The 67,898-nt window shown below is 32.4% G+C and overlaps 3 protein-coding genes across 3 annotated transcripts; all 3 read right to left on the bottom strand.

Moving 5' to 3' along the window:
• Positions 1–2,207: 2,207 nt before the first annotated feature.
• On the bottom strand, positions 2,208–4,164 carry LOC108916052 (peptidyl-prolyl cis-trans isomerase B). Its single transcript, XM_018722243.1, has 3 exons — positions 3,869–4,164; positions 3,607–3,814; positions 2,208–2,613 (listed from the first exon to the last, which is right to left on the bottom strand). The coding sequence occupies exons 1-3, from the start codon at positions 3,962–3,964 to the stop codon at positions 2,294–2,296; spliced, it is 624 nt and encodes a 207-aa protein (XP_018577759.1). The 5' UTR covers positions 3,965–4,164; the 3' UTR covers positions 2,208–2,293.
• Positions 4,165–8,849: 4,685 nt separating this feature from the next.
• On the bottom strand, positions 8,850–12,518 carry LOC108916051 (ornithine carbamoyltransferase, mitochondrial-like). Its single transcript, XM_018722242.2, has 3 exons — positions 12,063–12,518; positions 9,609–9,886; positions 8,850–9,115 (listed from the first exon to the last, which is right to left on the bottom strand). The coding sequence occupies exons 1-3, from the start codon at positions 12,482–12,484 to the stop codon at positions 8,850–8,852; spliced, it is 966 nt and encodes a 321-aa protein (XP_018577758.1). The 5' UTR covers positions 12,485–12,518.
• A 5,440-nt stretch (positions 12,519–17,958) lies between these two features.
• On the bottom strand, positions 17,959–67,675 carry LOC108916050 (transcriptional regulator ATRX). The gene is made up of 27 exons (XM_018722241.1): positions 66,628–67,675; positions 65,849–65,968; positions 65,623–65,655; positions 63,732–63,776; positions 60,973–61,029; positions 58,839–60,830; positions 57,921–58,049; positions 54,319–54,420; positions 51,474–51,554; positions 51,253–51,381; positions 50,899–51,199; positions 50,607–50,819; positions 50,166–50,529; positions 47,477–47,613; positions 43,178–43,351; positions 42,666–43,107; positions 39,707–39,864; positions 39,451–39,623; positions 39,258–39,395; positions 39,026–39,201; positions 33,158–33,561; positions 32,897–33,082; positions 32,668–32,839; positions 31,931–32,255; positions 31,673–31,859; positions 23,805–24,496; positions 17,959–18,047 (listed from the first exon to the last, which is right to left on the bottom strand). Exons 1-27 carry the CDS (start codon positions 67,307–67,309, stop codon positions 18,025–18,027), a joined length of 7,635 nt encoding a protein of 2,544 aa, XP_018577757.1. The 5' UTR covers positions 67,310–67,675; the 3' UTR covers positions 17,959–18,024.
• Between the last annotated feature and the right edge of the window lie 223 nt (positions 67,676–67,898).

Raw genomic sequence — 67,898 nt, 5'->3', positions numbered from 1 at the left:
AAAAAAAACATACCGCAAAATTAAAAAAACATAAAACTAAAACTGAAACATTAAAAAAATACTGATAGCTATGGTTTCGTAAATAAAACAAAATAATCAAAAATAAATTACAAAAATTGGACTAATTAAAATTATATTGTGAACTTGTAAAGGAACCGGCGTGTCATAACGAGATTGAACGCGGCGCAGACACGCAGACAGTGCCACACATCTGCATCTATCCGATCCAGTTTACTGTATCATGACACAATTGTGCTGACACGTTGTGTTGATACAGCAAGCCGTGTCGGTATTGTTGTGTCAATACACGAAAATTTACAGTGTTACCCATGCCTACACGAGCAAGGGCATCTCCGCTAGTTTCTCTTGCGTAGCTCGGCTTAGGTCGGCACCATTTCCGGCCACTTCTTGGCTCTGCTGTTGACCATTTCCGAACCTCTGGAACATGCCATCTTCTTGGATTGGCCTCTATGTGTTTGTCGTTATTATGTTTCCACTATATTTAATGGAAATTCGAACCTGGAATGGCTTCTTCGCCAATATTTGGCGTTGTTGTAATGTTGGTTACTGTATCGGAGTATTTTTTAGCTGTTTGGAGTGGTTATTGGGCGCGACGATGGAAGCTTTGGAAAGTGAGATGAAAATGTTCCTATTTCAAGCATTTCAAAGCGCGTCGTCCTCAATTCTATGGACATCGACTGCCATGCATAGAGTGGTTAGGGCACAGCAAATAAAACAATTTTGCTGTGGTTAGGGGTTGCTTGGAGCAGCCGGCGGCATTTTCGAAAGTGAAGTGAAAATTTCCATTTTCGCGCCACGTTCCTACATCGTCGCGCTGGGTCTCTGGGATCTCCAGGACAATGTCTTCGGCTCCTGTTGTGATGGAATTTATGTGAAGCGACTTTTGAAGGCTTCGTGTGATCCCGATTTGAAAGATAGATGAATTTTACAGAGTAGGAGAAATAATCATCTGTTTTATAAAAAATATTTATAATTTCTAATAATTTTCAATTACAAGTTTCTGAACTGAGAATTAATTTTTTTATTTTCTAATACAAATTTATATTGTTAATTAAATTAGATTTGTTGAAGAAGTAAAAAAAAAACTTGCAAAAGTGCTATCTTTATAATTGCTGTTTCTAGAGCAATCCAAAACAATTTTCAACAAAATTCATTTTTTCAAATCAAATGCGATTGCGTCCGACTGTTTCTAATGCACTAGGAGTAAAGCTAATAAAATATGAACTGAAGTTGTAAGGTCACTAAAGATGAAGCATATTATTTGTTTATGGCCGGTTTTTTAAAAATAATTTAAATAGTATTTTTATATATTTGTATATAACTCAGTTAAATTCATATAGATTTATGTATCTTTACTGTATAAATGATTTTTTTTTATTCCTAAAATGTTAACTCCAAGTAAAATAAATATACCTATTTCAAGATGGGTCTATTTTTTTTCCTCCAAATATTGTCTTCAAAAGAAAACCCTATATTTTTAGCTAAAAATATTAAGAATTAAAAAATTACACGATTTTGAAAAAGCCATTTTTTTCTTTTTGTACTTTTTTTAATTTCAAATATTTTAGCTCCTCATAATAAAATTGTTTGTCATAAATGGATTATACCGCCTTTTTAAAACATTAAAATGTGCCCTCCAATGTTGGCATAAGAAATAATGTATAAGTACTTTAGTAGTTATTTAAAAATTACATTGGGTCAATAAAACCCACCTGAGGCACAGAGATTGAAATTGGAACCCGGGGCTTCAAGAGTTAACTGGGAGATAAATTTAATAGGAGTAAAAACCATCAGCCTTTAAGAATGGGTAACTCAATGCCTACCAGCTCAAAACATTGCTTTGTGTGTAGTACTGGCAGAGAAAGACCTACTAATCTGTAGGTATTATGAAAGTATGACCTATTGTTTGTGGAAGTAACTACTCTGTGGGTTCCATATCTAGTAAACAGAGTAACCACACATAAACCAGTTTTGAACTTATTAATTCTCGTCAGTATGCTATAGACGAAACAACTGATTTATCATTAGTTAAAAACTTTACTTCATCTAATGTTGCGCTAACCATGCTTTCATAGTATTTGGATTATATCTCACCATCACTTAATTTAAATACTCTATATATTAAACAAACAATTTTCAGTAAAAATATTGTTATAAAAGCAGAGGGATGGGATAAAGATAATATACTTAAAAACATTCTTTATTAACACATTGTAAAAAAGAAATTATATTTAAAATCACGACTGAATTAATTTTATTGTAATTATTACATTTAATCAGTGGCATCTGTCTTTGATACTGAAAATGGTTCAGCCACTTCCTCAGCACCACTGTCAGCAATAGTGACATCTTTTGATGGCTTATCTCGACCGTCAGTTTTAGAGCTTTCTATTTTTCGCACAACATCCATGCCTGATAATATCTTACCAAAAACTACATGACGTCCATCTAACCATGAGGTTTGTTTAGTTGTAATAAAGAATTGAGATCCATTGGTGTCTTTACCAGCATTTGCCATTGAGAGCCAACCTGCTCCATAATGTTTAAGTTTGAAATTTTCATCTTCAAAACGTTCACCATAAATGCTGCGACCTATGAATATCGATATGTCAATTGTACAGGGTCATTATACAAAAATAGATTTGACTAACTTAAACAAAATTAAAGTAGAATATTCTCAAAAACAAGTTTCTTTAATATGTAAACATCTATGTCATTATTAGAGCTGGTACAATATGTCCGCTGGCCATTGGCACTGACCATCAGTAATGCGAGCTACCTAGCTATCGGTTCAATTGTCGAGTTGTAATCAAACGTTTATTCATATCTTTTATGATTTCATGTTTCACAATGGCATAAATCTTATTGCCACTATTCAATTTATTTTATGTTACGTAGGTACATATGCTAATGCACATGTTTTTGCTGTTTAGACAATTGTCCCAGCTCTAGTCATTATACATTATGTACCTTTTTTGCATGAAATGATTAATAATAAATTAAAAAATAGCAAAATACATGTTAAATATTTTAATAAAATCATTTGAAACAAAAAATTTAAATAATGGGAAATAACCCTATTAACCAGATATGAGATTTGATAGGTCTATCTGTAATGTTAAAGGATACATGCAATCGAAACAGAATGCTATCTTTGGAATGTAAGGTCCAATAATTGTCTATTTGATAAAATAAATTAATTCCTAATGAGCCTGTAGTTGTAAGATAAACAAGTACACATATTTAAATAAAAAATACCAAACTCATAATTTTATCTTAATATAATTTACCTATATGAAATGTAAGTGTTTAAGATCTCATGGAAGATATGACCAACATACTTTGACAAGCACAAAGATAAATTGACAAGTATTCTGAAATTATTTACGTGTTAAAATATTAAGTAATAACTCTCATAAAGAACATTAAGATACTCGAAAATTAAGAATATGTTAAAATTTGGCTTTATGTTTAGAATTTAGACGACTGATATATCAACAATGGTCACAACAGTTGTCAAAAACAGAAACAAAAAAAGCATTAACAATTTTATTCAAATTTAAATAATTCTTAATGTTCACTTACCGCCTGTACCATCACCCTTTGTGAAATCGCCTCCTTGAATCATGAAGTCTTTAATAACTCGATGGAACTTGCTACCTTTATAACCTTCGCCTGCAGGTTTTTGGGCCAATTCCTTGAAGTTTCTCACAGTTTTAGGAACGGTTTTTCCAAACAAACCAATAACAATTCTACCTACTGCTTCATCTCCGATTTTGATATCAAACCAAACCTAAAATATTTTCAAATAAAAATTGTATACCTATAAAATTTTTTTATTATTCACCTTGTCAGTTACTTTTGGCCCCTTTTTCTCAGCATCATCGCAGTTAACAAAGGCTAAAATAGCCACAAATGCAAAACATAACACAAAATGCTTCATTCTTTGTCCTTTATTTTTATAACAAAATAAAATTAATAACCCACGCTAATTAGACAAACCAGAGTATAAAATGAAAAACAAAACTTGAGCTTACACCACACCACAAATCATATACCTACAAAGATTTAATATTTAATGCCACACCGTAGGCCGTAGACGTCTACACGTAACGTCGCGTTACCGTCGGCGCAAACAATGACAATGGAAGATGGAAGACAAAGAAAAATCATAGAGGTGGGAAGAAAGAGATGTAAGATGTATATACCAATTAAATTGGTCCACGGTATCAAAAAGATGGAATACTAATGAAATCTTTTTAAGTTTTTTAAATACAAGTTATTAACCTTTGTGCTATTCCGTCCTGTGAAAGGTGTGAAATAACGGTTTTATATAACGGTACAATATTTATATTCGTTTCTATTAGATCTTAGAAAATATATCCAATTTCTATTAATATTGTTTGCCGTTTAACGATTATAATTGTTCAAATGTTCATCGAGTTCATAAAACAGAAAGTGTATTATATGTTTTGTGACAGAAAGTGTACGCAAACACACAAGCATACATGCTTTAAAGTTGTGAATGAATCTATTTTCAAAATTATTGATTTGAATGATTTACATCATATTTAAATTTATATATAATTATATGTATACACTCGATAGAACATTATTTTGGATGTAGACGTCGTAAAGTGTCATTATTGATTTTATTTGATTCGTTATCCTGTATATAGGTATTCAATTTAATGTAAAATTTAAAATTTAATTGACCGTTGATGCTGATTTCATATTATATCATTAAAGGATCACACATACATGTGAACGAAATTTGTCTGCCGCAATTTAGTACTTACTTCACAAATCCCGAAATATTTACACAAAATCCGAAATAGATACTATACAAACTCAGAGGCGGCCTTAGGGGATGGCGAGCAGGCCAACCGCCCGGGGCCTCGCACAACCCGACTAAAAAAAAGTTTGTATTTAACTTTTTATCCTTAGCTATTATAGTCCATTGAAATGTTACATTTTTTTGGGCTTAGCGTGCAAAAGTCAGAGCACGCAATTTTATTTTTTAGATGTCAAGAGGGGGTTAGTGTCAAGTTAAATCCATGTTTGTGGGGTTGCAACCCTTGTGCATCGGCCGCCATCTTGTAAAAAGGGCTGCGAATGGTTTTTATACTACTACTTACTATATCGGGCAAACTATTCGTCGCACAAAAAATTTGTAAATACATTTTTTGTTGCAAATTAAATTCTCTCTAAATTTGGTTCTCTAACTTTTAGTCGTAGAACCAAAAATAACAAAGTTATTAACGAAAATAGATAAAAATTTGGGAACAAATTTTCTTTTGGTCGTTATAACTTTTTTTCTGGTCATTTTACAAAAAAATTACATCAGAGCATTTTGATATAGGGGTGTTCAAGGAATAATTTCCATTACAAACTTTTTCAAATTTTATTTATTTATTAGGGTTTTACAGCGATGCGAAACTTACACTATTCTCCAGTACCAGTAAGTATACATTAATATGAATGATTAGGCATAGTTTTATCTCATCTTTCCATTATTTTTATAAGAAACATTTTAATGATTGACATTGCAATGTTGTTAATTAGTTATTGACTCTTTTCCCCACCCCCCTACGAGGTAGAGTCTGGTTACGTCGTATCCCTAGTAGGCAGAATCCACGGACATTTTCTAGCTGACATAATAATTAGTGTAATTAAAAATATCGAAATATATTTCCCAATCTACTGAATCCTCAGTTTCTTTGATGGGCCAGGCTGCGACTCAGGATTTGGTTGAGCTTCCGATATTGAATTGTTGAGGAAGGATGGAAAATGAAGTGGCGTAATTGTTGGTAGTTCATCTTCAAAATCATTCTCCTCGATCAATTTTGATATCTCCATGTTGCTGCATGTCTCCCCAGAACAATTCAGGCACACTGCAGAACATTTGGGCCTGCGTTCCGACATCCACATATTGCTCCACAGTTTCCTTTGCATCGGCAGAATATCAACTTTAGAAGCTCAGGGGGTGCTGGAGGTTTTGAACTTTGAACAGGCACCAATATTTGTCCATACTTTTTCCAGACCCAGTCTTGAGGGTCGTTGTAATTCCCGAGCCACAACTGGACCTGATGATAGACTCGGAGGCTGTGCAAGCGGGTTGTGTCTTGTGTTGGAGGAAGTGAAGACAAATTAAATGTATTCTTTGTCACTGACTTGGCGAATCGTTTATATCTAAGACTGTCAAGAGAATCATCATCTTTATTGCCACCATATAGAGATGAAAAAACGTTGGCCAACGGCAGTGAGCAAAGTAGGGTCGACTCTCTCATTGAGGAATAACGCTGTTCCACTAGCTAACTCAGGACGTGTCTCCAGGGTTGTGAGAAATTTCATTTTACCGATGTTGTAAGCTGCTGAAGTCGTGTCACATCCTGAGAAGGCATGGAGAAACAACAGATTATCCACAATGACGTCTCCGTACATAAAACTTGACGGACAATATAATTGTTCGGCTGTACGTCCTTTTGATGGTTTAAAAAAATACATTTGAATGTGTTCTTCCAAATGCCGTGAGCAAGACAAGAATGTCGATATCTTCGGCGACAATAGTGACTGAGTCGAACGATTGGGATGCAGCAAGAGCGGAGCGAACGATGAGGGTATCTGCATCTGATTCTGCTTGGTCGACACTGAAACCCACCTCTTGTCCACAAAATTCAAAATAGTGTCCACAAAACTCAAAATACTTTTCACAATTAAATACGTCACGCACGCACGTGGTAGCACAACTGGAAGAAAACTTTGAAGGACACCTCCTATGCCTAATCATTCATATTAATGTATACTTACTAGTACTGGAGAATAGTGTAAGTTTCGCATCGCTGTAAAACCCTAATAAATAAATAAAATTTGAAAAAAGTTTGTAATGGAAATTATTCCTTGAAAACCCCTCTATCAAAATGCTCTGATGTAATTTTTTTGTAAAATGACCAGAAAAAAGTTATAACGACCAAAAGAAAATTCGTTCCCAAATTTTTTATCTATTATCGTTAATAACTTTGTTATTTTTTATTCTACGACTAAAAGTTACAGAACCAAATTTTTAGAGAACTTAATTTGCAACAAAAAATGTATTTACAAATTTTCTGTGCGACGAATAGTTTGCCCGATATAGTAAGTAGTAGTATAAAAACCATTGGCAGCCCTTTTTACAAGATGGCGGCCGATGCACAAGGGTTGCGACCCCACAAACATGGATTTAACTTTACACGAACCCCTTCTTGACATCCAAAAAATAAAATTGCGTGCTCTAACTTTTGCAACCCCAAATGTAACTTTTCAATGGACTATTAGTTATGGAGGTATGTATATGACAAGAAAATAAAGTTGGTTAATTCATATACAGGCTGTTACAAATTCGCTTCACACTACAGGGATCTCGAAAACGGTAAGAGATACAAACTAGCTCAAATGCGTAATCAGGGGACCTCTAAAAAATCAAGGCTAACATGATTAGTTTTCGAAATATTTGAAAAAAAAAACGAAATTTTGGAAATCCTTATTTGTTTCATTTCAGCCTTGTTTGAGGTGATATTGAAAAAAGAACACTTTCTCACAGCCACTTTTTGCCCTCTATCAAATGAGAATCAGTTTTTATGTTTCGTCTCCAGGATCATCAACTTAATTTTTTTAAATATGACCCTTGAAATTTTATTTATTTTGCAAGCCTTCATTACCCTCAATACTGTACTGTCTCGGCCCGAACCAGATTCAGAAGTTTTGTCTCGAAAAATTCATCTTCAATGTATTCGTTTCAAATTTTCCAAATTTTTTATTTAGATTTCTTTGTTTATTGAATTATTGTGTCGTTAGACCTTGTGAAATCCATCTAGCTATTTAAACACCACACATTAAAATACAACATTATTAGAGTTTTATTCCCGTGTCCATAGTTATTTATATTTATTTAACAGGTAATTCGGATGTTAATGCACAAAAATTTGGCATAGATTGTTAAGACAAATTTAGGGATCCATATTTTTTCTTTTTGCCAAGTAGCCCCTCTTTCGGTGTTACAGCCCCCTGAAATCTGCCCCTAAGAATAGTCTTTTTTATATCTCAGAACCCTGTTGTATGAGAATCACAAAATTTGGTACACAGGGGTTTTATGATGTGGAATCTGATAGTGCGGCGGGAATCCCCCTTAAGAGACTTTTTTGTGCCCCCCTTGTCTTTGGAACCAAAAAAATTTGGTCGCAAATTTGAATTTTTTAAAAATTATTAGTTGGCTAGAAAGCCATTGAATTTAGAAAACGCGATGTTTTTGAGGAAAATGGCAAATCACGATATGCATTTAATCACATTTTGACATTCTCGAAAACATTACGTTTTACGAAAAAAGTATCAAGAGACAAAAAAGTTTCTATATTTAATGGCTTTTTAGCGGACTAATAATTTTTAAGATATTTAAACATGCGATTACATTTTTTTGGCTCCAAAGACAAGCGTAGCACAACCAGATTTCACATGTCTCAAAACCCCTGTGTACCAAATTGAATGATTCTTGTACAACAGGGTTCTGATATAAAAAAAAGATTATTCTTAGGGGCGGATTTCAGGGGGGCTGTAACTGAAAGAGGGGGCCAATTGGCAAAAATAAAAACATAAGGGACCAAATTTTGTTGCATTTTGGGACACCCTGTACCTATACACATTTTATATAATGTATATTTTTATTAAGTATTATTTATTTCTTTTGAAGAAAATAAATTGACATAGGTATCAGTTAAATGTAGGTACACTTGTTGACTGTAAAATTAAAATTTCATAGCTACATTTTCTATTTCAAAAAAAAACAGTGCCTTCTATTATCCACCACAGCTATTCAAATTTACATTACTTTCTTCACAATCTAAGAATCTTGAAATAATTGCGGCACATATCCATTTATTATTCATATTTGACACCCAAAGTAAATTTCTATCACTATTAAATACTTCATCTTCAACTTCATGAAATGTTCTAGGAAGAGTGTGAAAAAACACCCAGTCTTTGTGTGCATACTTTGTCAAATCTGCTAATGTCAGTTTTAAGTTAGTTTCCGAATGATCTGTAGTCGCAATAACATGAGCACCTAGAATTGTAGCTATTTTATTGATTTTTTCTTAAAAAAGGATATTATTTACATTTTATTTGATTGGGTACCTAATTCTAATTCTAAAAATTTTTATTAGTTAAATTTGAAAACAAAAGTTTCGATAATGAAAACAGAGTATGTAACCAGTATAATGTGTTATAGTGATTATTGTGTCATGAATAATTACTTTCTTGGTGTGACATATTGCTGGTTAGACAAAACTAAATTTATAAAATCAACCCTTGGACTGGTTCTTTTGGCACATTTATTAAAACTTTTTTCTTTTCAGTATGGTAGGAATACCCAATTAAATAAAAAAGAACACAAATAAATAATACAGACAATATTATTTATTTATTATTTAAAATTTACTTATGCTGTAATCATATTTCAACTTTGTATTTTTCCAATTGCTTGACAATAAAAAATATTTCAGATTTTATGAACTACTTCCCCTGTCTCATCGTTACATAGTAGTTATTGAACTTACCTTCAATAGCTTCTTTTATATTATTACATTCTTTAACTTTTTGGGTGAATTCGTCTCCTTTAGATAGAACATAGTTCAAATCAGATGGAGAAACAGGTCCTCCACATCGGCAGAGAAATCTTATTTGCATGTTCAATGTAGGAACAATTGTTAGGTAAGTGTTCAACAGAGGACATGGATGGCCTATCCATGCTATAATTAAACCTTCTAAATTGCCAAAATGCTGCTGAAGGGTTAACAAATTGGACAAATGATGAAGCAACACAAACCGACATGAACTACAAAATATATGCCATTGAAATATTACAAAAAATACTCGTATCCTACAATACAGTATGTATTTTAGTTTGTTCTTATAGTAACACAAATTGAAATCAGGTATTTATTTTTTTGCAAAATGCACAATTTTTATTTTTAATCATCTATTTTATTTATGACTGTACACAGTATTTTAGAAAACAAAGGTCATACTTATGCAATAACCACAAATTCATGAGAAAAGAACAGTTGAATTTAAGTCAACTTAGTCAGTATTATACTTGCAGTCGACACCCGAGGTAGAGTGCATATTGTTCTTTGTTTATTCCTTTTTTTTGTACCAGCATGCCTTTTATTGGAATTCTAACAACAAATATTGTACAGACTGTCTCTTAACTTAAGAAATTGATGGTATACCTATCTGAGAAATGAGATATTTTAGAAGCCGTTTGAACTTATTTAATAAAAACTATAATATATTTGTAGAAGTTATATGAATTCATTCAGAAACAGAATCTGGGAGGATCTCAAGAGATAATATTTATATAATCTTTTTAAATCCATAATTCTTAAAATATTTCGTTTTCCAAATAATATTGTCATCTTTAGCACCTAGTTTTATATTCTCATTTTACTTGAAACTCAATTTTAAGAAAAATTAATGTGACATTTTTCGAGTAAAATCAACATATATAATTAAGAAATTAAGATACATAGGTGCGAAAAAGTTTTCAAAAAGAATTGGCTACACCAGCCCTATAAAGTCACTGATTCAGGGACGATATTTTTGATATACAGGGTGTCCCGAAATTAATGCAACAAAAAGTCATTTAAGACAAATTTAGGGGACCCGTATTTTTACTTTTTGCCAAGTGGCCCCCTCTTTCAGAGTTACAGCCTCCTGAAATCCGCCCTAGGATTAGTCTTTTTTATGTCTCGGAAACCTGTTGTATGAGAATCACTAAATTTGGTACACGGGGGTTTTATGACATGTGGAATCTGATAGTGTTACGCTTTTTGGGAACACTTTTTCATGGGCCCCCTTGTCTTTGGAACCAAAAAAAATTTTGTCACAAATTTGAATTTCTTAAAAATTATTGGCTAGAAAGCCATTAAATTTAGAAACTTTTAGAAACCAAGGACAAGGGGGGACCACGAAAAATTGTCTTAAGGGGGTTCCCCACCAAAAAGCGTAGCACCATCAGATTCCACATGTCATAAAACCCCTGTGTACCAAATTTAGTGATTCTCGTAAAATAGGGTTCCGAGATATAAAAAAAAGATTATTCTTAGGGGCGGATTTCAGGGGGCTGTAACTCTGAAAGAGGGGACCACTTGGCAAAAAGAAAAAATATGGATCCCTTATTTTAAGAATTTGACCAAATTTTGTTGCATTAATTTCGGGACACCCTGTATTGATGAGAATCTGTTTCTAAAGTATAACTTTAACTTTTAAACGAGTAATTTTGGACTAAGATAAGGTGAACTCGGCTATTCTTACATCAGGAATCTGTGTTGGAACATCCCGTATATACAGAGTGGCATATGTTGGAGCTGTCATAGATATTTTTTTTTTAATAAAAAGTGGTACTTAGTTTTTGTACATTTTTAAAAGGCTCCATTAAATAAATTTCCAACAATACATTTACAACTACTGTTCAGAAATAATAGAATACTGTTATTTGAACTAGAAATATTATTTTATTAAGAAACTTCACAACTAAGACAGTTTTGTTAGTTTTGAATATGAGTAGATAAAATTTCTAGAGAAAATGTTATATTTGTTGAAAAAAATAAAAATAAATAAACAAAAATCAATGAGTCCAAATATTTAAAAAAGTTACCTGATCGTTTATTGAAATTATGCATTACTTTACCAACACACGGTATAAATATAATTCTAAAATAAATACCATTGAAAGAATTACATTATACTGAAAATAAAAGCACCATATAAAAATATGTAAAAATTATATTTGAAATTTAAACTTCGCATTTTTTCAGAAGATAAATTATTGATGTTTAATATGTAATGAAGTGCAATTTTTTATTTCATAATCCACAACTTCAAAATAAAAAAATACATACTAAAATAAAATCATTAGAATGATTAAATTGTTGGAAGATACCAAAAATAAAAAGCAATTCTTAGATGTTTGTTAAATACAAGTGAAATTTCTTTTGGATAATACTTACGAAACATTTACGACAGGTACAATCGATCCTTCAGCAAAACTTTCTAGTTTTTTTTGCCTATGGGCCTTGCAAAATATAATATCACTACTATTCGACAGTAACCTTCCGATATCTTGTGGATATAACATAGTTTCCCATTCTGAGGTAATGATAGTATTTAGTGTCATATTAAGTAAATTAGAAGTGCTATAGATGCAAGATTGGAGTCGTAAACAGGGAGAGTCTAGAAGAAAAGTAATACTTTTTCCAGCCAAAGATTTGATGTATAATGGTTTTGTTTCTGAGGTTTTGAGTTCTAGTGCAGTCATAAGCAAATGTTTCATTTCTTCTGCGGATAAATCATTTGGAGTGATATATTTTCTGCCCCTCATAGAAGGCTTCTGATTATTATGAATTTTGCTTAAAATTCTCAGATGCTTCATAATTGCCTCAGGTTTAAATAAAATGTTATTAATTTATGACTGTTACATTTTATACATTCTAAATATTTGACATTTGAAACTTCATTAGCAAGTCAGTTGATAGGTTTTATGTTTCAAATTTGGGTGATGAAGGTATAAGCCAGTTAAGGCGGCTGCAATTACTATTCATCTTGTTTATACTATAGAAAAATGTTTAATAATCGCATACATAATCTAAGTAATAAAAGTCATTGATGTAACATTTCTAAAACATACAACAAAGCAAAATAAATGAGAAGGGTGGTATACACAGTATACAACAGTAGCAGCAGTATTATTTACAGTTACAATACAATTACAATTTTATAAATCTTGTATAAAGTAAATAGGTCAAAATTAACAGTGAATATACTGCCTTTCATAATAAATATTTATATACAGTGTGACCCATTAAGAACCAGGACAGCTATCAAAAATTATTTGGAGACATGATTCAAATGATTCTCATCGTTAATTATATAAGCTATTTTGTAATAATCAGTCTCTTTTACTATTGACTTATAAACATACTTGCAGCCTTTAAAAGGATTTTTTTTTTAATTAAAAATCTGACTATGTAACTATAATTAGCATCACTTAAAACTTCAGTATATCAAATTTCATCAATACACTGAGGGAAATCAACCAATACGAATTTTTTTAAAGATTATTTAAGTTTTATTGATATAGGGACATTGAAGAAGTTCCCGCTGTTTTTCAACAGATGGTGTTACTAAAACTGCAAGCGCGTAGTTTAGCACACCTGTAAAGAAGTACTATAAGCAAGCTTCAAATTTAGTGTATGTTAATTCGCCGAAGTGAAAACTACTACAGTACTACTCCATTTAAAACAAATCTGCAGTTTAAGCACACAGAATTCTTGTCGAGACTTACGGCGACCATGCTCTGTCGTAAACAACATGCAGAGATTGGATTAGACACTTCAAAAATAATTATTTTGATGTTGAAGATAAAGAACGCTCTGGCACACCCAAAAGTTTGAAGATGAAAAATTGGAGGTATTACTTCATGAAGACTCATGTCAGACACTAGCTGAACTTGCAGAATCATTAGGAGTTGAGCACACCATACTTTCAAAACATTTGACAGAAATAAGAATGATTTAAAAGTAAGGACATTACGTATCATACGAGTTGAAGTCGAGAGATGTCGAATTGTGTCTTGGTACATGAAAACAGCTGCTTCAATGCAGAAAAGGAAAGATTTTTTGGCGATGGTGATGAAAAACGGATACCTTACGATAATGCTAAGTATAGAAAATTGTGGGACAATATCCATGATCCCACGCTTCTCTTCTGCATTTGACGGAATCATCGGCTGGGTGGTTTATTATGAGCTGCTCTAACCAATTGAAAGCATCATGAGAGATCGCTGTCGACTCTAGTTGGTGCATTTGAGTTGAGCATTGAAGGAGAAAAAGTCGTTATATGAACAGAGGCTCAACAAAGTAATTTTGAAGCATGATAACGCTCTTCCACATGTTGCAATACTTGGAAACGCTTGAACGCTACCCCACCCGTCATATTCATCAAACATTGATCCTTCCCGATTATCACGTCCAATGGCACATGGTCAGGTTGAGCAGCACTTCTATTCTTATGAAGATGCCAAAAAATGGGTCGACTTTTGGATAGTCTCAAAAGACGTCTCATTTTTCTGACGTGGAATTAAGCTGTTGCCAGAAAGATGGGAAAACGTAGTGGCTAGCTATGGACAATATTTTCAGTGATGATTTTTACTATTTTTTTTTTAAGTAGTTATTTTTCAGGAAAAAAACAGTGAGAACTTATTCAACATCTCATTATATAAATTGGAATAATAAATTAGATATTATAATCGGAACTTTTCTTATTCATTTCTTATTATTCTATTACAATATCATACGAGTATACCAAGCTTAATAAAAATTATTTTCTTATAACAATTTTACCACCTTGTCGGTATTTTACTAAAACAATGAACACCTTCTTCAGGTAAATAGATACATTTTTTTCTAGTATTCATTCTATTAAAGGTAACTAGATAACTTATTACACTGGAGTGACTTTCATTTAATCCCACTCATTAATTGTTAAAAATTTACGTAACTATAAGAATCGAAGTAAAAATTTTATAACAGTAGTTAGAAAAGGAGCCCGCAGCATATGGAAAACCGGTCCCGGTCGAATGGTACGAAACTTTGCCAAATGATAGTCCTCAATGTGTCGATCAAAAAAGTCCATGGGACCTATACTACGTCTGAAAAACTACTGTTCTGAAGCTACAGCCTTTTAAAGTTATCGAATCCACGTGCTCGATGACCATCAAGTAAAATGATTTACGGACGAGTAAAAGCAAATATTTCTTTATAAAGTGACCAAGCTGGCTGTTCCTTGATGTATTTTCGTGTGTTGAATGCGAATCCATGGTCAAAATAGCTGTATCATCCTTCAGTCTTCAGAAAATCGGTGAAGCACCTATTGAAGAACAGCGATAGCGACACATACTGCTTGAGCGACATCTTATGTTTTTACGCATGCTGAACACTTATCCGTCCGTCATCAGCAAATCTGCAGCAATCCTCAGTCTTCAGAAAATAGTTGAAACACCTTCAGAAAACTTGACTGATGGTCATCGAGCATGTGGATTCGATAACTTCAGAAAGCTGTAGCTTCAGAACAGTAGTTTTTCAGACCTAGGTCCCATGGACTTTTTTGATTGACACATTGAGGACTATCATTCGGCAATGTTTCGCACCATTCGACCAGGACCAGTTTTCCATAAGGATAGTTGCAGGTCCCTTTGTTATAATTTTTATTTTATATTCAAAAAGTTAAAAGTAAAAAGCGAGGAATGGGAGATTGTCTAAGTATTGTTTTTTTAAATGTAATGTGAAAGTTTAAAAATAAAGTTGAATAAAGCTAAATACACATAGTTCTGGCAAGATATCACTTGCTAATATCTAAAAAGTCGGTAAAAACAAGATATTTGCTGGTATCATCATAAAACTCATCCTAGGATAAAATCCTAGCAGCTGAAATGAACAATTTTATTATTATGGGTACTAAGCTACTATAAGATGGGATCACAGCAATAAATAAAAAGTTAACAAAAAACTATTTAATCAGCAGGTTCATTTAGGAAATGTGTTTTGTTATGATAGAAGGGTAACCTTTTTGGAGCCTATTTAATGCAGATATTTTGTTAGGATTAGTCAATTTCTACTTACAGCTAAAATATATTTTCCTTACTGTACAATACAGCATATTTTTTATACAGACAAAGTTATAAGTGGATCAAATTTCTGTTTCAGTTTAAAAATATAAGGTGCATTGAAAAAAGTGGATATGTAATATACAGGGTGTTACAAATTAGTAGGTCAAGCAGTTAACCACAAAATATTTGGACTAAAATAATGGGACTTTTCTTATGCCACTTTTCATTTAGGAGTCCCATTTTCAAAACACAGGGTGTCAAATTAAAAATTAAAAAAAATATTTTTATTGATAATTCCGGTAATTGTAGATATTTATTTGAAATTTAGCACATATTTTGATCTTAAGTCGACATACTTTTTGTGTAATTTTGGTTTAAAATATCAAGGAGCGAACGGAGGGGAGGGGGGTTGCAGTCCCCATAAACCCCATATTTTTTTTTTATTGAGTATGCCTATGCTTTCCGAATATTTTTTTAGATAAAGCGGGCGTTTTGTTCTATTTTTTCACTCTTGTAAGATTTGGGGCCTCGTTTATGAGATATTGTAACTTTTTTGTATACGCGACATCAATTTAGTCGACGTTAGACTTTAATTTTTGGGATATTATGAAAAATTTATTTTATATGGTACCAATACTAACTAAACAACAGTTAAAGAAACGAATTGTACGAGGTAAAGAGCACTTTAGGCTGAAAACACATATTTTGATTTGGGGCTTGCTGTACGAGATTTGTAACTTTTTAGATTTAGCTCAAATTATCATGATGATCATTTCCATTTTATACAGTAAATTGAAATAAATAAGACGACTAAAATCTTTCATATAGACCCAAAAATAAAGTCTAAAGTCTATTAAATCGATGTCGTGTATCCAAAAAAGTTACAATATCTCATAAACGAGGCAACAAATAAAAATCTTACAAGAGTGAAGAAAATAGAATGAAACGTCGCGCTATCTAAAAAAAATATTTGGAAAGCATAGGTGTACCCAAAAAAAATTCCATGGGTGCTGCAACCCCCTCCCTTTCATTCACGCTTTGATATTTTAAACCAAAATGACACAAAAAGTGTGCCGACTTATGACCAAAATTGTGTTAAATTTCAAATAAATATTTCTACAATCACCGGACTTACTATTAAAAATCATTTTTTAAATTTTAATTTTGACACCCTGTATTTTGAAAATGGGGCTTTGAAGTGAAAAGAGACTTAAAAAAAGTCCCATTATTTTAGTCCAAAGAATATGCGGTTAACGGGTTGACCTACTAATTTGTAACACCCTGTATATTAAAACAAATTATAGATTACAGATTTTCCCCATTTTTTTTAATTTTTAAAACAGGTTTTTTTAGTTATTATTTTTAAGCTGTTACTCTATTTATAACAAACAAATTAATATACAATTAACTATAGTTACCAATTATAATCAGCACAGACAGTAACTGGCCAATTTTTCTTCATCTTTAGGTATTTCCAACACCACCTACCTTTTAATATAAAACAGATGCTTAATAAATTTAAAATTTAAATCCTGTATAAAAAATTGTTCTGCATTATAAATTGATGAAATTTGAGAAACAGGTGTGATGCTGGTTAGGGCTACATACCCAAATTTTTAATAAAGTTTTCTGATTTCCAAAATTTTTCCAAAATAAATAGGAACAAGCCATGGGATTATGAACCAGATTCGTTCAACAAAGTACAACTTTAGGCTTACTATATACAAAAAAATTCAAATGTTAATAGGCCATACCGTATATTTTTTAACAAATACATTTTCCATTATTTTAACTTTTTGGTTATTGTGGCATTTGTTTTGTAAATGTTAATCACACAAGTAAGGAACTATATTTTACGTTCTTAAAAACTTCACATGCCCGAATAAATAAATCATGATACATAAAAGTATTGCCTAGTAGAACAGAAGTTAATAGTTTTTTAAATTTTATGTTGGAATTCTTTAAAACAAGCGATTCCAAAGAGGACATAAATTAATGTCAAACAAGCTGTTAAAAATTTGGTAACCTTGAATGAATACTTAAACAATGGCGACACAATTTACATTTTCATTTTTGTGTTATAATTCTACTGAAAAAAAAATGTTAAATTATTTTGCATTTGTCTAAAAACTGAAAAACAACCAATTAAATAAAACAATATTATGTTAAGATCAACAAAGGGTAACCTTCTTTTAACCTATAAAATAAAATACAAAAAATATGAATACTTAATAATTAAAATATACATTGGAAATATTCCAAATAAATATTCCATAAATAATCCCTATTTTTTTAATTTCCTTCATTTAATCGAGTGTTATAATGGCACCTGAAAAAAAAAAAACAAATTTATAAACCCAGCATTTATATAGGACGACTCATAATTGTATGTGCAATAAACAAGGCAAATCATAAAAATGTTCTCAATAAAATTTTGATCTGTTAGTCCTAGTTGCAGCATTCAAAAATAAAATTTGTAATTTCTTATTAATTGCGAAATGGTTTCAATTGCATATTAGGGTGGAGTGAAACATTTTAAGATTCCTGTATTATCAACCGATGATACGTAGTATTAGATGTGTTTATGTAAAATTTCAGGTAAATATGTCAATATATTAAGGTGGCGCATTAGGTTTGAATTTTAGAAAAAAGTCAATTTTTGGCTTACAAACAGAACTTTATTTACGGCTATATTGCTATCTTTACTACAATATTGATACTTAAAATTACTAAAGAAATGAATAACTATGAAAAATACGTTGAAAAACAACACAAAAAAAATACGTTTTAATGTCCTAAATCGGAAGTTCCAGCACCACCTTTTTGACGAAAATACCAAGCTTTCGTATCGAAAAGTGGTATGTCTTGCATGGCTTTTATGTTCGTACGAATAAAACCATCTCTTGCTTCTAGTCTCCAAAACTCTGTTACGAGCTTCACACACCTCAAGGACAAGGATACTTTTTGTGTGACAAGGATACTTTTCAATTTCAAGCAAAGTACGTCCTGAGAAAATATTTGAAATTTCTGTGTATTGGAGGTTCCGTTATCTTTTCTTTCTCCCAATCTAATAATAATAATAATATGCTTTATTTCTCCTGAGACATAATACAATGCATGGAAAACGTCAAGTAAATACAATAAAATTCACAATAAGAATTTATACAAATATATAACAAATAAATAACAATGACACAATCATTGACTATAAAGTCAATTTGCTCAATGCAAGATAACAAACAACAATCAAAGAGAACTACACTCAAAAAACTCACGCACCGTGTAGAACGATTTTGTCAAAAGTAACACTCTACACGACTTTTTGAAGGACGGGATGCTCTGAATATTTCTTATATTAACTGGAAGGTGGTTATATATTTTAGGTGCCATAATAAAAGGACCATTAGCTGACTTTGCCAATCTGTGTCTAGGTACCACGACAGCATGCCTATCTCTGAGGTCAAACGCCAAATGTCTATCCGCGAACTGCGTAAATTCAGACCTGTGAACCCTGACATACATCGCGCACTCTAAAATATACATTGAGACTGCGGTCAAGATTCCCAAGTCTTTAAATAATTGGCGACAAGACTGACGCCTTGTTTTAAACAGCATAGTTCGAATGATTCGTTTTTGCGCAATCATTAAATTGTCAATACCCGAACCATTACCCCAACAGAGGATACAATAGCTTAGGATAGGGTAAACCTGTCCGTAGTAATATAACTTCAGTATGTCAAGACTCACAAACTCCCTCTATTAAATCATATTAATTAGGCGCATCAACCTTAAGTTCTGGAAATTGGAATTAGCGTATTTTCTTCCCTTTGCACTGATCTCTTGCCTTTAAAACTCTCTAAACAGCCGGTTCCCTTACGTGTGACTCATCATCTTGTAACATAGCTAGCAACACATTTTCTGGGTGTGCGAAGAAGGTATTTCTTTGAATAGTTTTTAAGACAATGCTTTTCAGGTCATCTCGCACATACAAACACCTTTCAACAATATTAAATACATGTATTGGACCATATTTACAAGACGATTTTGTCTTGATATTAAACCAGGTTGGAGCGTAAACTTTCATGATAAAAGTGGCTAGTTCCAATATCTAAACGAAGAATCCTGTTTGCGAAAGTCAACCATCGAGAACGTGCTACTTTTCCTGGGTCTTTGTTAGTCAAGTTTGATGAGACTGCACCAACAGAAATTGCGGAGCACATCTGATACAGGTATTTTTGATCGTTGCTTAATGAGTCGGTGTTCAGATCCAGCAATTCTATGAGAATGGATTCAAATGCTTATACTTTTAAGTTGAGACACTTGTCAATCCTTTTTCCTATGATGCCAGAAACACTATTAGGGCCTGTTGTAGTGCCGTCGAGACTGGAGAACAAATGACGGAGTGGCAATTCATTTGCGTGTTTGTTACACACACAAACCATTGTAAAGGACGATTCAGGTGTTTTTCTGGTAAAAAAATTACTCCATTTTTCTGTCCTGTGTTTACAGCGGTTCCATCGCAGTCAATTGCCACCAAAGTAGAATGAAATTTGAATCTCATTTCAAGAAAGTTGACAATATTATTCTTAATCGTAATTGCCTTCCCCGAATCAATAGAAGGATGTACTCAGAATCTAGCTCTGATATAATTGAAATATGTTCTTCAGTAATTGTCTTCCGATGTGATGTATTGTCAGTCTTAGTCATGGCTATTGTTATGACTAAAAGTTACAAAATTACTTCATTTTTGCGGGTACAATTTAGAATTGAAAATGTAAGTTTTTTGTAAACTACCCTCACGGTGCGCCACCTGGAAATAAAGTCGTAGTATCTTTAAAACTCTTTCAATTAACAAAAATAAATAAAAAATTAAAATTTAAACACTGTATCTCGGAAGCGAAGCATATTCCAACCTACGTTTATATGAACTTTTTTACACAAAATAACTTTGGCAAACACCTCCTAAAATATTTTGCACTTATTTACAAACACCCTGTATAATATGTAAATAAAAAATATGAAGACATTATTTGTCCATAATTGATTGCTTTATTGAAGAATGATCCCTGTTTTTATTATATCCAAGACCGTACTACTTTTATCCAATTAGTGGTACTGATTACCCGCATCTTCTGTACCAAATTGATTAGTATTAAATACTTCGGAAATTGAAAAATTTAAATATTTTTTTAGAAAGCTAAAATTAGGATGAGTGTTCATATGAACTCTGCATTAAAATAAGATTCTCTATGAGATGCTAAAGCCTTGATTAATAAATTTAGGACACCCTGTATATTATCACAAGTACCTTTATTGCTTATTTGAACAACTTTCTAGTAATTATATCATTTTTCATCTACAAATTTCTTTGTACTTTTGTCGACCTATAAATAAGTGCAGAATGACCAAATACGTCATCACTGCTTCATTTTGTTGCATTTATTTTAGTTTTCAGTTTATCAGTTTACAAGAAGGTTCCTGTGAAGTGCCTTTGTGTAATGAAAATGTATAATGTTATAGATGCTTATTTTGTGACTGTACATTGTATTTTTGTGTTTTTATTTGCAAGGTTCAATGTGATATTGTATGTAAAAGCATGTAGACAAATCAAGAAAAAGTTGATGTAGTTACGTTTCTTGTCAGGAGAAAACAATGCTACAAGATGATAGCAGATATTTCCCGATGAAGTGCCTTTGTGTAATGAAAATGTATAATGTTATTAATGCTTATTTTGTGACAGTACAGTGTAGTTTTGTGTTTTTATTTGCAAGTTTCAGTGTGATATGTAAAGGCATTATAGACAAATCAAGAAAAAGTTGATGTAGTTATGTTTTTTGTCAGGAGAAAACAATGTTACAAGACGATAGTAGATATTTCCCGATGAACAAGTACCCAATAAGAAAAAAAAGATTGGTTCAGTATTGAAGAGATTATGGGAGTTTTGAATGCCAATAAGCTAATGTTGGATGGGAACAAATTCAGAGTGAGAAATTTCGAACCAGAAAGAGTTACCGCAAAAAACCTGTGATTTTCGTCCGTTTTTTCACAACTCGCAGAGAATTTAAAAAAATACATTTGGTTGCAAATTACTTGTCGTAAAAAACTGAAATGAGCGTAGCTTTTAGTATTTTGAAAATTTTAAAAATCACCCTTACTTAGAGGTTGAAAAAATGCCAAAAATGAAGAATTTGAATATTACCAATTGATATAAAAACTATTAGCATGTGAATAATCTTAATAATAATCTTTTTTTGGAATTTTTACAATAATTTCTGATATTCTCTATTTTTGGGGATGATTCCACCCCCTGAGCGCGCTTAAGGGTGGATTTTCTAATTCAACATGCTTATTTCAGTTATGAGAATAAATCTTTCTTTGTATCAAGAATCATTCGTTAGAAAAATTCACATGCTAATAGTTTATATATTTATTGGTAATATTCAATTCTTCATTTTGGGCGTCTTTTCAACCCCTAAATAGGGGTGATTTTTGAAAATTGTCAAAAAACTAAAAGCTATGCTCATCTTAATTTTTTACGATGAGTAATTTGAAACCGAAAACATATTTTTATCTATTTTCTTTAGTTCTCTGCGAATTGTGGAAAAACAGGCGATTTTTGCGGTCACTCATTTAAACGTTGTAGAAGAGGATCCTGGTACCAGTACTCAAAAATTAGCTACAAGATTTTAAGTAAGTATGATTGTATTTCGTATATATCATTATTTATTTATTACTGTTCGAGTTTTCTGTTAAATTATTTATTAAGTACTGTTTCATAGTTTATCTTATTCAAAAGTATTAAGTTTTTAAGATTTGACGTCACACTAGCTTGTCCAGCAGTGGATTTTGTTTTTACATTGGAACTTGAGAAAATAAACTTAGGATGTGTTTCTAAAGGTCGATGGGATGGTAGTCTCCACCATTCAAAGTTAACTAAGTATTATTTTTGTTACAATCAACTTATTCCTAATATTTGATATAAAATTGTGTATTACTATTTCCTGCCTTGTTTGTTCCCAAAGGAATTTTAAATCTCATTTGAATATTTATGACAGTGGCGGCTCGCCAGGTGACGCACCGCTTCACCTAAAATTTCGTTTAGTTGTGCAATTTAAAATTATTTTTAATTTTATATAAATTTTATAATTATTGGAAATGTATTGTGTTTGTTTGTTTTATACGCAGAAATAAGCAGAACAGTTGCTCGGTGAATACCTTCTAAAAAAATATTGCCTTCGTTAAGTGCGAACATCAACCTCCTATCGTACAACGTTTAGTATACGCAAGTGACGCAGATTGAAATCAGTTTGTATCTGCTTTTTTTCGTAGCGTTGTTTATGGCGGTTGTCATGGCAACGAGGCGGCCAACACTGGAGTAAGCTACGGCCTGAGGGAACGAGTGACGCAAAAATTAAAGCAGCATTGTCATCGCCCATCGCTTGGTATACGATACATCGCCCAAAGCACGATTATAATGGTTCTTTACTAATATTTGTTTTGTACCAATAATTTGTAGAAATGTTTCGTATGTATGATCCAGTAGTATGTATTTTATTTGAAATGCCACTTTTCATATGGAAAATTGAGGACAAAAAGTATTTTTTAAATTGCAAGAGACCTGTGCCTTCTTTTAATGTGGAAAAAAGGGGGAAGTCAAAAGACAAAGTGTACGTTCGGAAGTTTTGGAATGAATGGTATTCGGAGTATTAAGTGGTTGTGTTTTGGGAACATCATGCGAGGCTGTCGTAACCACGAAGCTTCTTTGAAACATACATGTACGGTGTGTGTTAATGTTCGCAGGCCGAACTAATATTTCTATTTTTTATAAAATCTAAATGAAAATCCTTCTCGAGAACGTCAGTTTTTCTGTAGTATTGTAAATGCAACTAAAAATTTCTAAATTCATTTAAATCCGTTTAACCTTGAAAATTTGCTTTTTTTTTAGCCAATGAATAATGATGCTTCACCTATTCTCAATGTCACGAGCCGCCACTGATTTATGATGCAATTTGGAAATTTGGGAGCAAATTCTATGGTTTGATGTGCTGCACCCTAAATTCATAATATTATTTAATGTAGGTCTTACCATTGTTCTGATGAACATCTTTTATCACTTTATGAATAGTTATGCCACTACGTCCCAAATTAGATATTAGTTCGTTAGATAATGATCCAGATTCTGAGGAAGTATTAGCTATTTCCGTTACATCATCATCATCATCTACACTGATTGATGTGAAATGACTGATGGGTTTATTAAAACCTTCTCGCATTTTCTTCAAAATGGCTTGTTTACCGTCATCATTATTTCTCTTTCTTTTAGTTCCAGCAATATTGTTAAGTCTAATTCGCGGCCCATAGGCATTTTCTGATAAATTGCTGCTAGTTGCTTTACTTGGCTCATCATCTAAAATGACTACAGCTTCTACTTTTGATGTTTCTACTGATTTTTTGCGATGGCGATTCTCTTTCTGATTACTCCTTTCTGGTGAATCTTCCAAAACTATAGTTGTAGTCAGAGGTAATTTTGAAATTATAGGTTGTTTTTGTTTCAATGCACTTAGCAATTCACCATAAGATTTACGAGTTTTGTTATCTTCTGACAAAGGTATATATAGAGGATCCTCTGTGTCAGTTTTGGCTGTACTGTATACAGGAATCATACCTGAATCTTCTCTACTTTCTAAGGATACTACAGTGTCCGATGGAATTTTTGGATTTTGGATCACATTAGAATGTGAAGTCCGAACTGTTTTCTTCAAATCATCGTTTGTCTCACTGAAATAAAACCAAGATATGGTTGGTTATTGGAGATTGTATTTACTTATTTTTTATTAGTAACAATTTTATAATGATTTTATCACCTGTAACTAACATGTATATTAGGGTGTCCCAAAAAAAACAAATAATTTTTTTTCGTTTCTCTTGTGAAAATATGTTAAGTATTTATTTATTTATTTATTTCAATTCATGTCAATACACACCAGTGTTTAAACACGTCAAAAGAAAAGGAAAAGGACATTACTTTTACTTTACTACTAAACTTAGTACGCTGAGATTACTTACTATATAAAAATATACAAAAATAGGTAAAATCAATATAAAATAGTTACAGACTAACATAATTAAAAATACTACAAACATACAAAACAATACCTGTAGATAGGTACAGATGATAAGAACCAACAAATAGTTAAAACTAACAAATTAAATATTGTGCAAGTCACTTGATAAAAACTGATTAAAATCATAAAAGGCGTTTATCAATAAATAATTCTTAATTCTTTTTTTAAAAGTATTCATATTTAAAATCCTTACATAATCAGGGAGAGCATTAAAGAATTTTAAACCCCAATATCCTGTACCATTTCGTGTTCTAGTTAGTCTTAGATGTTTATTTGAGAGGTAGTTCATATTGCGGGTATTATAAGTATGAATTTCATGATTACAGTTAAATGACTCTATATTGTTTCTAACATACATAATACAGTTGAAAATATAAGTACATGGGAATGTGAGTATATTCAATAAACTGATCTCTGCAGTCATCTCTATAGTTTAAGCCCGATATCACCCTGATAGCCTTTCTCTGTTGTGAAAACACTTGCCGGCTCAAGAGAGCGTGGCCCCAAACAAGAATTGCATAAGACAAAACAGAGTGAATGAGACTATGATATACTGTTATTAAAATATTTCTGGATACTTTATATGAGAGAGTACGGAGCAAATATAGATGCTTTGATATTTTGGAACAAATATAATTGACATGCTGGTGCCATAACAATTTAGAGTCTAAGTATACTCCTAAGAATTTTACAAAATCTGGATTATTTAAATGTTCTCCACTTCGTAGGGTAAAAACCATAGTCACCCTTGCAAACCAATCACTTGCCCTTGACTGAATTTTAGGTGATTCCTCTGTTAATAAAACTAAGTCTTTATTTCTATAGGTTATATTAGTATCGTCAGCAAATAACACACTATTAATATTTCCATCTAAAGAAATTGGACAGTCGTTTATATAAATTAAAAATAGCAGAGGGCCCAATACTGAACCCTGGGGCACACCATGAATAGTATTCTTTAATCCAGACTTAACACCGCTGTATTGAACATATTAGACTCTATCAATTAAATAGGATTCCACTAATTTTGTACTTTCGCCTGAGAAACCATAAAAATATAATTTATTTATAAGGATATTATGCGACACACAGTCAAATGCCTTTGTTAAGTCTAGAAATTGGGAAGCAACAAACTCACCATCCTCAAAACCAACATTTATAATTGATGTTAGTTTATCATGTTTTAAGAGCCCCCTTAAAAAATCAGCTCAAAAAAATTTCTTAAAAAATTTTTCGAGGCAAAATTTAGTACCGCACCGTATCAAATATTTATAATTTTTTAGTTTTTTAAAATTTAAGTGTCGTAATTTATTTCTATCCTTTTGTTCATCAAATTCAATAAAAAAAATTATTAGTTCGTTGATATTTAATTTTAGAGGTCAATCGAAAACATGGGTACACTACTTTGAAAGTTAAAATAATTATGAGTGACCTTTAGAAATTAAAATATCGACTTGAAATTTCAGAATCGAGATTTTTTCAACCTAGAAAATGATTGAATTTTTGACAATTTTGGAAATATTTAAAAATCTTGAGCGACCTCTAAAAAAATTTTTTTGAATTGATTTTTTGAGGGAGCTCTTAAAACATGATAAATTAACATATTTTCACAAGAGCCGCGAAAAAAAAAATTCGTTTTTTTTGGGCCACCCTAATGTATATATGCATAGAAAGTATAATTAGATGACTTTTAAGAAAATGTTTTCATATCTGGAGATTATTCTTTGGGTTAATATCCTTAATAGTGACAGAGACAATAATTTTGATTGCGCTCAATATTTTGAACTGAAATTTAAAAAAATACTGAATATTTTGTATTTTTTTAAAATTTTAAAATCGATCACAGCTAGATATATTTTAAATATTTTCAAAATCATTCTGTTCAAAAAAAATATTCATGGTCAGATACTGTCTCAACATTTTCAAGATAGAGAATAGTTTAAAAAATAAGTGTACCTTTTTATATAAAGTTTTTCCATGGATAATATGAGATATACCGGGTGGGGCATTTAACTTGAGATAAAATAATGTCTCGTAGGACTCGATTCTTTCGAAAAAAGTTTCAGACATAAATTGTAGGGCATTGAAGGGGCCATTGATAGGTCCATGTTACGACTTCCAGTCTAGACTGGAAATGGTGTTTTTGGACCGGAAGTTGATTTTTTTAAATGGAAACACCGATTTTTTACCAATGATTTGGATTGAAAAATGAAAAAAAAAAAAATTTTGTTATTATTTTTTCGATGTTACCCATATTTTGGCCATAAAAAAACAAAACAAAAACAAGAATCTTGAAATGAGGGAGTACCTTGTTGGGGTCACTTTTTAAAAAAAATGTTTCATACAAAAGTTGTAGGGTGAAAAGGAGGCTATCTTGACATGACCTTGACCTTGACTTCAAGGTCATCTGAAGACCAAATTCAAAATTTTGAATGGGGCCTTCTTTTTTGACCTCGGAAATTACAAGAGCGAGAAGTTTTACAATAAGATATGAATTTAACCTCAAGAACAAGATCATATATCAAGGTCGAGAAACTGTATAATTATTAACTACTTTTAGCACTACCCAGGAATAACGACGTGGACGTAATAGTTTTTATTCCTTTTTAGGGTGCTTGTTTTAGGTGAAATTAAGAATTTCTTCAGATTTCTAATGATTTGTTGAAGAAATTTTGAGTTTGATCTTCAAACGACCTTGAAATCAAGGTCAAGGTAATTTTCAAGGTCATGTCAAGATAGCCCCCTTTTCACCCTACAAGTTTTGTACGAAACAATTTTTTAAAAAAAGTCATCCCAACAAGGTACTCCGTTGTCTCAAGATGCTTTTTTTTGTTTTTTTTATGGCCATTTTATGGGTTAAATTGAAAAAATAACAAAAAGTATTTGTTTTTCATTTTTCAATCGAAATTCATAGAAAAAAATGGGTGTTTCCATTAAAAAACATCAACTTCCGTTATAATATGTATCTTTCATTGGCCCCCTCGGTGCCATACAATTTTTGTTATGAAACTTTATTCAAAATAACAAGTCCAACCAAGATGTTATTTTGTCTCAAGATATATATTCCTTTAAGAGAAGATGGTTGATATATGTTGCGAGATATCTTAATTATATTTTAAACTTAGACTTAAAAGGCACCTAGGTATTAATTTATATACAGTGCCTTCATAAATGTCCAAGTCTTACGTGACCAGATTTGCTTTGGCGCTCAGTAAATTTGATTTTCATAAGTTGGTGTTTCCAAAATTACCAAGGAAAAATCACCATCAAGCACCCTAAAGTATTTTCATTTTCAAGATAGAGTGAAAATAATCAAATATACGCACGTTTCACGTGTTCAGCATAAATCGTAAAGTTGAACAGGGGCGGACTTAAAACTAACTAGGTATGAATAAAATAAAACAACAATATTTTACTTTGTAATTCGTAATTTGCCGAAAGTAGACATCCAAAATATATTCTGAATAATAATATCTAATAATAAATTTTAAAAACTTAAAAATATTCCCTATTGTAAAAAAGGACTCAATTTGAAAAAAAAGAAACTATTCGGATGAACTGGAAGTATTGTCATCACTATATTAATAATAAGACGCTCTACTTATAATATCATCCAGGTTCCACATTTCAACTTCCACTTTTGGTTTTACATGCCCAATACATTTTTGTTTAAAATGGCCTCCTTCATTTCTATACTCAAATGTTTTTTTTGGTCTTTTTCTGGTTGGACTCAAATTTACATGTTGGGTTTCTTCTGCAGACTCTGTGGTTGACATTTTGTTTATTCAGTACACACAAACAATAAGCAGTAAATAATCTCTTACAATTAATATTATGTACTTAATTTAGTAACGAGATTATGAAATTAAAATAGCTAATTCAAAATCCGACCCTGACCACTACCGTCTACAGCTACCTCCCACTTCTTCATGCAGTTTATGGCTGATCAGCCAATAAGAATGCGATGAGGAAGGAGGCTCGATCTGATCACGTGAATAGCATGCGCCAGTCTATGTTTACATTTACTCTATCTTGAAATTGAAAATACTATAGATTAAATGTCAATCCAGAGATGCCTGCAATTTTTCATGTTTTTATGCTTGTTGTTTATACAGGGTGTCCCTGAAAAGAATGGACAACGCTTGACCACAGGTTCTTTGGATGAAAATAAGACTGTTTAGCCTAACTTACTTATATACAAAAATGCATGCCTACTGAGATATAGCCTTCTAAATATAGAACACATAGAACAGATAACCTAGTTTTTTTCAAATAATTTGAAAACTGTTTTTCTTAGAAACTTCAAATTTGGTATACATATTTTTTTATGTAAGGGCCATGTAAATATAGAATTTGGTGATAATACATATACAGGATGTTTTCTTTCTAGTGCCTGTGCGCCACTGGCTATCCCGTAATTTTTTTGTGAGAACGTCAATGACGACAGAATTTGTATTTTTAAAAATAAGCACTATTTTAGAAGATTTTTTGCCTCTTACAAAATTTTGATATCGTTTATGGATTTCGAGTAAAATTGGCATTTTTTACACATTAAATAATATAAAATTAGTTTAAGATAAATAGAATAGTCCAGTACGAGGTGCCATATAACAAAGAAACAAATTCATAACAATAATTAAAAGGTTCAGTGTCAAGCTAACTGTGATTTAATTTTAATTTACTTTGTTTTTTACTGCAATTTATACTTTTGCTGAAGAAACTGATATGTTATTAGTTTTGGGTTATTGTGAAGGAAATTGTTGTGCTATTGTTCGAACATATGCTTAGTTTTCCTAATCGAAGAATTCCAAATCACAACTTTTAACTGTAACATTAAATCGTGGATAATGTACGGCCGGAACTATTCAGCTCGAGGAACAAATTTTGGAAAGGGTGGAAGAAATTCCACAAGTAAATAAAAGGCGTTTAGCGGCAGAGGTTGACTTTCAAAAAGTTGCGTTAATAGAGTATTAAAATATCAGTTATTACAGGTTACTATACTAACAGGCAGATAGGTATAGGAAATAATGCCCCTTTAAAATGGCCACCTCGATCCCCGGACCTAAACCCATGTAATTATTTCCTTTGGGAAGCGTTGCGGTTTATAACTTTTCAGTAAATACAGAAAACGAATAATGGGAAAGAATACAACATGAAATTAGTGTTATGAGAGGTAATGCACAATTATTGGATAAAATTCACTTTAATTTTTGAAGAACTAATGTTTGCGTTTAAGAACAAGGAAGTAACTTTGAGCATTTACTGTAATATTACTTTAATGTGGTTACAAATATCAATTTAGGTTTATTTAAAATGTTAATGTTGACTTTCTTACATTATTAGTTGATATTGTTTATTTTAAAATACTAGTGTTGATTTTTATTTTATTGATTGATAATACTAATACTAAAAATGTGTGGTTATTTTTTTTAATGTGACGTTTTTTCATTAATATTCCGTGCTTTGAGGCTGCAGTTATAAATTATTATTTTTTACAAATCGGAATATTTGCCTATATTTAATGTATAAAAATGCCAATTTTACTCGAAATCCATAAACGATATCAAAATTTTGTAAGAACAAAAAAATCTTTTAAAATAGTGCTTATTTTTAAAAATATAAATTCTGACATTGGCGTACATACAAAAGTTACGGGATAGCTAGTGGTGCACCGGCACTAGAAAGAAAGCATCCTGTATATGCCTTCTCTCCAAATTCTATATTTACCTTGCGCTTATATAAAAAAATAAGTGTACCAAAGTTCCTAATAGTTTTCAAATCATTTGAAAAAAACTAGGTTATCTATTCTATATTTAGAAGGCTATATCTCAGTAGGCCAGCACTTTTGTATATAGATAAGTTAGGAGGCTAAATAGTCTTATTTTCATCCAAGGAATCTGTGGTCAAGCGTTGTCCATCCTTTTCAGGGGCGCCCTGTATAATTTAGCAGTGTTTATCAGTATTTATGTGCTTTTCTACAAATTAATCTTTGTCTGTTGAGTGGAAAAAAAATTGTTCTTTTCGGAACTCAGAAAATTCGTGACGGTATTTCTGTAAATTAAACAAACATTTTAAGGTTATGTTCATTTGTTACATTCTTATTTCTTGTAGATTTTTGTAAAAATGCCGTTTACACTGTAACAAGAGGCATTTATTTTGATTTGATTATGAAGGTACTGTAGTATTTATTACTCCCATATACTGCATAAGGGATAGTTTTAGGTGGTGACTGTCACTACTTATAATTTGGTTTAATAAATCAATACAGTCAAAGCTCCTTATCCGCGGGGGACATGTTCCAAAAATGTACTGCGAATACAGTGGCATTTTGTATGGAAATATAGGGGATACGTTCTAATGTTGCATGTGTTTAATAGGCAATGGTTTAAAGAACTTTCGATTTTTTCTTGTTTTGTAGCTATTAAAAGGCCTTCTAATTCGGATTAATATTCAGATGTGGCATTATCAATTGGATCCCATTTATAAAAACGAGACAGATCAATTTTTATGAAGAAATCACAAAGCTCATTTGCAATCCGTAAACCTTCACTCAGGTGTAAGCGAGCGGTGTCAGCGGCTACTTTTGTCCAAGGACTTTCGGCTTCACGACACTAAGATTTGTTCGTTTATAAATATTTTGATACCTACTTGTTTATTTTGACAAATAAATACACATTATTCTAAAAATACAATAAGTATCGTTAGTTTTGAATCCGTGAATACAGAATTTTTCACCCGTGAATACGGGAAGTGGTCACAATTTTTTGGTCCGCGAATAATGAGCTTTAACTGTATTAATAAAAGAACAACTTTTTGTATAGTATTTTACCTTGGAATAAAATAATGGCTTAAAACAGCCTCACCATTGTCCGTTCTTCCAATTACTTTTTTGATACTATGAGCAGAAATTACTGGTCTTGTTAAATCATAAGCCATAGAATACGTTGGCCCATTGGGTAATGAAACTTGAGGCAATGATGACGTTTGTGGTTGTAGATGTTGTGGTGGTGGTATTTCTAAAGATAAATTAAATGATTTTTTAAAGAAAATACTAATTTGATTAAAGAAGAATATTGTCATAACTTACGTGGGGCGTCTTTAATCCTTTTGAATTCGTCCCATGCTGCGTTAAGTTCATGCTCATTAAGATTGTCCTCTGGCCTATTTTTCAAGAGGGCTTGATGTTCGTGCTGTTTATAAATGTAAGGTAATTTTAATATCAGTTTTGCCAACACTTTGTCTTCCGGTACATTACAAATTGGTCTTTCGGTATCAGCATCGGGTTTGCAAGAGTACAACTCTTGCAAATCCATAGATTTGTAATGCCTTGTGATCTGATGCTTGTCAACAACACGATGAGCTATAGCTAATTTTGTCACTGTTCTTTGATAAACTTTCTCTTCCATTGAATCCTAAAAAGTAATTGATAAATGAGTTTTGATTACATTTTTAATAAAAATTAAATTCTGGATGAGACGGAGATTTTAAATCATTTTTTGCTTTGATTTTTTCTTTTATATGATATCAAACTATAACTTTTTTAAAATAAAATGATTATGGAAAGTTCTAATCATAGATTTATATACAGTGTGTCCCATTTTTCAGATTAGCACCTCTGGAAATGTGAGAAGGCTGTGGATTTTCCACAAGCCAATTTTTTTACAAATATTGCCCTGAAAGGAGGTTATATTTGACTAATCATTTTATTGATGTCACAAAAGCCTACTACGATTTTTTAAAAGGGTCGGTTTTCGAGAAAGTGGTATTAGGCATTTTTTATTTTTAGTTAATCATCTGAATAATTTTGTATCACTCTGTACTTACCAAAGCAATCAGTCTGTATACATAAACTTCTTTTTCTTGCCCAAACCTGTACACTCTAAAAACACTCTGAATATCATAAGATGGATTCCAGTTTACCGTCATTATAATGACCCTATTTGCTGCCGTCAAGTTTAAGCCCAAACCTCCTACCTTCGTTGACATTAACAACAGCCTAAAAATTATTTCAACAATAATAATAGATTATGGAAATTTATATTGTATAAGCAACCTTAATGTTTTATTATCCTTGTCGTTAAATAGATCACATATTGTACTTCGAAGTGCAGGTGGAACGGTCCCATCCATTCTACAATAATCAATTTTCTTCTTCCACGAATGACAATTAGATGTACCTTCTTTTTCTAAGAAATGTTCAATCAAATTTAATTCCCCCAAGCTTTGCGAAAAAACTAATCTGAAATCAAAACAAATTATTAAGATTTGTTCAGTATAAAAAAAAGCAAAAAGGAGTGAGAATCCAAAAACTTACACTTTGTCTCCAATTTCCTCGCATTCTTCTATTATCGACTTGACAACCATTAGTTTATGTCCATATTCAATTTTTTCTGCTGCATCCTCAGGCACTACTGCTTTCCACCATCCTTCTATGTTACACATAGGATTGTCTTCTTGTTCGTCTGTAATGAGGTCTCTCTCTCTAATTTTTTTATTACGTAGATTTTCCATGACCGCCAATAGATGAGGGTGTGTACAAATATATTGAAAAATGGAAAAATCGCTCAAGAATCCTCTTTTATTAGTGTTAGTGCTGTTTTTGGCAACCAGTTCGGAGAACTTGTTGTATAAATCTACTTGAACTTGGTGAAGTTGAATGAAAACAGCATGATCTACTATTTTCGGAAGATATATTTTCAGTTCAGTATCTTCCACTCTCTAAAGTTTAAAATATACATATGCATTACAAATTAGTAAAGGATGTGACATTCTATCTGGCACTTCCTTAGAAAATAAGAGATATTTTAAATCGGTACTGGTCATAGGCAAAACCAAATAAAATGCTGGCAAACTATTTTATCAAAACCGTAGCCTTTCCAAACGTGTGTCCATTTTAACATTCATTGGAATCATTCAATGCCGTCGCCTCATGTGACAAAAAGTTCACAATTTTGAAGAAATTTTATCAAAAACAAGGAAGTCATGTAAGAGTTGTGATTCGAAGAAACCTGTTGTTTGGCTCGCTAGTATAGCATCATATGTACTTAAAATTTCAGTCCTAATGCATATATTTTCATGAAAAAAAAAGACTCAAGGGAATTTTTTTGGAGAAGTGAATTTTCATTTATTCACAAAATATACGGTTTGCTACAATTTTAGTCAGGTTGCCATGTATTTCATATTGAATTTCAATATAAAAAGTCCTTCGGAAAAACACAGACATACCATTAGGGTTGGCCCAAAGGGTTATTATGGTATGACAAAAAAAAAAGTCATTATGGGTATCCAAAAGTGAGTTTTCAGTTATTAAGGAGGTTCCATACCGAAAAAAAAATGGTAAGAAAGTTTTCAAAGCAATTGAAATCTGTTAATAAATATGCAAACTGTCTCGTGTAAAAATATCATATCGATTGCCAATGTAGTTTTTTTGAAAAATGATATTAAAAATTATGCTCTTTTACACAGGCTCTTATGGGAGTTGGGGAAAAAACTTTAATCAAACGTGAATATTGCTCTTAAAAATGGTTAGGATCGGGAAAATAAAATTGTAATAAAAGAATTAAATATTACTAAACATTTTAAAACAATAAAAATATGCACTTACAATGTAATTATTGAGATAATGGAATGAATATATAACGTTTTGACAAATTTGAACAAACATCTGATCCAATTAAAGGAGATATGGCAACACTGTACGCTGTATTTATAGACAAAAAAATTATTCCAGTTGAAAATATATGTAGTAATAATTAATATTAAATAAATTTTTCGTGATCTAATGCAATATAGTAGCAATTTGAAACAAAAATTGAAAGGATCTCTTTGCAAAACGAACAGTATAAATGTTCTGTTATAATCTTCAATTTGACAAGGCAACGTCTCACTATCATACACTGAGCTTCTTGATAGTTATCATATGGATTCTCGGTTTGCACATTTTACTTTTTTCTCATCAATCCACATTCTGTTCTTCATACGCATTTTATATTGCTTTTCAGTCATTACTTTTCCTTTGTACCTTGGATGTTCATTCATGTTTACAGAATAAGTGCAAAGTTGACAGAAATGACAGTTGACTCAACTTTTACCACCACGTCATGGCAATGTTGCCAGATTTCATCCATAATTTTACAAGCTTTTAATGAATAAATAGACACTTTTATTCAAATAAAAAGTTAATGGCAGTGCATTAAACACGAAAAATATATGCAAGCTAATATGTGTTGTATAAATTTCAGTCGTGTATATTATATTTAGTTCGCTCAAATTAGTTTATGTAAGGTTGGTACTACAACGAAACTACCATGTATAAGCATAGGCTTCCCTCCCGCACCGCCTGCCCAAATTGTGGCCAAAAGGCAAGCTTCCAAACAAAAAGTAAACATAGCTGTCAATGAAAAGTATACAATATTTCAATTAATTTTTCATTTCCTAATATCAAGGAATATAATTCCACAATTTTACTATTTTTGCAATGCAGATATACTTGGGTATACGCAAATGGAATGTTGTCATTTTGTTTCAGCAATTTTATAAAAAAAACTTGTATACTCTTCATTAGCAGCCTCTCTGGAAATGTGGAAAGATTCTTTTTCAATCGAGTCAGTGGCGGTTCGTCAGGTGACGCAAGTGGCGCACTGCTTCACCTAAAATTTCCGTTTGGTTGTGCAAAATTACAATAAATTTTATAATTTAGGTATAATCGTCGTTGTTGCAGAGGGGCCTGGACATTCTCTTGCCATGTATGATGAGGGTCTTCCGGGCCAGGCGATGAGCTACGTCTCACAGGCTTGGAGGTCAGCCAAGGTGGTCTTCATCCCCAAGGCTGGGAGCGAAGTCTTTTAGGCCTATCAGTCTCACATCCTTTCTGTTTAAAACGATGGAAAGGATTGTGGACAGGTATCTGGTGGATGGGGCGTTGAGTAGATACCCAATCCACACGAACCAGCACGCATATAGGCGGGGCAGGTCCACAGAGAAGGCCTTACATAGTGTCACACATAAAGTAGAGAAGGCCCTTCAGTACAAAGAGGTCGTATTGGCAATATTCTTTGATATAGAAGGTGTCTTCGACAGGGCAAAAACTGAGACCATATGCAACTCGCTCCAAGACCGGGGCACATCGCCTATCGTGGTCGAATGGGTGAGTACGGCATTGAAGGAAAGGAAGGTTAGTGTAGTCATGGGGGACTGTCGTAGGGACCTGGGAGTGGGATGCCCTCAAGGCAGCTGCCCCGCTTCTATGGTGCCTAGTAATGGACGGTCTCCTGGAACGCCATGGCCCTCAGGGCAGAGAGGGACATCCCAATATCCGCCATGAGGGTTACGGAAGCAGAGGACCGGCTTAGGTTAGGAAGGAAGTATGTCACCACTTTCCCCTCGAGAGAACAGTGGAAGCAGGATGGTGATATGTTCTCCCCGGGATCCCTAGTGTGTTATACTGATGGATGTCGGGTAGAAGACGAGTTTTCAGGAGCAGGAATTTATCTGGAAGGCAGCGGCATCCAGGAAAGCTTTCACTGGGTATGTATGCTACAATCTTCCAGGCCGAGGTTTTTGCTATTTGGTAGCAAGCAAGGAGGAGGTAAGGAATGGTGCAGAGGAGAAGATTTTTATCTGCTCCGACAGTCAGGCCGCACTTAGAGCGGTTAGCTCCCCGAGGACTAGGTCTGCCCTTGTCCAGGAATATGGAGACGCTCTAGAGTGATTGGCCAGACGAAAAGAAGTAGAGTTGGTTTGGGTCCCAGGCCATATGGGCATCCCTGGTAACGAGAGGGCAGATCAATTAGCTCGTCTCGGGTCCAGGGGACCTGGACAGGGACCTGAACCAATCTTAGGTATCACACAAGGCAGCATTAATGGGGCCCTCAATAAGTGGGCCTATCAAACTTTAGGTCAGGATTGGAGGAGAAATAGAGGATGCAGGCAGGCCCATAGTTTTATATATGGACCTAGCAAATCCAAGACAAGATGGCTGCTGAGCCTCAGTCGAACAGCCCTAAACCAAATGGTGGGGGTTCTGACAGGCCACTGCAGACTTAGGAGGCATTTAAGCTTAATAGGAATTGAGGAGGACCCTCTATGCCCGAAATGTGGCGAAGGGGAGGACACCCCTGTCCACCTTCTGGGACAGTGTGCAGCCTTTGGGAGAATAAGACATAAAATCTTTGGTGCTGAAGAGCTGCAAGGGGTTGAGGTGAGACCTACCATGGACCAAAATCCTGACCTTCATTAGGGGGTCGGATAGGTTCGAGGAGGGTCAGAGGCAAAGAGTGGTTAGGTGATGGGACGGCGGGGTCGGCAAAAAGGGCCCACTAGTGGCCTAATTGCCAGGCTGAGGCCGCCCCTTTACTACTACTACTAGGTATAATTCTATATTGAAAATGTATTGTGTTTCTTTGTCTAATACGCAGAAATAAACAGAATAGTGCGCGGTGAACACCTTCCAAAAGAACCTTGCCTTCGTTGGGAGCGAACATCAACCTTGTACCGTACAACGTTTAGTATACGCAAGTGACGCAGATCAAAACAGTCTGATTCCGCGTCTCTTCAAAGCGTTGTTTACGGCGGTTGTCATGGCAACGAAGCGGCCAACATAGCAGAAAATTACGGCGTGGGGGAACGAGTGACGCAGATATTGAAGCAGCATTTGTCATCGCCCATTGCTTGCCTTTAAACAGTTTATACGATATGCGCCGTCCAGTACACGATTATAACTGTTCTTAATTAATATTTGTTTTCTATAATAATTGTAGGAATGTTTCCTATGTATGATCCAGTATGTATTTTATTGAATATGGAAAAAAGGGAAAATCAAAAGACAATGTGTACGTTCGGAGGTTTCGGAAAGAATGGCATTCGGAGTATAAGTGGTTGTGTGGAAGTGTTTATTTAAAAAAACTTTTCTGTATGCCGTGTTTAATTGAGGGTGTAAAGTCGGCAGTGTGGAATAAGGGGGGGATTTAACCACAAAGCTTATTTGGAACATACATGTACGGTGTGCGTTAATGTTCGCAGAAGTCCACAAGCCGAACTAATATTTCTATTTTTTATCAAATCTAAATGAATATCCTTCTCACGAACGTCAGTTTTTCAGAAATATTGCAAATGCAACAAAAAATTTCCAGATTCATTTAAAACCGTTGAACCTTAAAAATTTTCGCCTGTGGCGCTTTTTTTTTCTCTTTTTATACCTCACGGTCGAAATTATAGAGAGTGACTCAAACATAATATAAAAACGCGTATAAAATATAAAATGATTTTTATAACAGTACAATATTATTTGACTTGTATTAAATGATGTGCCGCTCTTTACGCCCATCGATAGAATCTATAATCGTCTATAGACTAAGTTACACTGAACGTCGATCTATATTCTATCTCTGTCTTTTGCACTTGGTAGGGAATAGGGAAATGCTTTTTTAGTGGATGCAAACGGACTAGATTTAGCCGTCCTTAGAAACGCCATAGTTAAGTGTAGGCGAGGGGTCTAATTCCGAGGCTATAATAAATTTATAAATTAAAAAAACACAACCGGGACATTTTAAAACTTGTAATAATTAAAATGGATCAAATTGCCGGTTGTAGCAAACCATAAAAAATATTAGATGTTATGTTTTATTATCTTTTTTCCATATTTTTTATATCTTTTTGCCTTTTACGCAGACACGCCAATGGATTTTCCTTCCCCGCACGCTTCATCTTCCTTACTAAGTAGTTCAAAAGGTAGGGATGAGTCACACTCTATAATTTCAATCGCGGAGTATAGTAAATCAATGAATGTGCTTCACCTATTCTCACTGTAACGAGCCGCCACCGTCGAAAGTCCACAGGGCTATAAAAGCCTTTGGGCCCACCCTGCTTTTTTTAATGAAAATATATGCATTATGAAGCCCCCTGAAAGGCAGTCTGATTAAAATGACAACTGAAAATCTGTCACTACTTCCCAGTCTAAAACCATTATTTTTGTTATGAAGCAATAAACAAAAAGTATCAATATTTCAAAAATAGTTAATTTTATAAATGGATTTTTTTTTCAAAATTCAATTTTTGTTCAAAAAAGCAAACATATTTTTATGCCAAGTTGCTCTTTGTCATCTTCCGATTAAAAATATTTTTTTTTTTTGTTTCTAAGGAAACACCTGAGAGAAGATGCCTATACATGCAAATAATTTTTCACCTGAATAGTTTTCTTTAGTAGTTTGTGTAACACATGAGTTCTCTTCATCATCAATTTAATATCCTCTGAAGTCGAGTCCTCATATTGCCCATTAGTTATTGGATTTACGAAATTTGTCTTGTATTCTTTCATATTACCCAAAAGATTAGGTTTGACAAAGTTGACCATATAGTAATCTGAAATGAATAGATTAATTAAAACTATAAATTTTCAAATAACCGAAATTACTCACATTCTAATAAGTTATTCTGCAGAGGGGTTCCAGTGAGAACGATCCGCCTTTTAGTCCTGATTTTATTTAATGCAAGTGTCTTTAAGGCTTTTTTATTCCTTAGTAAATGCCCTTCATCACATATCACTAAGTCGGGTCCTATAATAATTAAATATTATGATTGATCCATTTTAAAATCAAGTTTACTATTTACCTGGATCTATTAAGGCTTCTAACATTCTCTCCTTCAGGTGAAAACCAACTTTTTCCAGTTTCGTTTCATTTGTTAGAGTTTCAAAACATTCATAGCCTAGCACCAATACACACTTCTTAAGTAAATACCACCGTTTTACAATACTGTATTTTTGAGACACCTCCCTTTTATCACTGCAATAGAATTAAAATTTTATTAGATATTATTAATTAACAAATTTTTATAGTAATTTCACTAACGTCTCATAAATACTTACACAATAGTAATAATATTTAATTTTTCATCTGAAAAATGTTTAAAGGCTATTTTGACTTCTTTCTTCCAATTGGCAACTGTTGACGTAGGGCATACAACTAACACATGTTTTGTATTCATTTCTTCATACGAAAATAATGTGTGAAGTAATGTTATTACCTAGAATACATATTTATAATGGAGAAAAGTGTTAAAACGTTTGTATGGGAAGCATATCCCTTATTCAAATATTTTTATACAAATTCTATGAATAAATATTAATTATTTACAGACATTTCTAGTTTAATTTACTTACTTATCATTGTAACTTATTGTTAGTAAAAATATTTCTGGTGATTCTTTGATCACTTTAAGAAGAAAATTTTGTAAACTTGTTTTCTTTAAAATATGGCTTATTATTATTATTATTATTATTATTATTATTTGAAATAGTTGATTGGCTTTATTTTATATTTTTTAATGTATACAGAAATAAAAGATCTGTCGAAAAAAGGAGGAAAGTCCACAAATGTTGGACCAGAAGGCATAATAAACAATACAGTGATAACTGGTATACAAATCTCGTCTTTCATCAAACCTTGTTTGACCATAAAATGAAATATTGTGGAACGGTGAAAAGAAACAGAAAGATTATGCCATCATTAACGCAAAAAATAGAAAAAGACAAAAGAGAAATGACTATGCTAACGCCACTTTAAAAGAGTCGGATGAGAAAAGTTAAAACCAAACAGGAAAAGAGATTGAGAAACCACGTGTTATACTATAGTAGAATCATATTCTATGCAAATATCATTGCCTGTCAAGGGACCCAGTGCAATACGCTTTTAAGGGTTTCAGAAATTGAATAATTTCTTTATACATTATGAAGGGATCAGTTCACGTCTGACACCCTTGTTCCTACAAAAATTCCTTTTATTTTCATAAACTATTTATTTTAAATGTAATTTAGTATAAATCCAATTAGTTTTTTAAATTCCACATATGCACTAAATTTTACCTCTATACGCGCCACTGTTCTTTACTTCTTTTTTGGAGGCGCTCTCTGAATTACGACCAAGCTCTGCAGGTTAGTATTTGACGTATAACCGACCACTTCGTAGACTCGATCCACCTGGCCGACTACAGCTACAACCAAAACACAGTGCGTATGCAGCGGTATTTCAGATTTTACATTCAATTTCATTTTAAATTTGAAATGGTTCATCTTAAGCCTCCTAAAAGTGATGACACGATTTTCCTTTGATAATAGACCAACAACTTTTAGCTCTACTTTGCATCGAATACGATCCTACTACAGATTATAGCAACAGATGTAGACAAATGAGATATATTGCTGAGTTCAACGAATATGAAAAACAATAAAATGGTGGAAGAAAGATGCAAAAATTATCAATTCACATATACTTTAGAAAGTTCTTATTGGAAAAAATATCATACTAGTACTCTTTCAATATCAGTTAGCAAAAGAAATACAGAGCTTTCATAAATGTTTACAAGCCAGATGACCACCGAGCTTAGGTAATCAAAACTGAAACAAAGTAGTGTGTTTTAAGGAGGTTTATCTGTATATATAATTCAAAAATTAAAAGAATTATCTGCGCGAATCGATAAAGGCTGTATTTCTGTGAAATTTTTAGGCGAACACCCAAACAAATGAGAATAATGTCACAACTTACCACTGGTTTCAATCTTCTGCAATTTGGGGGTCAACAACGATTTCTCTTCAAAAATAACTATAGTTTTTCAATCAACGATAACAACAATAAAACACCACACCACCAGGCCTGGTACTACGACATGTTCTAGTCGACTTCTACGTTTTTCGATCTTCGTTTTGCGCAGTTGCGACAAAATAATTCGTTTGGGTGGTATATCCGCGCCAATTAAAGTTATAGCAAACGAAAAAGGATTAAAATAATAATGCTACAAGTTACAACTATTTTCCTACTAACTAAACAACTAATTTAAAACTAACTATCCTAAACATTATTTGATTTGGAATTGACGAACAAATATTCATAAAAAAATTAATATAAGCTTATTAATATGAAGAAAATCCTCAAAAAAAATTATATGACTAGTGTAGTGACGAGATATTAATAAAATAATTTTTCACGATTTAGTACAGAGTCTTATGAGAATGCAGATTTTTTTGGTCTTTCAACAAATAGTTTCCACAGCAACTTGTATAAATGGGAAACCGATATCTAAGGAACCATATGACAGCTTGTAGAAATCGATTAGGTACTTGTAAGATACATGATTTATAATAATTTTCCTTCAAACTGCTGTCGTTGACTAACTTATCCTCCATATGCGTGATAGCGGCAACGCCGCGGTCTCGACGTAGCGTATTATTTGAAATTCGCAGGTGTCCAAACAAACAGAATGATCGAGCAGGAGCGAGCCAATGCCGAGCCGAGCGCGCCAGCCAAGTGCAACATTGACAAATCTAAAGGCTTACTACTTTAGTCACTAGCAAATCTACAGAAACTTTTGTTAGACTTTAGACGTACCTCCGTACCTGATAAACCTCCTTAATGTAATCTCAATCTTTTTGTGTCCATAATTTTTAATTTTATTGAAATTTAATTGCCAAAATAAAGGAAATAAAATTACTGTTCCAAACAAAATTACTGGTCACGTGGCTTGTAATCATTTAAGAAGGCTCTGTATCAGTATAGCATAAAAAAATTCAGCAACGAGCATCCAGTAGTGGCCGATGGCCTGATCAAAATCGGTCACCATCAGGCTTATTAAAATGTATTTTCCCGTCAGTGTGAGAAGTATAAAAACATGTATAGCGCACTCGCAGATGCACTACACTACAGTTTGCTGAATCGGCAGTCACAATGAAAAGGTTAATAAATTATTTATTAGTTTGTATTTACAAATTCAGTGGTAATTTTACAGTTGCCTATTACATTTACTACAATAATTGTAAAATTTGTTCCACTTACTTGAAATGTTTTTCCCAAACCCATGCAATGTGCTAAAATACATCCCGAGCCCTCATCCACTTTAAGCCTTTCAAGACTTTCATAGCAAGAATCCCACATGAATTGGATACCAGATTTCTGATGCGGCTTCAATCTTTGGCTTAATTTGGGGTGTACCTTAACCAGAGGTTCCCCTGTTAATTCATCCACATCTAAGACTAAAGTATCCTCCTCTATTAACTGAGTAAAAGATTGACTGAGGCTCTCTTTGATCCTGTGCCTGCCTTCTAATCTCTCAATTCTCTCCTGTTCCTCTTTGTTTGCTCTCTGTGTGGCTTCGGCAAGGCTCTCGTCTGACATGAGGGCTCTAATGTTACGTCTACCTTTCTGTGAACTACCCGGTCCTAATTCATCTCCTAATTCTGAGTTCTTTGGGGGCGTTACTTGTTGATGTGAAGTAATTCTAGATGAAATATCAAAAATAATAGTTTCACAAATAATATTTATATTGTACTGCGTAAGATTTTACTTACATTTCAATGTCACTATCTGTGTCACTACTACTGTCAGATATGGGTATATTCTTCTTTATAGGGCTTATGATTTTATCTTCAAGTCGAAATTTATTTGCACTATTTGTATGTGAATTGTCACTGTCTGAATCATTTTCTTCAGTTACAATATTGAAATCGGTGTCATGTTCGTATCTAGTAAAATTTAATGTATTATACAGTGTGCCACAAAAAAAAAGGCCAATCTGTTAGTTACAAAACCTTTTTGCGAAAATAACAAGACTTTCCACGTCGTTTTTCATTTAGTTCTCTCATTTTCAAAATACAAAATATTTCTATTGATGACTCCATTGTTTCTTTAAAACATCTAGAATCTTTTATCCTTTGCATCTTTGTATAATTTTGATTAAAATAATTGAATGAATTATGGCACTCTTTAAAAAATTGGTGTTTTGAAAAATCGACTGGAAAGATTTGGTTGAATATTTTCTTAATTCAATTTTAGAAATATGATTAACATAACATCGAAATAGAACCAAAAGAATAAGACTATCATAAAAAATCAATATTATAAATTTATCGAAAAAAGTGAAAATAAAAATTTGAAAGAATTTAAACAAAAATTAAAAATATAAATTTCAGATTTTCTTCTGAAGAGAGCATTATGAATCTCAAAATGTTAAGAAGTCTCTAAACTGACAAAGTGGCAACAACCAGCAAATTGTTCAACAAAAAATTACTTATACTTTTATTTGGGCGATTCACAGAAACGAAATAGTAAAATATACCAAAAAATACAAATATCAAAATATTTACTTATCACATGATTTAAAGTCGATAATAATTAATTTAAATTAAATATACAATAAATTTACCACCTCAGCCATACCCATTTGGTTTTTTTTAATGAGAAAACCAAATTTTTAATTTTTGCCCTTTGCAATCTGTTTCCACAAATATTAAAGTGAAACCACATAATTGATGCAAAGAATAAATAAAAATTAAATCCAAATTGTAATGATAATTTCAATGTTTGATAATATGCGAAACGATATCTGAATCATACCATCCAATGATGTTTTTGCAAGACTTAGTTCATAAATTAAAAGATGTCAAAAGACCATATGAAAAGAAAAAAATTAAACCAATACTTGATAAAAACAAACAATAAGTGTGTACAAGAAAATTTAAGGGAACAGGGGCCAAAGGGTGCTATAGCTTTCCTTTCCCATTTCGATTTTGTGATTACAATTACATAAAAAGATTGTGTCACTATAGGTCACATCCAAACGAATGCCTTAAACATTGTTATTAATGAAGTTATTATATTTACTTGTAATTTAGTCCCCTCGTTCGTCTTGAAAAAGAGACACCTTAATAAAATATGCCATATGGAAAATCTCATTATAAAAAATCATGATGTTTAACCAACTTTTTTTTGACACCCTGTTTAATACATATAGCAAACTGAAAATTTTAATATCAAGAATCATTAAATAAAAAAAAAAAATAAACTCAAAATTTAATTTTTGGATGTTTTGAAATACATACTACAATAAAAGTAAAAAGAAAGTGGAACTACCACAACTTGAATTTGAATAATTAAATATCTGGTTAACTGAATTGAATTTACTCTAGTTGTATTTTTATAAATTATTTTAGATAATTCAGCTTTCATTCTTTTAAAGCAAAAGTTTCTCGTAACCTAACTTTTTTTCATATCTCAAATCGTGTGGACTCAAAAACTAGTTTTATTTTGCATTTTTATCAAAATTAACTACAGTACAAGCTCGATAATCTGGATTTCGATAGTTCGACACATCCAGTAATCCGTCATATTTGCCAGATCTCCATCAACTTTATAATCCGTCAGTCAAACCCAATGTATATTCGATAATCCGGCACACCAGCTGCTCGTTACTCCTTATCTCTTCCCCTCGCCCCGCTACCGCTCTGCAGTCAGGCACTTAAAACAGTCGAGTTAAGACCTGTTGTTTGGGCCAGTTTTGTATGTGACTGAAAATGATAGAAAGCGGTAAACGTAAACATGCGACGTTAAGTTTAAGTGCGAAAATGGAAATTTAAAAAAAATGGATAAGGGTGAAAAAGAAGTAAACATAGCGCTTGAATACAACGTCGGAAGGGCAATGATATATGATATCAAGAAGCGATCTAAACTTTCCTTAACGCAGCTGATTCGGGAACAAAAAATCTGCAATTTTAAAAAGTGGAGAACATACACGCATGGATGACGCTCTGTATACGTGCTTTTTAACAGGCACGTCAACATAATACACCTATCACTGGGGATATCATTCGACAAAAGACCTTAGTGTTTTATGAGAAGATTTATAAAAACAACAATTTTAAAGTAAGTGATGGATGGTTTCAAAAATTCAAGAGATATAAAAATACGTAAGCTCACCCTCACTGGAGAAAGATTACCTAGTGATGTGGCAGCCGTTGTTCCATTTGCAGAAAAGTTTAAAAAAAAAAGTAGAGAATCTTGGTTTGACGGCGAATCAAGTGTATAATGCAGACAAAAGACTATTTTGGCGAGTTTTACTGAACAAAACCCATGCCTACACAGATAAATTGGATACTCCTGGCAGAAAAATATGTAAAGACAAAGTCACAATTATGCCCTGTGCTAATGCTGCCGGCACCCATAACTTGAAGCTTTTGTTTATAGCAAAAGCATAAAAATTAGGATAATTTTTTCAAACATTCTGATATTCATACTTATGACACCAGAAATGCCAAAAACTTGAAATATCAGTTTTCAAGGATTCACACCACAAAACAAAATAAGTTAGATGTAGAATTATACAATTTTAAATATTATTATAAAAATTGTAATATAGATGTGTTAAGTTTTAAAGAGTTTTACAAATTAACTAAAAATTTCCTTTTGGAACATTGTTTTTATAGTGTAAGTGACTTTGTTAAAACAACTAAACGTCTGTGACTATACATGTACTTAACTGTATATAAAAATGGTCAATAAACTAAACTAAACTAAACTAAACTAAACTAAAATGTCCAAGGGCATTTAATAATATTCGTCTTCCAGTCATATATAAGAATCAGAATAAGGCATGGGTGACTAAAGATCTTTTTGTCGAATGGTTTCATGATAATTTTGTCCCTGAAGTATGACAGTTCTTGAAAAGCAAAAATCTTCCACTAAAAGTTCTACTTGTTCCGGACAATGCCCCTGGACATGGACCAAACTTCAAGAGATGGTCTAATATAAACTCTTTTTCTGCCTCCTAACTGCACGCCTCTTCTTCAGCCCACGGATCAGAACGTAATACAAATGATAAAGACCCATTATAAAAAGAAAATTCTATTGAATGGTGTTATTCGAGAAGAGGATATTTTCAAAACACTAAAAAAATTGAATTTACAAGATGTTGACAGACGAAGAAATAGTAAACGATGCTATTTCGAAACCCAATTCCTTGGAAGAAGACTTTTCAGTCCTTGTAGCAAACACAGTAAAGTCTGAAGATGGTTACAGCAATTGATATCAGCATTCGTTGGGCAGAAAATAATGCTACCGAAAAGACTCAGCTCGAATTAAGGAAGTTAAGGGAGAATATCGTTTACAAAATGTATCATTGTAAGAAGCAAACCAGCATTTAAGGATTCCTTTACAAAACAATGCCTTCCGATCCTATAGAATAAACTTTTTATATATTTCAGCTTAATTATGGTAGGGATTCTGTTTACAAAATAATTTTCCATTAGATACATATATCCTCTAGGACAAGGGTCGGCAACTGGCGGACCGCGGTTCGGGTCCGGACCGCAGAAGGTAAAATACTGGACCGCCAACAATTTTTTGAAAGTATAAATTACTCAAATAATTATTTAAAAAATGTTTTTTACGTTTAAGTGCCAATCTTATAATTTTTTCTAGTATTTTACAATTGTGCGAATGTTTTGAGTTCTTAATTAGTAAGCAGATTAAATTTGAGTCCAAATTAAAATAAAAAAATAATATGAATTTTTTTTCTGGACCTCGTTAAAAATTTTCAAAAGTATCCGGACCCCATCTAAAATTACTTGCCGACCTCTGCTCTAGAATGTACATATTTTTATTTGAATAAATTTAATTTTTTCAAACAATGCGTTCTAATCTTAATTATTCGTTTGTTATAATTTCAAGGTTCATCAATATTAAATTTTTCTAAACCTAGCATCCATTACTCCGGCACTTCCAGTAATCCGACATAGAGTAAATTTTTATAGTGCCGTATTATCGAGCTTGTACTGTATTACAAATAAATGAAATTATGAATTTTTTTTAAATACCTGCTTCGTAAGGCTTTTCTTCTTTTAGACGATTTTTCAGAGTCGGATGTACTTTCATCATCAGATGTCAGTTTTCCTCTTAATAGAGGATCGTTTTTCCAAGCTTTTTTTATTCTCTCTTCTTTGCTTAGTAAGTGCTAGAAAATATATGATTGTCATAATATTATAGTAAAATAGTTATTTTATTTTTGATATGGTAAAAAATTCCAATCTGAGTGGTGCATAAGCAATTTCAATTTTCAAATTAGTTTTCAATATCCAATAAACAAGCAAAAACAACAACCTAGATCAGTGGTCAGAAAACCGCGGCTCGCAAGCCACATGCGGCTCTTTTTTAACACCTGAAATAGTGTTACTGACTCATATAATCAACTGAAAAAATTAGAGTTTGATGTTCTTTCCTTAATCGGGTCTACATATTTATGCAAACAATCATTTTCAAGCATGAACCTTATCAAGAGTAAATTGAAGTCGTCTTTTTATTGAGAACTGGAATTGTGCTTAAAATTGAAAACAACATAAAAATCTGACTTACAGAAACTTTCGAAGGAGATGCAAGGCCACTGTTCACGGTAGTGTTTGTAAGTCATTGTCATGATTTAATTGTATGGACGTTGTAAGGTACATTGTAAGGAATTTAATTTTATCAATAAATAATATCGTTATCAAGTATGATCAAGTTTTATTCAACGTACCTATAGTTTAACTATGACTTAAAACTTTAAGTAGTTTATTAAGCAAATTTTAGAGAATGTTGTGGAGTGAAAGAAGATGTAGTGCCGAGGATTGAGAAAAGTATGGTTTGGACATATAGAGAGGATGAATGATAGACGAAACATGTATACCAGTGTGGATGGGAGAGTTTGAAGGGGTCAATCTCAGCGAATACACTTCAATCAGATTGAGAACGTTTTTAGCAAAGGAAAGCTTGGGAGTATCCTAATTAAGTTTATGATTAAAAAATTTGGCTCTCAAAAGAAAGGACCACCACACCCAAGAATTTGATGAGTTGCCGAATTCCATTAACTGTGTGTGTGGTCCGTTCAATCGTACTGTTGATATTTGGTTCTGTTGACTCATCAGTCAACATCATATCATGAGTTTGACGACCACTGACTAGACTAACAAACAGTGGCGGCTCATGAAGGAGGACTCTGGGACTCCGCCCCCCAAGATATTTTCAAACTGTAAACTTAAAATAATTTATTTATTTAAATCAATAAAAAACCTAAATAGCATGCATTCAATATGTCTTGAATGTTAGGTTGGTTGCATAAAGTGCATGTACTCCGTGAACGCAGCTCAGATTTATGCCATCTGCCATCTATGATCGTACCAAAGAGTTATGTTTGACCGCGCGCGCAATCCCCACTCCATCGCGGACGGTGAAATCTTGAATCCATCGTGCAAGCATATTTCTACATATGATGCGACAAATTGGAATGTGGAGGGGATAGGTGGCGATAGGTTCGCGCGCTTTGTTTTGGACTCCATATGGCAGTAACCCGTTTCACTGTAGTGTGTTTATACGTGATTTGTTTTTGCTTTGGCGCTTTTTAAGAAATTATATTTTATAAGTTTAAGTTTAAAATGAGGGTTTGTGAAATAAAAAAACTTGTTATTAGTAATTTAAGTTTAGAGGAAAAAGTCGAATTGAAAAATAACGGACGTCCAACACCAGTGTTGAATTTAGTTCAGGTGCAGAAAGAGTGCAAAAGTAGGCTGGCTTTTAATCGCAAATTTGATAAAAATATTTATGATAAGACCCTATAGTTGTGTGGTTGTGACGAAACAAATAGATTTTTTTGTTTTCTATGTTGGACGAAAACTGGAGTTTCTGACTTGAAACATTTACCGGACAAAATTAAGAAACATGAAAATTCTCCTAAACACAAAAATAACTTGGTGAGTTTTTTACTTTTAGGCAGAGTAACTATTGCTTTTTTTTTAAGTAGTGCTTATGCAGAACAAATAAATAGTCATAACGAATCAGTTAAGAAATATCGATTGCTTTTTTAAAAAATTATAGATATCTTAAAACTATGTGGTACTTGTAACCTTCCTCTTCGTGGACATAATGAAAAAAGTGACTCGCTAAACAAAGGGGTATTTTTAGAACTGATAGACTATAGGGCAAAAATTGATCCCATTTTAGATAAACATCTTAGTGATGCCCATGTTTACCCCCTACACACTGACAGTATTCATTTTGGGGTATGTACTTGCAAAACAGAATGACCTTGAAATTCCTCAAAATTTTTCGCCTGCGGCGCTAAGCTAGGGTCTACCGCCCCCGTTCCACCCGCAGTTCCTATCATATATGTTCTCTCTTCAAAATGCGCCCCCCCCTGTAGTCAAACCCACGGGCCGCCACTGCTAACAAGTACAATTTTAAAGAGAATTGGGCACTGCAACCACACTTCAAATACAAAATACTGCAAAATATTGAGCAGTCTGCTAAATTTGATTATAAGATGCAAAAATAAATATTTTATTTACACCACAGAATTCAAATAACAAAATATAAACTACTTTTAATGTTATTGCCTTATTAAATCAAGCAACTATATTGTGAGAAAGTTAGTAAAGTTAGTAAGTTTTATAAAGGTCATTTAAAAAGATACTTTACAGCTTTGATAATCCATGCTACTTCATCAGTATTACCGTTTTTCAGTGTCTAAAAAATTACCTTGCTTCGAATGTCAGATACAATTTTCCCTTTATCCCCACTTTTTGTCTTTTCGGAAGTTTTATTTGGATCATCAGAATCAACATCTGTGCTCTCATTACTTGAATCATTTTTCAAATCATTGCAAATCTCATTTGCTAGCAAGTCATCTAATTTATGTCCTACATGTGGATTAAGGTTTGTTGAAAATGTTGAGTTGTCATGTCGTGCACTGTCAGAGTCGGAATGTGAATAATCAGATAATGATTCTGAATCCGAAGTACCTTTATTAGACACAACCCTTTTTTTTACTCTCTTCAACTGAGGTATTTTCTGTGAATCTCCATGTTTCCTTTTACCGATAATGTTGGTTAAGTCACATAATCTACAAATATATGAGAAATTAAATGTTTAATTATTAAAATATGCACATAAACCTTATTTTGATCTACTCAGTTTTACCTATCTATAGAGTCATCTTTATTCACTTTAACAACTTCATGAGCTTCCAGTTGTAATTTTTCAAGAGAAACATAACAATCCTTTACATCAAACACTTCTAACAAATCCTTTATGTCATCTCGTACTGGTTCCTCATTTTTGGTGACAATTAATTTCCTGCTTTTACTTACATTTTCAAACAAGTCTGTGTCACTTTGACTTAAGCTTATATTGCTAAAAAATATTTTGCAGTTTTACTTCCCATAAATCAAAATAAATGATTTACAGTAATTGTTAAAATTTTCACACTTACTCGTCACTGATTTCAGAATCGCTTATATCCGAAGTACTTTCTTCCAGAAGCATTTTGAATATTTCATCAGCTTCCTTTATATCCTTCTTGTTATTTGTTTTTTGTATATTTCTGGCACATGTGCTTAAAGGTGCAACAGAAGGTACTTCCACTTCCCTGAGTAGCTCTAACAATTCATCTCCAATAATTTGTTGGGTTGTAGGCATATTGTACTCTTCTGTATTACGTTTTTCAATATTTTCTTCAACTATTAATTCTGGGTCTTCAATCGCCCCTTTAATTACTTCCTCTTTTTTTACGTCTGAAAACAATTAATAAAACAGTATCAAAAATAAATACATTTCTATCTCTTACCTTCTTGCGCATTAATATTATCAATAGTGGAAGGAGATCCAGTGTCTACAATTTCTTCCATAGTCACATCTAGACGAACATCATCATCGTCACTGTCACTTATAATTTCTATGGTGTCTCCAGTAGCACCTAAAATTAGTATATAAGAATTCTAGTCAGAATTTTTATATTAATTACCAGAGAAAACGAGGTTAAAATTTGAAGAAGAAAACAAATTTTACCTATAGGTTGGCAATTCTCATTTTCTTGCAATTCGGCATTCATATTTATGGCATCAGTTGTATTATCTTCAACATTTTTACCTATAATAAATATAATTTGAATAAAGAATATATAAAATTATATCAAAATAGAATTAAGAGAATACATTGTAGTTATAAATTGATTAACAATAAACAACGTGTTTCAAAATGAAGTATAAATATTTTAAGACGCAATGGATTTTTAAAAGTAAAGGCCATGTCAAAATAATGGAAATACAAATTTTACTTTAAAAAGGTATTAAACTAATTCAAACAAGTCTAAAGATTTTAAATAAATTCTTATCAGATGAAGACATACCACTCTCTAGGTTATTATAAATATCAAATAAGCAATATCATTTAGAATACCTAGAGCAAGGGTCGGCAAGTAATTTTAGGTGGGGTCCGGATAATTTTGAAAATTTTTTACGAGGTCCAGAAAAAAAATTCATATTCTTACTAATATTTTTATTTTAATTTGCACTCAAATTTAATCTGCTTACTGCCATTAAGAACTCAGATCAGTCACATAATTGTAAATACTAGAAAAAATGATAAGAGTGGCACTCAAACGTAGAAAACAAATTTTTTAAATAATTTATTTGAGTTATTTATACTTTCAAAAAATTTTTGACGGTCCAGTATTTTACTTTCCGCAGTCCGGACCTGGACCGCGGTCCGCCAGTTGCTGACTGCTGATCTAGAGCTATCAAAGAACATGACTCTATCTGATGAGAATTTTAGGAAAATTTTTAAATCTTATTTGAATTATATAATGCCTTGTAAATAAAAGTAAAAAAAAAAGCAAATAAAAATATTTGTAATTTAAACAACAAAAATACAACCCCTGAATGAAGCAGAATCCAAATTACTCTGAAACTATTCTTTTTAACATATCAATTTTTTTAAAATTATTATTCTCTTAAAGCCACATGTAGGTCATTAATTTTTTTCTTTATCTGTTGATTTAATGTTAGTGGCTAAGTTATATACACTCACCGGCATGAAAAACGAAGCACATGCATTTTTTTAAGAAAAGCTTAAATTTCAAAGATTTCAGTTGTTTTATTTTTCTAATAATATAATAGTACATTGTGTAACTAGTGGGGAAAAGTTGCCAATAGCGCCACGCGGACGCCCAAGTGGCGCTATGGCAACTTTTCCGAACGAGTTGCACATACTATTTTCTATCACGCGCGCTCGCTGGAGTGTTGCGCTATGAAAATAACATCACGCTGTTGTACTATCTAGCACTTTCCGTGCACCTAACCCCCTACACTATAGGTCCCATAGCGAGCGCGCGTGATAGAAATAATATAATCTTATTCGTAAAAAGTTTTAAAAGTTTGTAGTGGGCTCTGGATTTGCGTGGTTTTAAATTGTTTTATAAACGTCAAAAAGTTAAAAAAGGTTGAAAGCAGTGTTGTGTTAGTTTAATCACATGAATAAAGGGTGCAAATTTTGAAACACTGGCTGTTTGCTCAAGACGGAAGAAGTTAGCATTATGTTGCCAACAATATCAAATATCGAATAGCACAGTCCATTGCATTTATGGACGTTCTGTGGAAACTGGTTTTTGCAGCAAACGACCTGGAACTGGTCATCAATGAAGAACCAATGTCCACGATGATCCTTTTATTGTCATGCAAAGCCTTCAGAATCGGCGTGCTACAGCTGTAGAAATGAGACATCGGTTTCAGTACATTCGAAATACCAACGTAAGTGAAAGGACAGTTAGACGACGACTTAGAGAAGCAAATCTGACTAGTCGTAGAATTGCAACAGGACCGGAACTTCTTAGATTGCACGACTTCAGTTTGCTAGAAATCACCAGCTTTGGAGTGAAAACGAATTGGATCGCGTTTTGTTCACGAACGAGTCAAGATTTACTTTGCGGTCTATAGAAAGTTGTGACATAATATGGCGAAGACTACAAGAACGTTTTGCCGAATGTACCTTTAGTCCTAGAGTAGGATATCAAGGGGGTTCAGTTACGGTCTGCGCTCGAATTTCTCTGGAAGTGCATACAGAACTCTATATCGTTCCAAGGGGCTCCCTCACAGCTGCTAAGTACATTGGTGAAATTCTCCAAGATTTTGTCGTTCCTTATGCCGGTTTCATGGGAGATGACTTTGTGCTAATGCATGATAATGCTAGACCCCATACTGCAAAAATGACTCAACAGTACCTGAACGAGGTAAATGTTGCTGTTATGGAGAGGCCAGCATTAAGTCCAGATGCCAACCCAATTGCGCATGTTTGGGACATGCTTGCGTGACGAATTTGCAGTCAACTTCCTGCGTCACTAACCTTAAATCAGTTTCAAGATACTCTTGTGGAAGAATGGGAGCTTATTGCCAAAGAGTACATCAGGGACCTGATTTTAGGTATGCCAAGACAAATTAATGTAATAATTAAAAGTCGTGGGGGCAATACTCATTATCGAAAAACTTTTATTGAACGGAAATTGTTTGAGTTTTGGCTATTTTTGCTTCAGTTTGCCACAACACTTTCTAGCGTTTTTTTATTTCTTTCACATTATGTCGTAAAATTTACGTGTGAATCATGAATATTTTCTTATTAAAAATCATACAAAATATTTTGTATTGATGGTGTTTACACTAATACAGTACAAAAGCATTATAATCAATTAAAAAAATTAGATTTAAAAAAAAACTGACTTCCGTTTTTCGTGCCGGTGAGTGTAAAATTGGTATTAACTCGGATGTGGTTTCCTTACTTAACAATTCATCAGCAAACAAAATATTTGGATTCATTTTGAATAACAACTAAACATGAAATAAATAAATATGAATAGCTTTACCGGTTTCTCCCCCCTGGGTATTATTATTGGGATATTCAACAGTACCGTCCAAAGTAGATTGTGATTGATGTTGATCGTCTTCTGCATTGTTCGATTGTGTCTCTACAACATTCATTTTGCTAATTTACAAGAAAGACCAAAAACCACAAGGGTTGCCTTTTATATTTCCGGAATGGAGGATCCTGGTGTTGCCATCTGACAACCGATGTCCCTATCGTAAAGTTTGATTTTTTATTTTGACGTACAAGCACTATTTGTGGTGTTTACAGTGACTTGAAAAATTCATCTCGGTCAAAAAGTGGAATTGAGTCGTGAATATTTCAGTGAGATTATTATTTACAACTTTCGACATGGATTATCTCAACAACAGTGCATCAATGGACTTAATTCGACTTTTGCCGAAAAAGCACTATCAAAAACCACTGTATATCGGTGGTATATGGAATTTAATTATGGCCGTGGTAAGCTCACTGACGAATTTCGTGAATGTCGTCCGAATTCGGTTGTTGTTCCAGGAAATATTGATGCATTGTGTGAAATGATATTGCAAGATCGTCATGTGACTTATCGTGAGATTGAAGCATCCTTGGTCATTAGTGTTCATTCAATATTGCATGAACATTTGCCACCAAAAAAATTTGTCGATCCCACACGATTTGATAAACGTTCAAAAAAATGCTCGTGTCGATTCGTCGCAAGAAATGCTTAAGAAATACGAAATGGTGCTTCAAAACACATCTATGATATCGTAACATATGAAGAGTCGTAGATCTATGCGTATAAGCCTGAAAGTAAACAGCAGTTGACTGTCTGGGTCTTTCAAGATGTCAAATCCAACAAATCGATGGCTTATTTGTAATAAGACGTAACCCACAATGAGCCACAAGCTATGTTACTTGTCATCTTCTTGTCATGGTTAATTATTTATTTGTTATTTTAAAACAACACCACCATGAGTCCGCTTACGTGGAATTATCACGTGGCGCAAAACTGGTTGTTCTATTAACTGGAGGGAAAACCTCTTATTTGAAAAGAATGTGGGTTACGTTTTATTGCAAATAAGCCTTCGAAATGCTGTACGCGCACAATGCACTTCTAAGCAAATCGTTGCCCGTTTTTTTTTTTAAACTGGAGATGTAACTGTACCATTAGTGCAACATTGGACGGTCGATTCTGCATGGTACACAATCATTTGCTTGCCAGAGGTCTTCGAAAAAAAAAGGGAAACCAACCGTTGAAGATGCATCATTCTCCACCAGGACAACACGAGCTCTCACACATTGGTTCAAGCAAGAGACTTTTTGAGAACTGAAAAAGTCAAATTGATGAGTCATCTAGCATACACCTGATGACTTTTTTTTTTATTCCAGCACATCAAAAATAAATTACAATATCAACATTTTTGGAAGCCTGAAGAAGTGATTGATGTGTTCAAAATGCATGTTTTAGAGGTATCTCCTTCAAAAAGGGAAAAGTGCTTCAAAAATTGACTGAAGCGCCTGCAAAAGTGTATTGGTCGTCCTGGAGAATGTTTTGAAAAGCATATAAACTATTTTATACGATGATTAATTTCTGTTTTTGTTCTCTATTCCCGAAATATAAATGGCAACCCTTGTATGTGAAACAAATATGGTTATAAAATGAAGAACTTGGGAAAATGCAGCTAGTATCATAATGTGATTTCAAATTTTTTATTCACTAAGAAACCATAGTGTCTATTAGTATAATATATACATTGATATAATAATTCGAGGGTTTCCTGCCAGAAGGGCATATCAACCAAAACATTATTTTCCAGGAACTAATAAAAACGTTTCAAAAATCAGTAGTAAAATGTAAGAGTTTGTTTATTACCTTACGTAAATCTGCTTAGCGAATTATTTGAGAACAACAGGTACAAACTTGACTAGGTACTTTAACTTGTAACACAACAGAAAAATTGAGGTTATGAACGCCAACTAACTCAACGCATACTCGTGAATGCCATGAAATTTTGTCATGCCAGAAAGCCATATGTTCATACGACCTAGAAAATATATGTACAGTTTCATTACAAAGGGACGTATGCACATATATAACCTTCTGCCAGGTTAATCGAGGTAATAATTGTTCATATGACCAAGAAAAGGATTGCGTGGTGCTGTTATTATTGATGTGGTAGATACGACCTTTTGTTGCGACAAACTTATGGTATTGGATATCAAAGTTAGCTCATAAACCCAAAATGGCACTTTTGTGGATACGTCCTTTTGGCAGGAAACCCTAGATATACACTTTGCTCCTTCATGCATATAAAGGATAAATTTTACTGGTACTAATATTGACTGAAATTTTGTTTAATAAACAATGTAATAATAGTTATTTATCATACAAGTGTTAAAAGTGACAGTAGAGCAATTTCACGAACAAAATAAAATCAGTTTTAACAAAATAATGTATCATACAATATTTTTTGTAAAACTGTTATTAAAAAAATGCTATCTGTGGGTTTGAACTCCCGATCTATCTCTTATGTGTCGAACGCGTTGGTACTGAGCAACCCGTTCATTTCAATTATATGTGACAATAAAGTGTATATATCAAGTCAGGTACTGGATAAAGGGTAACTAAGTAAAATAGTTGTAAGTTGTTTAGTGTTTATTAGTAACTATAACTGAAGCTGTCCTTAAATATGGATTTTGAAGAAAATACAGGAAATGAAAGTAATTTTATTATTCCATCAGATATTGAAGAAGCCACAAATGGGGCAACTTTAGATATGTTGCTCCAGAAATAGCGGCAACAATATGATATAGCATATAAAAGACTTATTGAATGGTGTAAAATGAATAAACTAGCAGACAAGTGAAAATATACTTTCGGTTTACTTCGAAGAAAAATATGTTATGGAAGGCGTCAACACTGTGGTCTAATTTCTCTATGATAAAAGCTAGTTTGCAAATAAAGAACAACATGGATATAAGCAAGTATTATAAGCCAATAGCGTTTTTAAAATGAAAAAGTGTAGGATCTTGGCCAAAAAAATAAAAAATTTTTACTTGCGAAATTAATACATTTTTGAATGAAGCTCCAGACACCAAATATCTAATGATAGTTACATCAATTTTTGGTTTATTTGGAGTACGCCGTTGTGAAGAGCTTTATGAATTATCATTAGATGATATTGAAAAATCAGAGAATTACTAATTCATATTTTAGAGACTAAAACCAAAGTTCGTCGTAGTTTTTGTATCGTTGGAAGCTACATGAATTATTACCATAAATATGCTGCATTAAGGTCAGCCACCGTTACCCACCATCCCTTTTTTCTAAATTATGTTAACGATAAATGTACTGTTCAACCTGTTGGGATAAATACTTTTGGGAAGATTCCTACTAATATTGCCAATTTCTGAAATTGCCAGATCCGAAGTAGTTTACTGGCCATTGTTTGCGAAGTGTTAAAAATTTTATTTTGCACTAGTGTTAAAAGTGTTTTTGATACGTAGCATTATAAAAGTCAATTTTTAGTTCACTTATCAATGAATTAAGAATGTCATTTTTAATGACAGTTTTACAAAAAAGTTTTCTAAACTTGTTTTTGTAATAAAAATTTAAATTACCTTTGCAGTTGAGGTTTTCACTGGTATCAATATTGAAGACAAAGGATTTGTTACTACTGTGAGATGAATTTTCTTCTTCAATGTTTGTCGACTTATTGGCAGAGTCAAAATTATCATTTTCAGTGTCACCTGTTGATGCAATACAATTCAAGATTATATGTTAATATTTAGTCATTAATTAATAACAATTCGTTGTTAAATATCAGACAAAAATTTATAAATACCTACTAGTCCTAAATCTACTTTAGAAATATAATAAAAAAAAAGATAATTAAAAAAGTTAACAAAACGAAATATAAACAATTGGATATGCTATAAATTTTTAAAACATCAATTACATTCTAAAATAGATTCTAAAAACTTCAAATAATTAATTTAATAAAAATGAATTAAGCACAATGCTTGAAGTACATGGGCAGTACAAATTTTTTCTATAAAAACTAACTACAGCTAAAGGACCTTTTGCAAACTGTGATCGTGTTATTCCAGTCAAGAGGATCACTGATCTTGTTCGAAATTGAATAGGTTTACGTTAAGCGTTTGAAAAATAGTCATTAATAAAATCTGAATATGTTAAATTTTATGCCTGGTCCTCGATAGCTTATATTACGCATTCAAAAGCATATGTTAAAAATCAAATATTTCCGTTTCCTTACAATTCAAAAACTCCTGTTAGTACATATTCCATTTGATTTCATATCACAGTTTCCAAAAGCCTGTTATATTAATAAGTACTATACACATTACACCTATATATAAAATAACATATCCCATCCCACTAAATATGAATTGTACGTTCATATATTAGTTAAGCAAAAGCGTTTCTTTTTATTACAGCAGGTGAATACAACACATGCACGGTGTAAGATTCTATTTTAAACAATGCAGCACCACCAAACATTAAATAAGAAATATTACCTATTTCTTCATTTTTTCTGATGTGAAATACAAATGATTTGTTACTGCACTCTGAAGAGCCGTCTTCTTCAATATTTCCTGTTTTTTTCGTAGAATCTGTACAGTCATTTTCAGTAATAGCATCTATCCTTACGGATAATTGTGAATTAGGTTCATTAAGATCTGTTACATCACTATCAGACTTGTTTTCAGTTCCAGACAAGCACTCACTTTCAGCGTCATCTAAGATTTGTTTAGATATTTCTGACATTAAAAGATCATTCCTAACTGTTTCATCACTGTCGGGCATGTTGCTACTTTCAGGTAGACATTCCTCATTCGTGCTCTTGCTTTTATTAATCAACTCTTCCTTATTGCTATTATTATGTGCTAAAATATTTTCATCATTATGCAAATTATTGGTCGAGTTCAGAAAATTATTGTTTTTAGGAATATCTGGGAATATTTCAGATATGGGCAATTTTTTTGTATCTTCGTCAATATCTGTTACATCACTATTACTTTTTTCAGAAGACCAATTTTCTATTTTATCAATCTGTTTAGAAAGACTTTCAATTTCTGGTAGTAGCTCAGATGTGGGTAATTTATTTGTATCTTCATCATTACCATCATCATTACTGTCACTTTTTTCAGAAGGTAGACATTCTATTCTATCAACAGGTTCAGTATTCAGACTTGCAGTTTGTTGATAATCAGATGTGGGTAACTTATTTACATCTTCATCAATATTTTCTTCACTGACATCACCTGCATGACTCTTTTTGGAAGATGTCAATTCTGTTTTGTCAACATATTCAGTCTGACTGATAGTTTGTGGTGAAGATTCAGATGTGGATAGTTTACATGCATCTTTATCAATGTTTGTTTTATCACTGTCAGGTGCACTATTATTTTCACACGTCAAATGTTCTACTCTTTCACTATTAGTATCATCTGCAATTTGAGACATAAGTTCAGAAATAGTTAATGAATTTTCACCAATATCTGTTTCGTCACTATCAGCAGTTTCGTTTTCTTCAGAACATAAATGTTCCATTTCATCAACACATTTAGATGGATCTACAATTTGCGAATGCGTCACAGATGTATCCAACTTATTCGCATCTTCATCTAAATCTGTTTCATCTCTCTCAGGTATAGTGCATAATATTACTGTCTCTTGGGAGTAAGTTGTCTCTGAAGATATTTTATCTGAATCATCTTCACGAGTTTGATCAGCATTTGCTTCCTCTAAAATTTGTTCATTTGAACAATTATTTTGATGACAGTTATCTTCAGGTAATTTGTTATCATCATGGAACTCAGAATCTATTTCTTCAACCGATGCAACATCCTCTAGATGATCACATAATTGAATCAAATTTGATGACATGTTTTCATCTAAACTGTTCAAAGTATCACTATTTGATCTGTTTCTTTCAGTTTGTTCTGAATTTTGAAAACAACTTTTCTTATTATCTGAAAGTTGTTTAGTAACAGAATCCGGAGATTGGTTTTGGACTGATTTATCAATGCACCCCTCAGTTTCTTTAGTACCAGAAGGATCAATTGTTGCAATAGCTTCTAAATGATCAACTAATGTTAATAATGCGGAGGACATGCTTTCATCTAAAGAGCTTAAACTCCCAGTATCTGCTTTATTTCTTTCAGCTTCTTCTGCATCTTTCAGACAACTATTTTCTGAATCAACATCAACATTGGGTTTAGGGCTATCCGAGATAATTTGCTTAGAATAAGTTTGTGATGTTTCAGTCTGATTTAAATTAGTGGAGCAGCAGAGACTGTCTAAATTGTTCTCTTTATTTGAATCATCTACTTCTTTTGAAACAAGTCTTTCTTTAATCATATCTAAAGCATTTGAAATATCAGATGCATCCTTGTTATTACATTCATTGTCAAAATTTGACTTGTTAATTTCTAAACCTTCACTGTTTAGTTTTGTTTGCTCTGAAAGAAGTTCTTCTGAGTTGTTTATTAGTTGACGTGTTGGGTCTAAAAGTAATTTTTATTGTACAATAATTATGAATAGACACGTATTTCTTAAAATAAAACTTAAAATAACCAAAACAAACATTTTAAATGAACAACAAATATATTTTATAATTAAGGCATTATTAAAATAAATTTGATTTACCATTTGGATTTGATGTTTCATGTTCTTCTCTATCAAGTGATTCTTTATTTTCAGCTTCTGAAATATACATGTACAGTGTGTTTTTAAAAAATAAGTAAAATTTGTTAAATTACTAAGAATTAGCAATTTCTTTAATATAGACTATGCAAAAAAGTGGAAAGTATTTGATAAAATTATGTAAGTATTGTTTTAAATCGAACGCCCTGAAGAGGATGCCCGTTTTTCAAGATGCAACATTGGAATCACGTTTGTCTTAAGAAATACAAAGTTGGTCAATTTAGGGCAATGTTACAGAATTTGATGACAAATAATTTGCCATAAAGAAATGTTATCTTCTTTCATTTTGAAATTACCAAAAATTAAGGTAATCGAAAAAATACTTTATTGTGGGGAATTCAATTATACGTATACAGTAGAATCTCTATAATTCGGCACTTCATTACACCAGCACTTCCAGTAATTCGGCGTCATTTTTTCCGCGTTTGTCTACTATCCTTGAAGAATACAGTTTATGGTTATAGTTTAGTTGAAAGATTATTTTACAGAAACATAAAAACATTACAATATACACACAAATGTAGTATGTATGTATTTACGTACCAATCTCTTTGTTAATAAACAATTAAAAATAACATTTTTTAATTTAATACCGATTACATTATACATATTCCATTAATTTGAATTTTCTAGTAGTCCGGCACTCTTAGGTTTTTAATCCTGCCGGATTAATGAGATTTTACTGTACAAGTTGTATATATTGCCTAGAGAAACAAATTGCAATTATTATTTTTTAAATGGACGCCATATTGGATTTTTGCATTTTTGAGTTTAAAAATCAAACCCTTTGTTTTGAATTTAAAAAAATGAAAATCAATATACTCAGTTTTTCTTCCATAACTTCAAACTGAAAAAAAAAAAATTGGTAAAACTTTTCTTCGGCAAGTTGTTCGTCATAAAATTCTGTAACTTTACCTTAATTAATTGTGCCAATCTTGTATCTCTGAAGATAATTGAGATTACCATAGTGCAGCTCAAAAACAGGTATCTCTTTTTTGCATATAGCCTATAATTATTCATTAATATGTAGATTGTTTGATGAAAATCGAAATACAAAAACTAATAGACATAAACAAATACTGGCAGTACTTAAAAAAAATATTGCGAACATATTGAGAATGGCTGGAGTCGAGAGGGAATAACATGTAGTCTCATGACATATCACAGTAAGTATGCAATGTTGTCTGATTAACTAATCAGTATAAGGTGCTCGAATGAGTCTTACAAATCTTGCAGCAGTTGGTTCTGTGATCACAACGTTTTATCTACATTCACCATACATCAATAGCATATCTACCAAATCATGACTACTGTAATTAAGCGCCAATGTAATAAAACACTAACAATTAATAACAGTTATACTCAATTAGTTTTACTTACATTGCAGTATTCCATCAAAACAAAGCCTAAATATTCAAACTATTAATATTTGTCGGTATTAGTCAATAAAAAATAAATTAGTTGAAGTGTGGTCTTTGACAGAGCAGCAGGCGTGTCACTCGGCTAGACAGTATCGGCAATACTTAAGAATGCGAGATCCATTTTTCATTAAGAAGGAATATCCAAGCAAAAAAACGTTTTTCTTTAATTTTTTTTCCACTCGTTTGTATTCTTAAGAATATTGTGTGAAAATTTCATATTGAAATTCCAATAGTTGTGAAAATTATGGCCAATTTACCAGATTGCATTAGGCATTAAGGTAGGAAGAAACGCTTATCAGCTTTGCGACATCGAAGATACGGAAAGTGTGTGTACAGCCAAGGTCAAAACTCACAAGGTGACCTATGAAGGGAGGATTCAGTGAAGGCAGTCAGGGATCAGTGTAGAAAAATACTACAACAACTACGGAGGGCCTACTCTATGGTCCAGGAATAGCAGATTAATAGTAAAGTAAAAAGAAGTTCTCTATATAATTATTAGAAACTTTTTCCAAAAATCGATTTTTCCAAAAAAAAATTCTCCGAGTTTAGAATATGAAGAATATCATGTGTAAATGTTATCTTAATATTCCTGTAAAAGTTATGGGCGATTTACCGAGAGACTGACGAGCAACCAAGTTCCCAAGTGTGTCAATTCTTTGCCAAACTTTAAACGACAGTTCCCAAAATATTCAGAAAACGGCTCGACTGTTTGCTTCCAAAATTTGACACAACAGGTTTTCTACTTTGGAATGTGGGATTTCTTCTCACTTAATTTTTTTTTATCAAGTCAAAAAGATCGGAAATAAAGGTTGAGAAATGTATATAAGGTTCAATCGGCTATCATTTTGTAAAAACATTTTATTTTTAATTCTACGTTGCGAAGGGCAACATACATTACATTTTGAGACACTTTTTGAAATTTTTGTTTCAGATTAACCAACTGCATGTAAACTTGGGAACCGCGGACCGTGCGAGTAAGAGAAATTTTTTATCTGGTCATGATAATAGTGCTCCCAGTCAATATATATTTATAAAGAAATTTGTCAGCATACCTCAACATGTATACTTTCCAATAAAACAAACCTAGATAAAATCGAACGGTTAGTTTCTGAGATAATTTTTAAATTTCACCTATTTTTTCTATTTACTGGAATGTTGTCCCTTAAAAACAAATCTACAAATTTGTAAACAGTCTGTATATGTTCACTCCTTCAAAAGAATAACATGGTCTTATTAGAAATAGTTTTCTTGACACACTATTTAATGTGCTAGATTACTTACGATTTACTGGATTCACTTCAATTTCTTTTTCACTAGTTCGTTCATCTAAAACAAATTATTTCAAAATAATATAATGATAAAAATAATAAATAAGTATATATAAATTTTTTTTAAACAAGAATTCCAACACAGATATAGCAAAAATTAAACACATTTTTGAAAACATATTGCTGAAATTTCCAATCTGATTTTCCTATTAAAAATTGGCATATGACAACTGTATTCTGAATAGTTTTTTAAATAACTTTTTTGATTCCTCTCCCTAATGGATTTTTCCAATTCCACATTATTTTTTAATTTTAGTTAACCTTATCATTTAATGATGTGATCATTAAACGAATTGTGACAAGAGAGAAGTGAAGAGGAGAAATAATTGCCTAGTTTTTTTAATACTGGTAGGTAATACAATTTTTTTACGTAAGTTATAAAAGTTTTGGAAATATATATTTTGCAAAGAGCACAATATATTTAAAATTGCACATAATTTGTTAATAAAAAATGTATGCAAAGCAAAAATTATTAGGGTGGAATCAATCCTCCAGATAACCTTTGAAAAAATTTACTTTTGAGGACTTGCTTTCTTTAATCTGAAATAATTAAAAACTTTCTCTTGTTGAATTTAACACTGTATTGTTTTATATTTATATTCAGTAAAAAAAGTTGCAGGGTTTACATCATGGACCAAGATGTATGTTTTATTTAGTGCCTTTTAGGTGTTCACAAGGATGCTATATCAAAAAAAAAATAAAAATTAACAACTGTATTTTTCTATTTACCCTGTGATTAAGCAATAATAAAATGTTGTGTTTAATAATATTTAATATTATTAATTAGTTATTCAATAATTAAAATCAAGTGTCGTATTCCACCCTTCGAGCGAGTTTCAGGATTTTAAAACACTCAGTATATTCCTAGAAGTCGTCTTGTACCTACGGATATGCCCGAGACCGTTGAATTGGGAAGGATGCGAAACATACGAATTCGCGTACCTTTCCAATCCAAACAGAAAACCCGCCACGGTTTCAAAACTAATCACCGTCGGCTGGGTAAGGCAAAAAAGCCTCCACGGTATCAGTTCAGATATCGAACTCGATACCGTCTGAGAACGATCTCCGCGACTCTGCATAGCATACGTGTTGAGGTCCGCTGCTACGCGGGTTACTGATACCACCTCGACCACCCCTCACGACGCACTCATGGAGAAGTGTAGTAGTAGTAGTAGTCGTAGAGATCTCCACCACGAGCTCATGTCTTAGACACCACGTCTGTAGGCCATATCCACCACAGACCACAGTCCTTTGAGAACCTAGCTCGACCTGGCGTCCAAAGTGAAGCTCGATTCGAACTTCCGATGTCTCCACCGTGGTCCCAGGTAGAGGAAACCCATCCAAACGATCATAATTCATGACATGGCGCTCGGCGTGGAGCCCGAAGCTCCGCTTCGACGTCTTCACGGCGAGCCCAGGTTGTTGAATTATCCCAAAATTCTAAAATATATTCCACGACCTGGCGCCCAACATGGGTCTCGATTCGAACTTCTGATGTCTCCACCGCGGACCCATGTCGATGTTATAAATAATTCCAATCATAGATTACGACAAGAGCAATAGGTTGACATATAAAAAAGCGTATTAATATTACTTTAGTAACAAATGAAATATTTCATTATTTTAAAAATTCTTTTCCAATTTTTAAAATTCTTTGGCAATAGTTGACGTTAAAAATAACTCTTTTATCTTTGTATATTTAAGTATCTGAAAAAATTGTTTTATATTATAATGTAAGAGGTACAATTTGATTTTTGTACTGCTTTTGTAACACCTGAAGGGAAATTATATTAATAACTTGTAAATATTTGTAATGTCTGTAATCTGTAATATTTAAATCGTACCTGATGCTTCCTCTTCCTTCGGAGATTTTCCATCTAAAACATAAATAGATGCTTATGTTCACCTAATAAGTTAATTATTAATTTATTTGTCTTAATAAAAATAATTAACAATCAAATTCCTGGAAAAAATTGTAAGATTTCTTTACAATCATTAGCAAGAAATACTAGTGATAACTTTAATAATATACAAAATTTATTCTAGTATTAAGTAAATATCTTCAATTACCTACAAATGTATCATCACCAGATGATAACTTCCTCTCAAAATTATAATTTAAATCTTCAGTCTTTCTATCCCATTCATTATCTTCAGTTTGCTCTTCTTTCAAATTGTTCAAATATTCATCTGAAATTGAAAACTGTATTTTAACGCTTAGTACAATACTAGAAAAAAAATCTGAAAATTTAAAATGAATAAAATACCTAATGTAATAATATAGTATAATAATAAGTTAATGATAAAAGTAAAAATCAAAATTAAGTGATTTTAGTCATAGGCATCCTGTTTTAGAAAACGAGTGCTGTTTAAAGAATTATTCAGCAATTTTTTTGTATAAAATTCTAATCTAACATTCTAATTAAATGTTGCTAAAAACCTCTAGCAAATTTGAATGTCTTTTACTTTAGCATAACTGTTAATTTAAACTCTATCAAAGTTAGATAAGCTTTTCCCTTTACTTTTGTTTTTATATTAAGCTATAAAATTTATAAGAATTCTTTTTTTTAAGTGTATATGCTCATTTATTGAAAATATTCACATCAATTAGCAGATATATGGCAAAAGAAGAACATTAAAAATTGTTTTCAGTCAAAAGAGATGGGTATTGTAACAATGTAGATTTGTACATACAAAATAATATAAAATCTTGATGTGCACATCTCTAGTGGATTGTCATAAAGAGTGGATATCAAAGCAACATAGAGAAGGTTAAGAAAGTCATTGGCGATTATACCCTGTACAATGTAATATAGGTATTTGGAAATCATAAATATTATATTTATTACCTGTGACAATAATTTTTTCTCCTTCATATTTTCTATTCCACAGTTCTAAAGCTGTTGTATTTCTGTTTATACTATCAATCCAACAATCATCTGTGTCTTGCGTGTCGGTTCTTATTAAACCCAAATTTATTACCTTAGTCGATTTTAAAGCAGTATGGGGATTATTAATTTCACAAGGTATATTTGTTTCTGTACCAGCTTCTATTTCAGGTTTAACTTCAACATTTTCACAATTCGATTCACATTTTGGTTCAATGTCACAAGCAGTAGGAACATTATTACAGTCAGTCTGTGTATCCTTATTTAATAACATACTTGTAATTAAACTAGTGCCGCTATTACTTGTTAAATCCTTTACATATAATTTGTTATATTCAAACATTTTTGAACATAAATCTGCAAACAGTTTTTCACTACGGTTTTCATTCACCTTTTCCAAGTCCCTTTCTAATAAATTTGTAATGTCCACTACATTTATGTTTAGAATCTTCAACATTTTTATCATTCCTAATCCAATTTTTTCCAATTTATGTATGTCTGTGTGGCTAGTGTTTCCTACTTCATGTAATAGACTATTGGACTTTTTATTTAATGCAGTACCAATATCTGATATGTTATCCAATAATTCTGCTAAATGCTCTCGTAAAGTGATTAAATATTTTTCACTTTCATTTGGCTCCATTCTGTAGCAATGATAAATTAATTTATAGAAAAATGACCGATCTACACATTTGTTTCAATTCAATCAAGAGGAATATCAAGACGAAAATAAATTTGCACTAAAGGAAATATATTTTCTAATCTTACTTAAATTCTTGAGGTTAAGAATCTATTTCATATATTTGAATGGCATCAGATAAATGGTTAAAAATGACGATGTTATGTATATAATCTACATTCTTGACTCTTCTGCCATTTAATATATTTTCTATTACTGTTGAAATACAAAATTAAACTTATAACTTCTCTGCTTCTCACTTAATATTATTTAACAAATTTCCACTGCACTAGAGAATCGAGTTGTTTTGTTGTGGTTTTATTTTAAGAATCGTAATAGACACAATCTCTGGCCACTGAAATACCAGAATGACAGGGTTCTGTGATCTGTGCTATGGCATCATTGACTTCTATTAGCATCATAAGCATGGAGACTATACAAGGAGCCCGCGCCGCGCGCCATTATTCCATGGCTAGAAATTGGCCTCAATGATTTGGGATCGAGGGGGATTATCCCTCTTTATCCTGCCTCATCTCGTGTAGGCCTGGACAGC

This window comes from Anoplophora glabripennis, unplaced genomic scaffold (genome assembly GCF_000390285.2).
Source record: "Anoplophora glabripennis isolate ALB-LARVAE unplaced genomic scaffold, Agla_2.0 scaffold1414, whole genome shotgun sequence".
In the NCBI taxonomy this organism is placed as follows: Eukaryota; Metazoa; Arthropoda; class Insecta; order Coleoptera; family Cerambycidae; genus Anoplophora; species Anoplophora glabripennis.
The sequence above is the reverse complement of the archived record's forward strand: the minus strand, read 5'-3'. Positions and strand labels throughout refer to the sequence as shown.

Bases quoted from the DNA above. Each gene is read 5' to 3' on its own strand.
- LOC108916052 (XM_018722243.1), bottom strand. From the start codon at position 3,964: ATGAAGCATTTTGTGTTATGTTTTGCATTTGTGGCTATTTTAGCCTTT. The intron at 3,815-3,868 runs GTGAATAATAAA...AAAATATTTTAG, and splicing joins GGCCAAAAGTAACTGACAAG to GTTTGGTTTGATATCAAAAT. The intron at 2,614-3,606 runs GTAAGTGAACAT...CGATATTCATAG, and splicing joins AAAGGGTGATGGTACAGGCG to GTCGCAGCATTTATGGTGAA.
- LOC108916051 (XM_018722242.2), bottom strand. From the start codon at position 12,484: ATGAAGCATCTGAGAATTTTAAGCAAAATTCATAATAATCAGAAGCCT. The intron at 9,887-12,062 runs GTAAGTATTATC...TATATTTTGTAG, and splicing joins GTACCTGTCGTAAATGTTTC to TTCATGTCGGTTTGTGTTGC. The intron at 9,116-9,608 runs GTAAGTTCAATA...CTACAATTCTAG, and splicing joins TATAAAAGAAGCTATTGAAG to GTGCTCATGTTATTGCGACT.
- LOC108916050 (XM_018722241.1), bottom strand. From the start codon at position 67,309: ATGGAGCCAAATGAAAGTGAAAAATATTTAATCACTTTACGAGAGCAT. The intron at 65,969-66,627 runs GTAATAAATATA...TTTCAATTTCAG, and splicing joins AGAAAAAATTATTGTCACAG to ATGAATATTTGAACAATTTG. The intron at 51,382-51,473 runs GTAAAATTTGTT...TACTAATTTTAG, and splicing joins TGAGAATTGCCAACCTATAG to GTGCTACTGGAGACACCATA.